Raw genomic sequence first — 69,906 nt, 5'->3', positions numbered from 1 at the left:
GCCGATAAAGTCGGATGGCTTGTCAATCTTCCTGTTTGACGAGATGATACTTCCTGCTGGCAGGATTCAACCGGCTGTCAATTTCTCGATGGCTCGCCTCGCCATTGCTGATTTCCCACGCGTAGAGCGCGAGATCTGAGTAGGGCACCGATATGAAAAACTTGAAATACCGGTGCGTGCGATCGGCAGACAAGATCTAGAAGTCGGGTCCATTTCGCTCGTTGCTTGGATGATGGCAGATGTCGTCTGCAATTAGATCCTGGAGATCGGGCGGCAGATACCAGGGATGATTCCCTTGCTAAAAGGATCTTTCGGATATCCAAAATTCCCCTAATAAGCCGACTCATAGACTCCCAACTGATATGGTTCGATATCAGTGGTCTTTCCTTAATCAATTGTCGTTTCCAGTCCTTGCGATCGGGTCCCCTCGTTGCTTCGGTTTATTTACTGATCCTCCCAGATGGAATTTTTTCTCGCAGAGTAGTTGCAGTCTCTCAATCCCCTTCCCTCTCTGAGCACCGTAGGATTGCTCCCAAGCATCCAGCAACAGGTTGTAGTACCTGGGCACCTCGAAGTACCTCAGGTAGGGGGAAGTCTCCGAAGTCGGGAAGATCCTCTCGAACCTCCCAGCGCGCCTAATTTCGTCTTCGTAACGGATTAGAACCCTGACATCATCTGGCGTAAGATCTTCGAGAATCCTCCCGAGATAATCCTCTCTAGTGCTGGTCGTAAACCTCTTCTGTTTCTCCATCTCGGCCCTAGACAAATCGGCGTCGTAGAGTCTCTGGTCATGACAAATGGGGCCGTGTCCAAGGTGCTTAACGACGACGCCATCGTCCGAGATTTTTGGGAGGTGGAACCCGACCAGGTTCAGGAAGTCCTTGGCCAGTTGGCCCTTGACCAAGGAGCACAGAGGAGTGTCCGGGTCCATGGATGGGTAGTTGTTCACCTCCAGAAGCCAAGGCTTGAATTCCTGATTCAGGATAACGTCGAACCCGAACAGCTGATAAGAGTTAAATGCCGATGGCAAGGTGCTCCTTGCTGCGCGGACCATGGGATCTTCGGCAGCGATGACGGTCTTGATCGCGATGTCCTTTATCTTCTCCCATATCTTGGAGACGTCGACTTGCTCCCTGATCCCCAGGTACCACCACAAGCCTTCCAAGGACCACATGCTCCCTCTGCAAGGATCTCCATTGTTGCTCCTGAATCTAGGACTAGTCTTGTTCACGCTGGTGTTCGTCAGGTGCATGTAGCGGTCGAACAAGAAACTGGCGTCGTCCACGTACTTGGAGGTGGCGAATCTCACCAGACCCTCCGGGTACAGATACAGCTGGAGAGGATCCAGGGTCGTCATCAGGACGTAGAGTCTGAGGTCGAACTTTAACCCGTTGATCAGCCTCGGCTTGGTAAGATATTCCTGGGCAACCAAGGAACGGTTCTTCGGAACTTCGTTCCAGCGAGTCACCACATTGATCCCCTGACCAGCGCAGGATGCCGGGGGCTTTGTTATCCACGCTCCTCCATATTTCTGCAGGACTCTTCTAAACCTGACCTCCTCATACGGGAGGACGAAGGTCAACGGAACGAAGTCGAACCTCCTCCTGCCGAATTTGACCATCATTTTGTGGTAGTTCTGCCAGAGCTGCGCTTTGTTCCCGAGGTGGCTCGCTCCTGGGAAGTGGTTCGTCCTCTGGAACGGCTTCAGCTCCTTCATCTGTCGAGCTGGCAAAGTGGCTCCCCATCTTCCGCTCCAGTTATCCGTGGCCTTCCTCGTCATCGTGTAGCCTGTCTTCAGGATGGTCTTCTTGATCATCTGGGCCGAGGTCCTCCCACTGGTCCACCAGATCAGGTGTCTTCTGATCGCCTCTGGAAGCCTCGTGCTCTCGTCGTCGTGGTCCTGGAAAATTATGCATGGAGGGACGTGGGGGAAGAGACTCCTCTTCATCGAAAGTTTCCGGATCTCGTCGCCTCCTGCGTTTGACTCTATTTCATGTCCCTGACATATCAGCAATCTTTCCGTGCACTGGATGTATCGGTACATCTCGTCATCTGCTGGACCCATTGTGGTTAGCAGACCTCCACTGGTATCGGTGGAGGCTTCCTTGGTTTTTTCGTGGACTCGCATGATTGTCATGGATTGTTGCCGAGGTGGCACTTGTTCCGAGATATTTACAGGGAATTTTGGATGGAATTAGTCACCGAGAAGGAGGAAGTGTCCATGTCGGACATGGTGACATGGACTCTGTGAAGTTGGTCGCAGGAAAGCCTAGTTGGGATTGCAGAGCCGAAACTTGACCTCGAATGTTCCTACCCTGGAATGAAAATTCATCTACGGGTATCGGGGTTCAAAGATACCCGGTGTTCATGAAAAATTACTTTATTAAACCCGGGAAGTATCGGTGCGATAAGATCCGTTCGATCGAACTGTTAAAAGGCACAGAGCGAGGACCGACCTTCCCTCTAAACATGGCGCGATACACATTCGCAAGTCGCGTTTCAAGTTGTATTTTAGGCTTAAAGACCTGCTTATTAAAAGTACCTAACACATACACTAGGGCCGACCCTCCTTTACAGAATGCCGAGGAAGGTGTCGGCCCTTTGAGACACTTTTGGACTTAAATTTCATATAAAATACGCCGACTATAAACGGACGCGGTCCACTTCCGGAGAACCGCATCCCTCGAGGGCGGCTAAAAAACCTCGAAATATTTATCCTACTTATTTCGGACGAACACAAAGGACGATAATAAGCTCCCGAATGAGCTGACGAGGTCCCAGGCGCAATCGCGTATACCGCCGTGGGATTTGTACAAGTACTCGTAAATTCGACTAGGCTCCGATATCTAAAATTCTCGACAGCCTGAAGATGCCCCCCGTTGCGGCAAATATCAAGACGAGTGCTTAAAAGAGAAAATCCTTACGTAGAAAAAAGAAAAATCCTGCCCGTCGAAAGCCGACCATGAGATCCAAAACACGGGACCAGTTCGCAAAAGCAGGTCGCGACGCCGGAATGAAAATAGAAACTAAGCGTCGAATTGTATTTTTTATAAAAAAAGGAAATGGCCCAGCAAAGATGGCAGGCCAGTTCCTGACGAAGTTGCTCCAGGTCCCGCGTCTATCACACGGCAGATTTGTACATGTCTTTTTTAAATCGAGTATCAGAGGCCTTCTGGCAGTCCCCCGAAGAGGGTTCCCGAAGGAGACTTCAATAAACCACCTGCTGCTCCAAGTGGTACTTCATTTTGCAGAGCTGCCGAAGACGAGCGATTCCTTCGACCCTGTCAGGGGCATACTTCTCCTCCCAGGCGTCGAACAGCATGTTGTAGTACCTAGGAGCCTCGAAGAACTGAAAGTACCTATGACTGGAGCAAGTAGGGAAGATCCTCTCGAACCTGTCCAGCTGGGTGAGCTCGTCTTCATAGACGACAAGATGACGAACGTCGTCAGGGGTGAGGTCCTCGATGATGTCGTCCAAGTAATCGCTCCGGCACTTGGCGTTGGCATAAAGAGACTGTTTGTGTTTCTCCTGGTAACTAAGAGAAGTCCTGTAAAGTCTGACGTCGTGGCAGACAGGGTCGACCTGGTACCGCTTGCCGATTTTCGCGGCTTCCGAGGAGCTGACGTTGGGAGGGATCTGGTAGCCGACCATGTTGAAGACGTTCCTGATGAGCGGTCCCTTGACTGCCTCGTCCAGGGGCGAGGAAGACTGCAAGGATGGGGATATGTTGACCTCCAGGAGCCAGGGCTTCAGGTTCTCGTCCAGCAGGATGTCCACCCCGAAGAGCTCGAAGCAGCTGTACCTGGTCGTGGTGTTGGCCCTGGTCAGGGCGTTGATGGACGACTCTCCTGCTATCATGGTCTTCACCACGATATCCTTCATGGATGCCCAGAGCTTCGACACGTTGACGTGCTCCTTCTCTAGGTACGACCAGAGGGTCTTGATGGTCCATTTGTGGCCTCTACAAGAATCCGCGCAGTCGTTGCTCGTGTAGCTCGCGCTGGTCTTGTTCACGCTGTAGTTGGTCAGGTGCATGAATCTGTCGTTGAGGTAATTGATATCGTCGACGTACTTTACGGAGGCGAACCTGACCAGGCCATCCGGATAGAGGTAGATCCTCAGAGGATTGAAGCTCGTCACCAGGACGTACAGTCTCAGGTCGAATTTGGCGCCTCCTATCAGTCTCGGCCTGAAAAGACGTATAAAAAGCATATCTAGAGCTACCCAAGAAGAAGTGAAACCCTCAAATTTGGTCGAGCAAAGGTACGAACCTAGATAGATATTGCTGGACGATTAGAGGTCTCTTCTTTGGTATCTGGGACCACCTGTGGACCACTCTGATACCGGTGCCTCTTGCGGATGCTGGAGGCTTGATGATCCACTTTTCCTTGCCTGCGCATTTCTCCCACACCTGGCGGAAGAATTTCATATCCTGGGGGAGAATGTACGTCCTGGGGATAAAGCCGAACTCCTTCTTCCCGTATCTCGCCATCATGCGACTCAGGTTCCTCCACAGTCTGTCCTTCCTGCCGATCTGGAAGCTGCCTGGGAAGTGGTTGATCTTCTGGGACTCTTTCAGAGTCTTGAAGCAAATGGACTTCATGTGCTTCCCCCAGATCCCAGTCCACTCCGGGGACTTCTTCATCAGGCGGAATCCGGAATTAACCAGGGTTTTCCTCACCAGCAAAGGGGTGATGGTGCTCAGGCGCCATTTCAGATGTTTAGCTACATCGTGAGGTACGACCAAAGGTTTCCCGTCGAATAGCTGAAACGCCACGTAGGGGGGCACGTTTTCGAACAGGCTTTTGCGCAGAGGGAACTTGATCTTTTTTTCCTGGATCAGGATCTCGCGATCGAGCTTCGATCTCGGTTCCTCGATGTAGGGCTCGATCTCTTCTCGCTCCTCGTCGTATTGCGAATCGAGGTCGGTCTCATCGAGACTTCCCGAGATCCGAACCATCTCGTGGTGGCTGTAGGCGATGACATCCATCTTGGACCTCCTGGAACCATGGATCGAGTTTTCGAAAGACCCGGGCCAGCCCTTCGGGAAGCTGGAATCACGCATGATCGAAGAACGATCTTCTCGCTCCTGAATCTCCTCGACTCGGACCATGATCAGATCTCGAGGTTGGATTAGAAACGTCAAAGTATGACTAAAAAAATCTCCTTCACGACGAGGTTCAGAGCGATCGTCGTTCGATCCTACGTAATCATCAGTGATCGTATAAAGCATGTCCGTGAAAATTGGGAATATCCATGCAAGTGATCGAACGATCTTCTATCTACCTATCACTATGCCCGACAGCGACTCAGCATCCTCCCAGAGGCTCGCAGATAACTGAAACAGACGACGAGAAATGACTTTACGACTAGAAACTCCAGTTCTATCAAGACTATTCTACTAGTCCAGAGGCACTGAATTGGGGCAGTCATGGGAAGGAATTTTAAAACGTCGATTAAGCGATAACACGAGGCGATATCAGGACCATTCGCTCCCTCTGATGAGGCGAGGATCTTATCTCACGCAATGAAATGCGATTGGTCAAGATGTTTGCTTTTTCATGGAAACCAAAAGAGATCGTTCTTATGTGAGCTGCTTCTGGGAACGATCAATGTGACGTATGTCTCATAAAAACCCACTTTTTAATCATAGAGGTTCAATGGACGAATCATTGAAATTTGGATAAACAAGAAATTGCCCCAAAAAAAAAAGAAAGAAAGAATTATTTCAAGGGGTTTTAAATTATATCGAGATTAATTAAAGGATTCATTGATCATGCGAGAAATGGATGGTCTATTTGCTGCACAAGAAGTATGATTTGTGGTAACTGGCAATTACCCTTTTTCGATATCTCGTTATCGATGTTGTTTCAGGCCAGGTTGTTTAGACGTTTCTTTGAGATTCCATACGGTAATTTTCGATTTAATTTCTTGGTTATTAAACGTTTATCGCGACTACCGTTAATAATTACAGATGTAATTATAATAATTACTGATGTTATATATTCCAAAGGGACGTTATTGCCGAGATAACGTCGCAAACGGACATTTAAACCGGACTCATTTCCGAATAACGTGAATCTGGAATTCCCTTGAAAATTAAAGACAAAATGAAGAATAATTAATAAAATCGAAAGAGAGTAATTGAAGGAGGACGGGGGGTAGGTGAAATAAATAACGTACATAACGCAAAAAACATGACAAATCAAATCGTCTACAAATCTGGGATTTATTAAAATTCGCACTAGAGTGCCACCTCCCATCTCGACTTCGTTAACAAAAGCGCTATGGCTAAAGAAACTGTTCTTAAACATAACAAATTAACGGCTCTATATAACTATTGCATTACGAGCAGAAAAGAAAAGAAAAAACAAAATAGTCATATCTCAGGTACGGAAACCCTTATCACAGACGTCACGTTAAAGCTTCACCACCAGTGAGTGTCCTTAAAATCGGGGGATTAATCCCCCTAGGAAGAGCCAAGAGACACAAGTTAAAAGACACGCGAGAGTCAATTCATCCCGGATCAGGCACCCCTTCGGATGCTCATAAGGGAAGTCCCCGAAAAGTCAACGAGTATCAAAGTCCTGGGCCAAGTCAGGATCACGGTCGTCGTCCTTCTCCCCATCGTTGAGCAGTCGAACCATCGGGAGGACATCCTCCACCCCGGAATCCCGGGTCCCATGATTCCAGGCAACGGGGACGTCCATCATCCCCAAATCCCCAAGCAGGATCAACCGGGATCATCAAGGACCCCCGGCACTCCAGGATTGCGGAGTGCCTGCCACAGGCGATCCAGGATCCTAATCCCTAGACACGGGATCATCACCAGGAACCCACCAGTCAAGTCCTAGAGTGTGTTCCGCCACACGTCATCATCGGAGTCTTCGTCGGAACGATCCATCCTCTTCGGATTTAGGATTTCTCCAGAGGTCCTGGAAGACAGGATCACCACGGGCGCCAGACAGGAGTGGAGGATTCCGAGGACTCCCCGGAAGAGCTGGCCACGCTCATGGGGCTCTGTGGGGGGGTGTACACGTGTTGGGGGACCAGGGTGGCACGTCCGGATCCTTGGGAATTCCCAGGAGCAGCGGTGACGTTTGGTCCCTCCAGTCTTCTGAGGCATCCTCCTAGGTGTCTCATCAGCTGAGCTCCGGCAGCAGGATGAACGGCGGAAGCGACAGGAGTGGACAGAAACGTGGACACTTCCTGGGCGCACTGGGTGAATCCTTCTCTGAACCGGTCGGCGTAGCTGGACTCTGGAGTCAAAGTCAACCTGCGAGCAGCTCTCAGGGTGTGAAGATGTCGAACCGTCAGCTCCAGGATGTCGGCCTTCTCCAGCTTGGCGACGTTCTCGCCCTCCGCCTGGAGAGCCGTCACCATGAGGTCCTTCAGCTCGTCCAGGCACCTGTTGATCCTGGCGCGGCGTTTCCGCTCCAGCATGGGCTTCATCACCTTGCGGTACTGGTAGGTCCTAGAGACCGGCTCCTCGTACTCCATCCCGGCGACCGCGTGGTAGCTGGTGGTGTGTGGGGTCATTCTAACCAGAGATCCCTCGAACCGACGAACGTCCTGGCACTGTGCAACCACTGGGTCTTGCTTCCCAACTAGACCTTAACCTGGCCTTAACTTCGCCTTAACTCCGTCTTAACTTCTTTACTGCCTATCAGGACACTCCTAGAGTCTTTTGGAAGTTCCGTCACCACCCTGGGGCAAGAATTGCGTGTGCGACGCTTAAGCCTCGGAGTGCCGAGCTGATCTGTCCGCACTCCTCCGCTGGAGGGGAATATATAGCCGCAGCGAGTTCCACAGTGTGTGTGCGTTTGTGGAGGTTCCGCGACCACGGTTAGGACGTCCCCCACTCCCAGGACTCCCATCAGCCGGGTGCGGAGTGGTGGACGCGCCGGCACACTCCAAACCGCACACAGAGGCCAAACCGCACACATATATCCCAAACCACACACACCAGGGTTCTAACCGACACGAGTCCCCCTGCTGCCCATGGTGCCAGGAGAGGGAATCCCGCACACAGCCAACCACCGGGCGCAGCGTATCGTGGGAAGCTCGACGCCCGATGCGTTCCCACAGCCTGGAGCAACCGGCAGGGGACGAGCAGGGGAATTTCGAGCAACACACCTGCACACAGACCTCTCTTTCTCTATCTGTGCCCGTGAAAGGGTGACGTCGGGCCTAGGAGCCCCGGTAAGGACGCCACCAGCACACGCCGCGACGCGCGACCAGCACGAGGACGACGCCGCGACGCACGCGAGCGCCTCGCGTCCATCAAACGCCTAGTTTCTTTCGGACCCATTATATCCATTAAACCGAGCATGCGCCGGTGCGTGCGCTAGATGTGCCAGCTGATAACCCGGCACTTGCTGCCCTCCTAATCAGGACACCGGACATTTTCACGGTGCTCCAGCTAGGATCGATTGGAGACGATTGTCATATTCCTATGGGCCCTTTTAGATCACCCCATGGATCTATGAAGTCCTCATCAGGGTACCTTGGAAAGGTGTAAATAGCTCTAGGTACTTCTCTGGAGAGATTCTTCCATATGGGGATTTTTGGATGTATCCCCTGACCGGAACTGCGCATCAGCGAGTCCCGGAGGAAACTCCCAGAAGATGAGTCGGACATGCGAGGTGAAACCGTCAATTTAGGGGTCAACTGGTCGCTCGATAAGTTAATGCGGATTCTTGGAAGCTCGATTCCTCGCTGGGAGGTTTTTCGGCGACTGAGGTCGGTGGGGTTGGGTGGGAAAAATTGTATAATTATATGATCTCGAGATCGATGCACTTGGAGGTGTTTGTCGCTGGGAGATGTTGACTTGGGGATGGTGGAGGGTCTGTCTCGAGTTGATCGGGGGTTGATAAATATTGATTATGGACACGTGCATGGGTGTCGGGGATTTTGTCACTCGTGGTTCGTTAGGTTTAAAGGTCTGTTGGAATGATACGTCACGGCGGGGCTGTACTGCTTGCCCTGCGCGTTAATTATACCGATTGGTCGACAGAACCGGAGGTGGACCAATAAAACCCAGTCCCATCCATCCAAAGTGTTCATCCGGTGTCATCTGCCGCCCATATCTCGTTGGTGGACGTGGAGCGACGGCGAAAGCCCGATGGCCGGGAAGAGGTACCTCCCTAATAGTTTCTTTGGTAACGAGCATTTCCTCTGGGAGCCATTCAACGCTCCTTGGCAGATTCTCAAGAGACACCTCCAGAAGTGAAACGCTGACGGGAACAAAAGCTCGGCCCGAATTAGAGAGGAGAAAGGTCCAGCTCGGAAGCCCGGTACGCTCCAGCTCTCTCGGATTATTCATCTCAGGACCCTCGGCAGCATCTTCCGCTCCACTTTGCGAGATCTAGAAACCCAGAGGCGCCGATGCTAATTCCTAAAATCCGAGCCGTGCCAAAATCCTCCCTCCCAATTCCAAAACGACTGGACCACTCTACGAATTGATCCTAAAAAAAGGACCCGAATGCCTCGGCAAGTTTTCACGATTCTCCACCAAACCTTAAGGTGACAAGTGCAGAGGCGTCGTTTATGAAACTTTTCTCCGAACTGTAATGTACTTGGCGCGAAACACTGCGGAATTCTCTCTATAAGAAGGAAATTTAATTTTAACCATTTTCGTCATTACCAAAAAAAAAAAAGAAAACGGTATATATGCCGAATTTTGCGGATCCGGTCTCAATGAAGGGCACATTTCGTAGCTTCCGAATTGTCCTAAGAATCGAAAGGGGGAGAAGGAGATGAAAGGAGATGAAAGGAGAGAAAAAGGCGTACAAAAAGACGGCGGGCATACACCCGATGCTAATTCGGAGCGTGCTGAGCCCACACCATGCGGTGCTCCCTTTCCCGAGAGGGATCGCGTGTCTCTCTCCTCCCTATTGACGCGCCAATGAGTCGGTCTCTCTCGCTCGTGCCGGCAACAGGTAGAGCCCCGAGTATAGTCTTCCTCTACTCGCAATCAGGCTCCAGGCCGGGTGCCTCGCCTCCGAAATTCCTCGGGTGTACTCGTTGGCTCGTGCTACCAAACGTGGGAATATTCTCAGGCCTCCAGTCCATCCTACGAGGTCGTGCATACACGCCTCCACCTTGCGTGTATGCGTTTACGGAGGTGGACTGCTCGTATTGTGCCCTCTCGAGCGTGCAAGCCAGAGACGAAGAGAGGGTCTCGGAGGAGAGGAAGCGAGAAGGCTTTCGTAGGTAATGCAACCTTACCGACACCGACGTACTGCCAGGCCGCGTGCTGAACACACAATGGCGCTGCATTGTGCGTAGCACGGGCCACATTGTGGCCAGAATCCTGCCCGACCAGCCCTCCGGCCTTTTACGCGCGTTTTTACGCAGCCCGACCTCGAGGACACTCGGACATGGCTTCTGGACTCCGCGGAATGGCCCCTAAATGGCACCTCGCCATCCTAACCCGTTCCCCGACAAGAGAGGAACTGGTGACAACGTCCACCCAAGAGGCGATCCACGTGGAAATGATTTTCCTCGATTTCCTTCTTTCAGAACCGTTTACCTTTGATCAATCAGGTGGCCTTAAAATCCTGGCAAAGGTGATTTCCAACGATTTGCGGTGAATAATAAAAATGAGTTAAAATTAAAATCCGGGATCTCCTGAGGGAATTCCCCTTTGGGCCTGAGCCGAAGATGTCCCTTTTTAGGGTAGGACGGTTACTGGCAATGTTTCATGGTTCGTCGATGTATGTTTAGTATCTGGTTTTAAAATTGGACCGACTAGGGTGTGTTGATCACTGTTGAAAAAGGGATCCTCGTGTTTGGGGTGTTCGCTTCCAGGGAGGGTCGAGGTCTTCGTGTTTTCGCTCAATTTAGTGTCCCCTCTCGTGTGTCGGCATGGGAGGACCATGGGGCGCGACATGGTGGTCCAGAGGCCACATCCCAGGATCCTCTGTCAATTGAGTTAAAAGCGAGGGAAAAAGGAGCGGGATTCTCCAATTAACGTGGGGCTCCGACCACTTATGGGGCACATTCGTGCCTCCTCGGATGCTGGGCGCGACGTCTCCCTGCTCTCTCCCCATCCCGGCTGGACCTCATCTTTCAGCCGGCGATGGTTAACGACCCATCATCCCCCCAGCTCCTGTCAAAGGGATCTTCGGAACCTAGGTTCGCCAGTTTTAGGACAAACACGTGTCTTCTCATTCCTCCTAAACCCAAAAACCAACCCCAGGAGCTGGACCGAGTACCCAGCATCCCAAATCTTTGAAGGGCCCAAAATTCGATTCCATCCCGGGGGCTCTACCAGGAATGGCGTCTCTTCTGTATCGATGTATATACATTTGGCACGTAGGAACATATTCCTAGGCGTGATAAAATAAGACCAGGTCGGATCCTAATGAAAGTCCCTAGTGGTGGGCTCCACGAGGGTGCGTATGGGCCCACGCGTGTGGGGGGTGAATGCGGCCCAATGGGGCCCAAACGAGGCCCATTGGCAGCGGGTCCATACACCGACGCCCACCAGAATGGGCCAATCTGCAGGGTAGCCTGACACACTTGCTGGGCTTTGGCTTAGGGTGGCCCAGAAGGAGCTGCGGGAAGATTCCGCCCGGAGCGTTCCCACGGCGAGGCACCACCTGTGCTCGGCTCACCCTCTGCGGCCATCTTTACCTCGATATCCCCCTTGCGTCCACGGAGGGGCTCCATATAGGATGAAGGGACCCCGAGGGATCCTTAACGGCGGGAGGGTGTTAAAAGATTCGAGGCTAAGCGCTGCTGACAGAAGGCCCACAAAAGGGGACCCATAGACCGAGTGGAGGGATGCGATCTTATGGTTCCCCCTAGATGGGTGCAAACAGCGATTCACGTATGCTCGAATCCGGGATTTCGCGATACCGGATTGTCGATCATTTTGTTGTGAATAATTTGGAACCTTAACACGTGATTACGGAGGTCCTGATGAAGATCCAGAAACTCAGGAAATTTGATCTTTTGACAAAAATTTCTTCTTTGCTTCTTGTCCGGGATAAATACATTTTTTTTAATCGCGAGAAATGAAATTTCGCGAGTTTCAAGATTTTCGTTAGATCCTGCATAATCAGGTGTTAATGTTTCAAATTATTCGGTGCACCCGGTTAGGAAAGGCGTTATAAATATTTTGACTTTTGGGTATTAATAAATGACACTTTCATAACACCTTAAACTAAGATTCTATTTTTTAGGTGTGATGGCACTTAACTGGACCAATTACACTCGAAAATCGTTAAAAAAATCGTGGAATATAATTTTTATGTTATGCAGTGTTAACATTGCACATGATTAATGGAAATGGTAGAATATTAGGTTTAGGCATCTCCTAGTAGAAGTTGGTCGAGCGAATTCGCGACTTTGCCCGAGCGAGTCTTATTGTAGGATGAGGCTTTGTGCAGTGCAGCGGACAAAGCCCCACGTGAATGCGTCCACACGAAAATACCCACACACAGGAGGAAGCACAAGAGACGAATGCAGCGTGCCAGGCAGGAGCCAGAAGTGTGCTGCTCGTGTGCTGCTCGTGTGGGATTGCTTAACGCCTGGGTGACTACTTGTTAGCCTTAAAAGGCTCCCTTCGGGTCCGGTTCCCTCCTGGGCAGTTCCTGGTTTTTCAGGATGACTTGAAGTATTTCACGAGGAACCAGAAAACCCAGGGCCCCACGGGGATCGGGACACCCAACGGAAGTCAGGACGCCGGGTGGAGGGTCCTTCCCGAATCAGCAACAACCCTTGCGCGGCAGGATATGTCTCGGTCATCACTTTTCCAGGATAATTTTACACGGCACTTGCCGTGGAATCCCGAGGGAACTAATGGTCTCCCCTCTAAAAGCATCCCACGAGGATTACCCCGACACCCAACGGATGCTAAAGCCAGACCAGGGTCGCTGGTGTCCTTTAATCCTTGCCCACAGGATATCCAAACACGGTTTCGAGATTACTGTATCAGAGATTTGTGTGGAATTTTCAAGTAAGACTGAACTTTTCAGAATTCCTGGACCGTGGGTCTTCATCAGGACCCCTGTGTTTGGGATCGATAGTGGGGTCGTATCAGAGATCCTTTCGGCGCTTATCGGAGCCTCCAGGACGGAAGTCCAGGCCGAGGTTTATCGGAATGGTCCTCCATTAAATGGACACTCGCTTAATCGGGATCGTTTCCATGCGGATTCACAAATATCCCCGGGTCCGACATCTCTCTTAAGGAGCTGGTCCTTCCGCCAAATGGAAGCGCTCCTTTATCGCCGGTGCGATTGAAATGCAGCTGGAGATTATTCCGGCGTCGCGGTCTCCACATCCTGGGGACGTCCCGAAGGACCTGCCGAGTGCCTCGTAAATGTTGACCGAAGGGATTGTTCCTCGGTAATGGTTGCCAGCAGTTGGGCTCGAGCCATCCTGGAACGAATTAATGGCCTCGAAAGGACGACCGAGGTAATCCACGTCCACGCGCCAGGACTCCGTCTCGTCAGCCAAGGACCTGGGGTTAGCCGGGATGGTTTCGACTTGGAAAGGACTATTTCTTAGCCGGATTTTTATCGAGTCCAGGAAGGCTCGTGCCGAGCTAACGTCGCCTTCTCGGCACCTGCCATTTCTTCCGTTTCCCCGGAGTCCTGGAATTCCTTGGGGTCCATTGACGCGGGCGCAGGACTAGCTCGAGGATAGCTTCGTAGTCCTTCGCAGGAGCCGAGGATCTCCTCGCTGACTACGTCCTTGGCCAGGATGGACCCCTAGTAATGGTTAACGAGGAGACTTCATTGGGAATTGCCGCGAATTATCCGCGGGGAAGAGGATCCTGCCGAAGGAGCAGCCGTCCAGCCGGAGTCCATCATCAGCGTCCGTCTTAACCGGCCTTCGGAAACCGGCAACAAAAATCGCGCTTATTCCCCCCGATCTCTCAATTCGGTTTAAGGATTCCCATCGGGTCCAACCTGTTTCCACCTTGTTAACCGTCCACCTAACGTTCGCTCGAAGGGGAGCTGTAAGCGGCCATTGGGGGCATTTAAAAAAAATGCTAATCGGCCGCCTCCTCCGTTGTCGTCCCATTACCCGGCACCGAAAAATGGGCCCGACGATAAGGCCCCTGTTAATCGTGGATCTCCTTGCGTAACCGGGCCACAAATTTCGGGCCCCGATTTGCGCTCGTCGAGTCGGCTGCTCATAGCCCGCCATAGGGGGAATTCGTTAACCCCCCAAAAAGGCACTTGTAGTCCCAGGGTGTGCCTTAATCTCTGACCAGGAAAGGCACTGCCACGTCCGAAATGACTCCCCGATGAGAAAAGCCGCAAGAAGCGTGGCATTTCCATCGAGATCGGTAATGTTCCGGGGTCGGCGTCTGCAAACTGCCGGCCGCCCACTATCCATCAAAGATGCGGTTTCGATAGCGGCCATTATCTCGAAATCCCGGCGATTGCGATGAAATTGGCCGCGACAGGGGTTCCGCGATACCGAGAAAGAAAGCGATTAGGTCAGCTCGATCGGGGGAAATTCTCACTTTCGGCCAGTGAAAATCCTCCGAGGCGTTACGGCCACTTTCCTTCGGAGAGCGGCCGCCATCTTGAATAATTCAACGCCGGGATCCTTGCACTCGTTTACCCCCTCGGGAATATAGAAACTCGGAGGGAAATCGATTTCAGGAAGGAGTTCGACTTCTTCGCTCGGGTATTGAGAGTCGTATCGGTCGGTTCACATCTCCCGAGGGACGTCTCGACGCCCATCATGGCGGCCGGTCACGCAGCCCTGCTTCGGTAATCCCCGGCCAATTTCCTATGTGAAATGCAGGAGGTGGCCGATCGGCAATGCATAACGCGACACGTCCTCCAACGGCCTCGAGAACAACACATGCCTTCACACCGCCAGTTCCCATAGCTCGCAGGAGCCATTGACCATGCGCGTCGCTCGTGCCTTTCCGTTCGTCTGCGCGTGCGCCCTCGCCGCCTCGACGCGTCAAGTTGTCCGTGACCCACGTGACGACACGAGCGGGAAAGATATTCCTAATAAAGAAAAAATAAAAATAAAAAGAAAACCATGGAATTTTATAACATCGCTAGGCGCTCCAGACCATATTCATAAACTTAATCCTATACGTATAAATATAATACAACGCATTACAAAGAAAATAATTGGAGTGCACGAAAAGTTAATTCCACCCAATTTCATGAAACGTCACGTTAAAGAATCCCAGGTTTATTTCAGAATTACTGAGGGGTGGAACTACGATTTTCTGTACCGGAATTTATTGTGATTTTTAATTTTTTATTTTATATTGGACGGTTTTGGGGAATTCACTTTAAGCTCGCTTTTGAGGTTATGGAGGCTATCGAGCGAAGTTTGCGATTTAAGGCGAATTTATTTTTGTTAAGCTCGTTTTTGAGGTTATGGAGGCTAGCAAGCGATGTTTGCGACGGTGAATTTCTGGTGGTTCTTTTTCTCTCGGTTTCTACGGTGTCGGGAAGATGGAGGAATTTCTATGGAATATCAAGGGTGAAGCGTGCAGGGTGACGTTGGCCGCTCTCCGTTCATTCCACCGACGCGTGCGAGGTCGCTGCGTCGTGCATCGGGCTCGCCGCGTGCGCGCGCATCCTAATGAGACACCGAGACTGGCAGGACTTGCAATAACAATTAATGCCCCTCCTCTTAGAGGATGCAGTCGGTGCGTGCACGCAGAAGGGCAGCCTCCAGCTCCAGGAGACGCGTTATTATCGACGCTGATTGCCGACGGTAAATCGTTTAATTAAATTTTATTGCAAAAGCCGCTGGGATGGCGGCCGACCATCTTCTCTCAGGACGCTCGCGAAGCAGCGTGAAGTTGGCTGTGCACACATCGCTGCGAGAATCGGCCAGGTTAAAAAGAAACCAGGACCTGCGGACACCTGCGCATCCATCAATATTCAATGCCCACGGGATATTAACCCAAATTTAAGGTCGCCAAACCGTTACCTTGGTGCCGGTACATGGTCGCCATGACATTATCGAGGATTTGGACCATTGTCCATTTTGCCAGGTCGCAGGGAATAGTTTGGAGGACTCCGAGACGAGTGTCCCTAGGTTATCCCGAAAGTCGACAGAAACCCTTTTTTCGGGGAGGGGACGGGACTTCGGATCGACTTCCGGCCGAGTCCGGACTCGTGGTCAAAAAAAGGGCGGCTCTTTCGCTTTTTGAGAGCCAATTTCCAGCGCCGTTCTAAGCGATTGCCTCCAGGCGTTTTTGTCAAGGGCCCGGATTAATCGGCGCGCCCGAGCATCGATCGCGAAGCCAAACAACGAGCGATCGGCGATCTCACTGTGGGAACGACTCCACCGTGGATAACCGCATTTTCCACTGGCCCTCGAGAAAAAAGCGTTGTTGGTTCAAGGAGAGAGGAGTTGTTGGTTCTGTCGGCGACGTCCGATCGTCACGCATCGCGAGGCCGAGGCGCGACCCCCGACGCCGCCATCTTGGATCCTTTACGCCCGAATTAAGAATCCGACGCGATGCCAAACGTTTCTTCACCTAAATTCGAAGTCGGACTTTTTTCAGGGCATCGGAGAGGTTGATGAACACCTCGGACGTGTTTCACCGGTAATTTGGATCGTCCAACCGCGGTATAATGTAAAATTCGAAAGCTAAACTCTAGATCGCCTAGGCGCGACCTCCACCGCCGCCATCTTGGATTCTTTACGCGCGACGCCAAACGTTTCTTCACCTAAACTCGAAGCCGGACTTTTTTTCAGGGCACCGGAGAGGTTGACGGACACTTCGGACGTGTTTCAACGGTAATTCGGATCGTTCAACCGCGGTATAATGTAAAATTCGAAAGTTAAACTCAAGATCGCCTAGGCGCGACCTCCACCGCCGCCATCTTGGATCCCTTACGCCCGAATCAAGAATCCAACGCGACGCCAAACGTTTTTTCACCTAAATTCGAAGCCGGACTTTTTTCAGGGCATCGGAGAGGTTGATGAACACCTCGGACGTGTTTCAACGTGGCGATTTACATGATTCTTCGCCTCTGCGGGACCTCCGACGGCGCCAGCGGCCGCCATTTTGTCTCGCCCGGATTAATCGGTAAAACGAACGACGTGGACCGTAATATTTTACAATGTTGCACGTTTCAATAAAATAAGACCTGCGAACCGAGCGGTCGTGGACCACTGCTGGTTATTATTAATTCCTCGCGTGTCCACGTGCGCCCGAAATTCCGCGCTCGTGTAGCCCCCTTTTTTATACCTTTCAATTTTAACCACGCACACGTCGGCGCGAACGTCACGAGCTCGTATGTACAGTTTGTACACGCGAAAGAAGAATAATCCCGTTCGGCTGGAGTTTTTCGACGTGTGATTTCGTGTACAGTTATAACGAGGGGCTCTCGTCCTTTTTCAAACACTTCTTGCCGGATCGCCGCCATTGCGTAACTGCCGCGGCGTGAATGATACTTCTCGATTTTTGTCCCCCGGCTGTTTCTTACCTTTCCCGAAGCGGCCGAAACGCAGCGGCCGTTAGCCGAAATTTAAGAGCGCCCGTTCGCGAAAATAATCGCGCCGGAAAAATTAATGGGGTTCCTGCTTCGTTAAGGTGTTGCTCCGGTAACCGGTAGGGTACCTTAATGGCTACCGGTTGCTTGATCGATCATTTCTCAAATCGCAATCGTTACGTGGGCCCGCAAGTAATTAGCATTTCGGGCCCGGCTCGCCAAAATCGTGAGAACAATATGGCCGCTCGGGGGAGAACAAAAAAAAAGGAAGAAAGAAAACAGTAGCGAGCCCAGAATTACCAATAAAAAAGGAAAGCGTGGAAACGACTACCCACGTAATTCAATTTACTCGTGTTGATGCCACGCGCGATAAATCGTCGGTAAATCCCAAAAGAAACTCGATATATCGAGATTACCCTGTGTATGAAAAAGGAGTCCACGTACCGATTCCCAAAGCAAGTCCCCCTCAAGAAAGAACGACAAGAAAAATTCGTCCCGCGGATTTAGGGAACCCCGTCAACGGTGAATAAACGTCACTCGATTCGGCCATTTTGCAGGATTCGGGGTAACATCTAGCGCCGACTTTTCACCCCGTTTTCTTGGTATAACGGTGAGTAATTGGTATGCACCATGGTCCCTGGGTATTGCATAATGAGTCGCTACCGAGAAGTGCCCTCAATCCGCATATAAAGCGACTTTGGCACTTCTCGGCATCGGCGATGGCTTAGAAAACGTCATATTCCGGCAACGTGACCGTCATGGCGACGAACGGTCATTTTCTCGGTAATTCCTGCGGCATTCAGGCGGTCCGTTTGACGACACTTTGTACCGTAATCACGCGAGGCAGTCTTTTTGCCAAGCCCTCGACCAGGAAGCGTTTTTCTACCCCCCGGTGCCGAATCTTCGTTAATTAATGCCCAAGAACTCGAGGCGAAGTCAATGGCCAGAGAATCCAATATGGCGGCCCCACTCGGAATTATCCTCGAAAATATCCCAAAGACACGGAGGATTTTTTCCGGAATTCGAGAGGCCTTCGTGTGGCGACGCCATTAGGGGTCGTCGCATGCTCGGAGTCGCATTTCCGGTCCCGGGGGACGCGACGCGACCTCTGCCGACGGTGCTCCGGCATTGTGCCGACCGGAAAGGGGGAAAAGAGAGAGAGAGACGAGGGCGAAATTGCATCGATTATCGACAGGCAGGTGCATCGCCTCGGCGAGGGGGCCGCGACGGGTTCCGCGAACCGCCGTGGCGCGCCGCCACCGAGCAAAGGTCGGGGCCACCGGAAGTGGAGGTGCACCAACGACCTTCGCGGAATGCCGCCATTGCGGATCGCCGATATGTGCCCTTATCTCGTATCCACTTACCAAACTACAAAAGGAAACTCCTCGCCCATCATCCTCCCCTTAAGTCGCGGTAAGTATTCAATTAACTCCACACCCGACTAAACACGGCCATTTTCCCGACCTAAAAAGTAAAACCGAGGGGCAATTCACTCGGAACCCAATAAAGTCGATTTCCTCCATTAAGAATCAATTCCCTTTGATATTATACGTTAAACGATAACGCGATTCAATAAAAAGTGACGTCCGGCCTTAACATTTTTTTTTATATCCGACGATATCCAGCGATTTCTGCCTCCGCTTTCCCCCTAATTTTCAGTACGGAAATCCATGATTTCCGAGTGAATAACCTTTTCTCCCAGTAGTTCCCACTTACCAAAGGTACCCTTGCTATCTAAAAACTAACTTAGAAGTAAAAAGCTCGTCCAGCTCCCGTAGATAAAAATATTTAATTAGTTCCGCTCATGAATAGATATGGAATGAGATGAAAATGCCGTGAAGTAGGATCCAGGATGCGAAGTTGGGAATCAAGGCCATCGTTATCAGCGCCACCTGTGGTTCCTCCTACTCGTGGCGCACCCCGGGGCGCCCTCTTTCGGCCGGCGGCAGTCATCGGAGTCCGAGGTAGCCGGAGTGGTGCTCTCCGTGACGTCACGTCCGGCGGGAGGGCCCCGAGTGTGGGAACCGGCGGCAGGTGCGCCGGCTCGAGAGTCGGCGCCCGGGGAGGGGGGTGTTCGGGCAGGGAGCACGGAAAAAGGAAGACGAGCGACCGCCACGCTCGCCACGCACGCCGAGCTCGCGCGCGCACACACGCCACGGTGCGTGTCACGCACGCGTGCGTCACGTGACGCGGAGGGGCCCAGAATGGATATCCCGGGGCCTGGCGAGGCCCCGGGCCCCGGTAGGGATCCTCGGCGAGATGGATCCGCCATTTCGAGGTGGGCCGCCATCTTGCGTTGTGGCGACTCGCACGGAAGGAGGCACCCCCGACAGAAATAAAGGATTAGAAAGGAGGCCGGCAAAACGCGTCCGCGCGTGCACTTAATGCTTGTCCACGCGATAATTGTAGTAGCGTGTAATTAGTGCGCGCCACCTGCGTGGATTCCTGCCGATCGGAATCCAGAGTCTTTCCAGCCGTGACACTTTCACGTCCGACTCGCGAGTGCGGACCCGTCTCGAATCGGATCACTCGGGACGTCGTTTAAGGCCCGCCCGCGGACTTAAGGCCCCATAACGATCGTTTCCCATGCGAGTCCAGCATTTACCTGTCGGCTGCTTAAGCCGACAGCCTGGAATTTCCTGCCCCCTTGGGACCCTTTTAATCGCACCTATTAATAAAATGACGCTAATTTACCACCGTCAGTCCTTCGTGACGAAATCCCTCCCTCGATAAGTACCGAGGGGGGTAATTAGCCAAGGAAGTCCCCAGGGCACCAGATAGGCGGGGATAATCCGCAGACCGCTCCTTGAAACCAGGTTATTCGATAATCCCATGAAGCACCAGATTATGGGACTCTTGGGACTGAAAATTTACACCTTGGATTCGGACGAGGGCAAACCTTGATTAATCCTCTCAGGATTTCGACGATTTTGATTAATATCGAGTAACGTTATAAATTCAAATTTCCCGCCGCGGTGAATTTCTTCAGTCTAGTTTTATCAAATTATATATATAAATATAAATGTATGTATGTATGTATGCCGAGATTTATATCCCCTCTCGATAGAGACGCCGCGGCGACTTCCTTGTGCCGCGTCCTGCTCTCCCGATAGGGCGTCGCGACGCCCGCGCTTTTTCGGGCCGGCCTCCCCGAAATAGACGTGCAAGCTCCGCGGTTGAGGTTATGTTCGCCGGATGCTGGGGGCTGCTCGCAAGCAACCGCCGGGTGCTTTGTCTTACAGAAACCTCCCCCTGTGTCGGCGCGGTCCTTTCTTTCGCCGGCGAAGGAAGTTCCCTCGGGAAAAGAAGGCGTCGCGACGCTTTTACCGTCAGCCGGGCCCTGATTCGCTGCTTCGAGCGATCGATGCGACGCCGCTCCTCCCCGCCCCGCTGCCCGCCGTGTATAGAGCGAGGCGTCGCTTTCTCGACGCTTTTTATACCCCCCGCGTGTTGTCCTGATAGGCCGTCGCGGCGCCCGCGGGCCGACGCCCCTAATTCGCGGGAGGGTCGCGATCTTCGATCCGATCCATCTAATCGCCAATTTCAACGACTTTATTGGGACTGATTTTTTATTCCGACATCCATTCGCCATGTCCCTCGATTGGACAGGACGTCGAGTGGCGTCGTTAGCGACCTCTATGTAGCACGTGAAAGCTCCCGCCCTTCTTCGCAAGTTTCCACCCTTTTGGGAACATTCTCCCGGGTTAATGGGCTCTCTCCTTCTCGGTGCCGCTCCCTCTCTCTGTCCGTTCCTCTCCGCGGAACGCAGGAGAGCATAAAAGCTCGGGACCGCAGCTTCCGGAGCTTTCGAGTTATATGTCGCGGTTGCGAAATCGAATTATGCGTTCCTGGTAGAGAATTCTCGGCTGCAACATCAATGGCAGAAGCTCGCGAAAGCCGGGCTGGAAAAGCTCGACCGAGCTTAATTTGATGTCGGTTATCAGGTACGACGGTCTTGAGTTGGCAGATCGGACAGTGTATGGGCTTGGAGTTTAGGGTGAAGAGAAATGAGGGACAGTTAAAGCTGAGCTTGCAGCGCTTTTTCGAGAATGCGGTCCAGGGAATTCGGATGTGAGGGAGACTTAGGTGGCCAGGCAATTAGAGGAGAAAATTCCCTGGAAGCGCCGCCATCTTCCTGCGCACATGCGCCCCTACTGCCGCGTTCGATTTTCTCGGCGGTGGCCGCAAGCTCCTTCGCTTTCTGTCCTCCTGGTCGACCACCGGGAGCTTTCAGTGACAACGTCTGCGAAGCTGCGCTTCGTCGGCCCGAAAGTCGAGCAGCTGCAGCTGGGGCTTCCTTCCTCGTGCTGGGGTCTTGGCACGCAGCTTGCGAGCTTGCAGACCGCGGCGCCGGTCCCGCCGAAATTTCCCGGATGCGTGGGTGCAGGCCGGAAGCTCCTTACCGCACATGCGGCCCGGATACGGCGTCCCGACGCTGACGGAGTGCCGTCACTTCCGTCAGGCGCGGAAAGCTCCCTCCGAGCGGCGACCTCGGATTCGTAAGCTTTCCGTCCCTTTTTGTATCCTGCTGCCTTGATAGGCGGTCTCGACGGCAGACGACCGCGAGCGGGCGTCGCGATGCCGTCGCAAGCTCAACATTGCCCCATTGCCCCACGGAGGGAGGAACATCCCCTTCTTGGGATGCGCCCCTGATGCCGGCTGGGTCGTGGGTTTCGCCGACGGTCGACCGCGTGCCAAGGCGTCGCGGCGCTGCCCTTCGTCGACGTCGCAACTCGGCCCACCCCCTCCAGTTCCTGTCTAGATGGGGCAAACAGCCCCTCGCCGGGATGCACCCCTGGTGAGTCCTAGGTAAACGGCTTTGCCGATGGACGGACGGGTCGCGACGCCGCCGCCCTTCGCAGACGTCGCAAGCTCGACGTCTGCCTCGCTCCGTCGCGGTTCAGAGGATCACCCACGGGGTGTGGAAGACGCGCCATCTTGAGACTCGCCCCTGATGTTCCCTTGGTAAGGGGTTTCACCTGTGGACGACCACGTGGGGACGCGTCTAGACGCCGACGACGCGAAGTCGCAAGCTCGACCCCTCTCCGTCAGCCTAACACCGATAACGGGGCGAGGGGTTACCTGGTTCACGACTCCGTTCCGATGTTTCCTTGGTAGAAGGGTTCCTCGAAAGACGGCCACATTGGGGCGCGTCGCGACGCCCGTCGACGTTGCAAGCTCAACTTCAAGGTCGCCTCAGGAAGGATGCGACACCCGGCTGATGGTTCCTTGGTAAAGGGGTTCACCTTTGGACGACCACGTGCAGTCCCGTCGCGACGCCATCGCTTCTTGACGTCGCAAGCTCGGGCTTTCGCAGCTTCCGGCGAACGAATCTGATGCTTCCTTGGTAAAAGGTTCCGCCGAACGACGGCCGCGTCGCGGTCCGTCGCGGCGCCGTCGACCGTGGACATTGCAAGGCCCCACTCACCTTAATCCCGGTTCCGACGTCCGTTAACGACGTCGAGTTTCCGTCAAGCTCGAAAAGCTCTCGGACGCCATGCAACCCTGCTCCGTCCTCGCCATTCGGATTTGCCGACGGACGCCGTCGCGTCGCTCCGTCCTTCCGACGTTCCCTTAACGAAGGCTTCCGTCTATGGACTCGGAGCTTTCCTTGACGAAAGCTCCCTCTCCCAGCACCCTAGCGACGCTCCCGCGTGTTTCTGAGACCCTGGTGCGCGGTTGGTGAAAGCTTTTGCCGACCGACGGCCCCGCGCGGATACATCGCGTCGGCTTTCGTCGCAAGCTCTGTCCCCTCCTCCCTCCTGTGCTTTAAGCGCGCCAGAAAAGGCGTCGCGACGCCCTCGACCTCCTGATGATACCCTGGTGCGGCGCCAGGGCATCTCTCGACCTGCAGCTCCGAATCGAACAGGTGTGGCCCCGCGTCGAGGGCAAGGCGGGCGTCGCGACGCCCAGTGACGCTTTCTGCGGAGAAAAAGCTCGGCTTCAGCGACGCCTGCCTACCTGTCGCTCAATCGCTTGTCGCGGCTCGGTCGCGGCGGCTTCTCCGACGCGGAGAACAGCCTTGCGGAGGAGCCGCACGGGCGTCGCGACGCCCGGTGGAGCTTCGCAAGGGAGGCCGACGCCAGGGCCGCGGCGGCGTCGCCAGTCCTCGCGGACCGCCTCGGATTACCAGGGGAACAACAGGGGGAGGCGTTCGGAGGCGTCCAAGATGGCGGACCTGGCGTCGCCAGGTGAGACCCTTAGGGGTGCGAGCCGAGTGGAAGGGATCCTTTCCATGCGGACCCCCCTTATTTAAAATTTCCACCCCATAAATTTCAACGACACAATTTCATAATTTCGTACCAGAAATTTCTAACGTTTATAAAATTCCATTCCTTAATTTTTTAACATACCTTGAAGACGTCATCGGGATAAGGGGTGGCGCTGGGCCGAAGAAACTCATCAACCCATATAAATGGTCATTGGCCTAACTTCAACCCCACTATCTACCATCCAGAGATTTACGAGAAACTCTTGTCCCTCTTTTTGAAACACCTCCAGAAAATATTGTTTAATATTTATTATTTTTAGAACAAAAATTATGGTGATTGGGGGAGTAACGCTGAAAATGGAAACCACCCTTAAGGAGTGGTTCCTAGGGAGTGTCACTCATTTTTCAGAGTCAACGTCGAGGAGGATCGCCACCCTCAAAGTGAGCCCGAATTTCACCACCGGAGGCGTCGCGCCCCTAGAGTCGACGCTGCGGCGCCCTAGCGTCGCGACGCCGTACCCGGGCACCATGCCGGGCTCGGCCTACGAGGCGTCTCCGGCCGACGTCTGACGGGCCGTACGTCGATCGGAAGACGTCGTCTGACGTACCTCGAGCCCAGGCAAGCATCCGCCGCCAGGAGGCCGTCGCTGGGCGTCGCGACGCCTCGCACCGTCGCATTTCCCAGGCGGAGGCCGCGCCTCGACGTCCTCCGCTCGCAGGAGAACACCCGGGGAGGAGGACGCGCGCCGTCGCCGCGACGGCTCGAGCGACGACGCGACGCCGAGCGTCGTCACGTCGGGAGCTTGTACCGGGAGAGCAGGTCGACGAGGAGCTGGCTGGCGTCGCGACGCCACCCGCGTGGCAATTATAGATTTTCGGGGGACCTTGGGGGATGGAAATAGACGCCAGCTGGGGCGTCGCGTGGGGTGCGAGGCGTCGATGTAGAACTTTCATACACCAACGAGGGCGTCCTACCACATCCAAACGCTATACAAAGAGCGAAATTAAGTCCAAATATATTATAAACAATTTAAAGAAGAAAATTAATTCTAAGTGCTTCCTCCTGAATTTTAAGAAATGGGACATAAAATTGATACGACTTAAGTGGATAGCCTAGGAAAGGGTCTCGTCTGACCATATAGGGATATTTCTACTGAACCTGCAAGCACAGGGAAATATTGTTAATAAAAAAAAAATTGTTAGTAGGTGGCTTAATTAAAATAAATACAGATGATCAGTGCTCTCTCAGGGAAAAGTCCAGTCTGACTCGACGAAGCCTGAACGGCGAGGTTATTTATAAAGTCGATCCACAGACGAGTATATACCACTAGTGAAATAAGCTCGCGCGATCCCAAGACGCCGAAAGCTCTCTGACGTGTCTCGAGAGCTTTTCGAAGGTGCACGAGTATCATGATAACATAATCGGCGAGGGAAACCTCGCGCTCAATCGAAACCCCCGTTGGAAGGGATGAGATTTTCGGGTTTGCGGTCGGTAGGCGTCGCGACGCTCGACCAGGGTCGCAGGAAGAGCTCTCTCCTCCCCCAATATCGACCACCGTGCTCCATACCGTACAATACACAGAAAGTAAAAAAAAATGAGTTTCACCCTTGACATCCATTTAATAAATTTAAATAAATTATTCATTTAAATGAATTCGTATTTCGATCCTCTGCCTGATTTTTCTGTGCAGACGGATAAGCGCGTCCTTATAGATTCCTTTAGGTGCCGATAAGGATTTGGTTCAAGGGGTCGAGGATGAATATTTACCGAGTTATGTATATCATATCTGAATTCTATATAGATATGGCGTCTTGAGTGTATGATAGGAGGGACTAAGGAACGTAGGAAAGGGCAGAAAAGAAGGCAAGTAACGATCTCTTTATGACCGGTGTCTGTCAAGCCACGCCGTTTTCCCCTGACAAGTAGAAGAAGCCGCAAACGCGGTCCGTCCACCGCAAACCCGACTATCAAGGCAGTAGGAAGGGGTTAGAGGCCGAAGGCGTCGCGACGCCACTCGAGCCGCCATCTTGGATCCGCTTAACCTTCTCTAAGACGCGAATACCACCTAAGGCTCGACCAAAAGACCAACTCTTGTCGAGTTTTCGTTTCTCTTTGACTGGGCATGTCGGCATGTTCCACTGCCGTGGTTTCCGGCCGATTACGTCGATCCTGACTCACTAGGAGTTGCGTCACCGGAAATTAGCTCGCGGTCGGAAGTCGCTATCGGTGTCGCGTGCGTTTTGCATTACGACACGTACGGCGTTCCCCTTCCCGCTTTTATTTAACGGCCCGACACTCCCATTCAACATGGCGGCGCCACACGTGGCCATTTCGCCTTTCACGGCGCCCCATCAAACACCCGGAAGTCCCGAGGGACTTTTCAACGTTTGCAAATCCGTGCTCGAAGCGAATTCCTTCCCGAAAGAAGGAGATTAGGTTCGCACTCGAGGAATTCATTAAAGCGCTTCCGTGATTCCAGGATTTTAGTCTCGTCTGCCGCCGGAAATCTCAAAGAAAAAAAAAAAATTCAACAATGAAACAAACAATGAAAAGAATTTTTCATTGTTTTCAAATACGCGTTCGAAGCGAATTTTTTTTTTTTCTCGCAACTGGGAGATTATGTTTGTCCTCGAGGAATTAATTCAAGCGCCTCCGTGGTTCCAGCGTTTTGGTCTCGCGTCCCGTGGCCGTGAATCTCGGTGAATTTTCCATCGTTCTCAAATTTCCGCTCGAGACGAATTTCTTTTTCGAAACAAGGGCATGTTCGTCGGAGCGCCTCCGTGGTTCCAGGTTTTTAGTCCCGTGCACCGGCTTTCACGCTTCCCGTAAACGGCGGGTCGTTTCGAGCTCCCTTGCCTCCTGCAATCTGCATAATTTCCGGCACGCATTTTGCGACTCGCTCATTGAAATGACGCGGAACCTAACAGTACCTGAAATTGGGCGGGCATGTTCCCCATAAGCGGAAGAAACGTGAAAATTAAAAGAAGGGCCCTTAGCGCCATGAAGAACGAACTGTAAGGCGCAGTTTTCTGAGGAGGAGCGGCTCTCCATCCCGCCATCGAATTCCGCGATTAATATTCCCGCCCGGGGCTCCGTTTTCGCGGGGAAAAATTAATAACCGGCCATCGTTTTGCCCGAGCCTCGTCATGCGAGAACTTGCTGCAAGGTGGTCTGATTAATGGCCGGGGTAAATTGATTCGTCGCGCTACCTTTCGATACGACGTCCACTAATATTATCGATACACTGGGGATTAATTCGCGAGAGCTAACACGAGACTCCTCCGGAGCATTCAGAAATGATTCCTCGCGACAACTTCCCCCGTGAAGAATTCGACGAAGACGAGGTTTGAAAAATCGTAAAAAAAATTCATAACCGCAGCCCCGGTCGAGTTGCTTTTTCAATTTCGTCCGGACGCGGTTTGTCTTTCGAAAACGTGCCCTGGGACCGTTAACCAGATCCCCCGTGGATATAGCGACTCCTTCGAAGCGTTTTTTCTGCGCCCTCTAGCACACCTTCGGGGAAATAAGCTGGCTCGTAAGGTAAAGCAGATGAATACGTTAAGGTGGGAGCAGAAATGGCGGAGGCGCGGCGTCGGAACACGTTCTGCTTGCAATAATTCCCAAGGTGCGAGTTACCCGAGACGCGAGTTTTACTTTTTTCCCAAATTTATGGGCGCAACGACTCGGGGCTGCCGGCTGCAGCACCGACGTCGGATTCGACGTCCAGTCTCACGCCTGGTCGTCCAAGTACGGGAACCTATTTTTTTTTTTTTTTTCTTTTCTCACGTACAGAGCCATTAATATAGCAAGATCGAACACGAGCGATGGCCGAAAGACCGCTCATTACCAAATGCACTCCTCGACGGGGACTTATAGAATAAAAAAAAAATAAAAAAAATAAAATAAATAAAAAATAAGACTCCTGGGAAGGTACATCTCCCTGGAAAGTGGATTTTAATTTATCATAAGATTTATGAAGGAGATGGATTCTTCGTATCAGGACCGAACGTCCCAACGAATGGACTTTCTGGAGACTGACGACGCGGAATTGGTCCAGCCCGGGACGAGAAGGTTTTTTTTTATTTCGGTAAAAAACTGGAGAATGGGGCCCGGTTTATTCGGCCGCGAGAGCCGCGGAGGTGAGACGGGACGAAGGTTTCCGGAGTCTGCGGAACGACAACGGCCGAAGGAGGGGAAGGTCGGAGGAACAAAAAGATCAGGTGGAGGAACGAACCGAGCCGAAACCGAGAACCAATGGAAGATCAGCCACGATCGTCGGGGAGTGGCAATAGCGGCGCGCAAGATCCTTTCTTCATCCCCGATGGACCAATGGGATGCTGGGAGAGGATCCGAGGATAGCGGCCGAGATCCCCCAATTGAGAAGGCAGGAGAGCCCCTTCTTGCGACACTGGCCGAGATGTTCCCTGGAGAGAGCCCTCGGGATCAAACATGGCGATCGATCTCCTCTCCCCTTCCCCCCGCGGGAGAAGCATAAACTAAAATTAGTAGGAGAAAGGGAGCAAATGTTAGGGTGATTGCGGATTTATCCGCGGAATTGCCAGGCATTACCGTAGAGTGGACAGAGAAGAGCTGTCCTGACTCTTCGAAGAGGAGAGAAAGAGATAATAAAAATGGTTATTAAATTATTTCACCTGGAAGGGGCTCAAATATCGAGGCGCAAAGAGGTGCGTAAGGTATCCGAGATTCTGGATTAAAAAAGGGAGGGGGGGGGGGTGAATTTCTGTAGGTAGTGTTTTTCTAGGATCGAAACTGTCCCCTTCGAGGTGGGGTTCGAAACTCTCCCCTGGGAGCGAGTCTCCCCCTTTGGCCGGGAGATTCCAACCGGATGAGTTCAGAGAGACACCTGTGCACCTGTGCATCCACGCACAAAAACGCACAATGCCACTTGTCACGCCAACGACGGGCCCCATGGAGAATAATGCCCAGAAAGGTTATCCGGGACTTTTTCCACGCCTCGTCGACCATTCCCGATTGACCCTCCCTAGAAATCCGGGAGCGCATGCATGGCCGAGTCCAGGCATCCCGGGCCCCGATTCGGGGCCGGAAAAAAAGAAGGGGGGCTATGTCACTCGCGAGGAATTCGAGGGATAAAAAAAAAGGAAACACTGCCCCATCGGCGAGTTTCCAGGATCTCTCCAGTAACCCATCGTCGAAGGTCGCCGCGTCGGCGGGGCCCGGCGCATATCTCGGGGGGCCCAACGTATATCTCGGGGGGCCAGGCCGACATCTTGATATCGCGGCGCTCCCCGAGAAATAACCTCGAAAATAAACAAGTCCCCCCCTCGAGCCGTGGCTCTTCCGTACACGTGTGCAGCACGCACGGGAGGGCACGGGGGCCCGAGGGGGCCCGGGGCAGGGGACGAGCGGAGGAAAGATGAGGCGAACGTGAGCCTCGGCGTGGGAATAAGCGGCAGGTGCGCGACGGCGCTACCGGGGAGCCACTTGTGGGGGCACGCACTCTCCCTACGCCCCCCGCGCCCGAAGGGGCCCGCGACGTCCGCCATGACACCCGGAGCGTAAAGTCAAAGAAGCATCGAGAGGCTGGACGCGATGACGATTTTTTACGCCGGCCTCGATGGCCCTGGCAACATCCGCGCTTGCGGAAAAAAAAAGGGGGGGGGGGCACGGGATGCACGCAACCCCCCGGAGTAGGACCGTAGAGGGGGCCTCACCTAGCTACCCCCTTCTTCTACGATCCTCTTCTCTACGGTTATCAAGACGGGAAATAGAGAAGAGGGACAATCGTGGACCGCGGAGGGGGGCAGTTTTCAGAAGGGGGGCACGGTCCAGAGGGGGCCCGTTTCACCTGTCAAGGTGGAACTTAATTGTCCCTAGACTGCCTGGGGGCACGCGTGGCAAGGAGTCGTGGAATCCGCGCAAGGTCGACGTCGCGTGCGAGGGGGGCCCGCGCAAACACAGGAGGGGGCCCCGCGAGGGCACGCAATGCACGCAATGCGGGCAATGCGAGTAAATATGCACGCGGGGACACGAAAGGGCAGGCAATCGGACGTGGATGTACAGGTCCGTAGGTATGTCGCGGACATCTCGGTAGCGGTGCCCCCCGAGGTCGGGGGGCCCCCTGCGTGCCGTCGTACAGGAACGTACCTCGGTGCTCGATGGTAGTCCAGAAGACTCGACACGCGAGTACGCGCGTACAAGTACTCCTGGTACTTGGGGCCCATAAATCGGACGCAGTTTAGATAGTAGCGGGCCCCTCGCGTGCCCCACGACGCAAGATGGACGCGCCAGAAGGGGTTAATTGAATCGCCCCGCACCGGGAATTACGAATCGCGAGCAGACCTGAAAGACACTTCTCTAGCTCCGGTAATGTCCGATAGTCTCTTTGGACTTCTGGAAAAATGGGGAACAAGCGGCACTCCATGTAGGGGGGTCGACGCATTAACATCGGTGCCCCAGAAGGTACCCTATTAAATACCCCGGGAGGTACCGAGCCTCGACCAAGCCTCTGCCCTGAATGTATAGTTACCTCGAGTCTCTGGTGAAATTCCCATTATCCTTCGCGGATTAATTATCTCGAATTCCCGAAAATCCTTGAAATCGCGGATCCTCGAAGAATCCGCCTTGCACTTTCCTGCAGTTCTTTTTTTTCCTTTTTTTTCCCCACAAACGGCCGATCGTCTAATGGCCTCCCCTGGGGCATTAATCGCTCTAGGTGCGCGTATAAGTGCGCCGCGGCATTAAGTACCCACACCTGCGCCTCCACGTACGGATAACCGCGATACGGCTCGATTACTCGAACATTAAGCCCGCAAGTTATGGCGGGGGTTAATCGCTCGGCGGCAGTCGACGCTGCGATTTCACGCTGGGATTTAATCCTTAAAGTCGTGCCGCTCATTTTCACCTGACTTTTTCACATCCCCCGGGGGGTCGACTCTCCTGTCAGGGTACAGCCGCGTTTACACGGATCTGAAGTTCCCTAAGTGGATACGTGGACGTGGACACCGAGGAGGGACTCGAATACAGGTAACCGTCGGAGGAGATACCCCGTTTGGAGTCAGGTGAACGCATACAGGTGCTCGTCGGCTCCTTTGAAATGCATTAGACGTGCTCCTCGGCGTCCGCGAGACGTTAACGTCCTCCTCGACGACGTACCTCCGCTCCTGACGAGACGCACGGTGATTTCTCGCCGGTATTCAAATGCGACCGCCTTTAAAAGCGCCGGTTAGGACAGAGCTCCTATATCTACGAGCCTCGGGTGCCCCTTTCGTAATCGGCCCCGAGCACCCTGGAATGCCTGGACATCGTTACCGTGGATCGGTCGATAAGTACCGACCTCAGCTGGAGCGGTATCGCTGGTCCATAGGGATTGGCAGGTGCCGACCCTCAAACTGTGGGGTAGAATAATACAGACTACGTACCCCTCGCAATAACCATTTTTTTTCTCCTTCGGACAAGACTAGTATACACTACCCTGCACTGATAAAAATGCCCACGGAAATTTATACCCGCAATAAATTACAGTCCAGTCACCTAATACCACATTCAGCATCTAAATTAAAGAAAATGACAACCTTGCATTTAATTCCAGTAAAAATGCATTATCACATATTCTAATAAGTAAGTTTTCCATTTTACGTTTTTCTACCTCGACCTTGCGGGTGTAAAAATGGTACGTAAATTTCCGTCGATTATTGGTCCCTATTTTTTATTTCTTCTTTATTGGAGACCTTTCGATAGCACGTCTTCATCGAAATTTGTTCACCACGTCCATCATCCCTGGATTCTACGCGTCCTTTATCGTTCCCTTGTCCAGCGGTCGAAGGATTCGAGCTGGGGATGGTAATTGGCGACCCAACCCCAAGGACCCTTCGCCATCCTTTCAGCTTCTTTCTCGGGTCTCGTCATCCCTTTCTAGAGCGCCCCCTTAGGGGCGACCACGTGTTGCACACGCTCCTCGCAAGCTCGCCCACGTAGGCTCGCGCTCGCGTGTGCTGGCGCGCGTGTGTCGCCGCCCCAACACGAGCGCATCTCCAGAGGCCGAGAGAGGCTGCGTCCGAGTCTCGGCAGCGAGTCACACCTGCTCGTTTTTCCCACGAGATCGCTCGCCTCGGCTGGAGCCGATCCGAGGCCGATCCGAGCCGATCCGCGGCTCGGCCATCTCCGGCCAACTTCGACTCGAGAGATGTCAAACGGTCGATGATCGCCGACCGCGTCGCCTTCTTCTTGCTCTCGTTAGAGGGTCCCCTCGACGGGGCCTGATTTGAATAATGCCCAAAATAGTCGGCCAAGAGACACGAGGGTGACTAAAGACCGGCGACTTAAGGGATGGACCCCATCGGAAAATCTCGAGGCCTTAAGGGCATGTGAAACTGGCACCCGAAATCGTTGCATACCTTAAAACGTGAATATGGAGACCCTAAGGTAGGTCCTGAAACTCGGGAGATTTATTTTTTTACAAACTATTTTTAAAATACCTATAAACAAATTTGAAAGGAATTGAAATTTCATGAGCTTCAGGACCTTCCTTATGGCCCCCCTGTTCACGTTGTAAAGTTTCAAATTATTCGATAAATCGAATTGGGAGAAAAGTTTTATTAACAAAACCTCTTCCTCTCGAGAATGATTGACGGATGCTACTTCCATATCCCCTTAAACGGGGAGGAAGAAAAAGGATTTCTTCGGCGAACAAATGCGGCCCGATGACGCGCGTCTCCCGGGGTCCAAGATGGCCGCCCGCGGGTGTGCGTCGTGAATCACCGGAGCCACCCTTCGTTCTCTTGATCGTTGCAGCAGAAACGAGCACCCGAGGGCCACGGATGTATCGCGAGATTAACGAGAGAAATCGGCCCAGGGCGGAGAAAATCTGCTCGGCGAAGCACGACGCGCCATGGCGGCCATCTTGGTTCCCGACGTCCTGCGAGTTCTCCTCGCATTTCGAAAGGAATAAGGGAGTTTTCGAGGTGTAGGGTCGCTCTAACCTGGGTTTTAATTAAACCGAGGAGAAGTAGCTCTGGTGACTCACATTTTAAGAGGATCGAGAGAGCGAAACGGGGAATTGCTCGGCGAAGCACGACGCGCCATGGCGGCCATCTTGGATCCCAGCGTCCTGCGAGTTCTCCTCGCATTTTGAAAAGAATAAGGGAGTTTTCGAGGTGTAGGGTCGCTCTAATCTGGGTTTTAATTAAACCGAGGAGAAGTAGCTTCGGTGATGCACATTTTAAGAGGATCGAGATAGAGAGAGAGAAAGAGAAACGGGGAATTAGCGGACTGCATATGGTGGTAAGAAGTGCGAGTGGATTCACGGAAGAGCGGCCGCCGATAAGGTCTCGGGATAAACCGTCGATTTTATCGATTCGGTCGAAAGGACGCGGCCAATGAGCGTAAACTCCGGTGGAAACGCACGTGCAATTCTGTGAACGAAATTAGCGGCGAGGCGCGCAGTCGTACGCTCCTAGGGGGTAGATTTCGGAAATAGCGAAAGAGAAAAGGAAGAAGAGGTTACCGCCAACTTTTCCGAACCGCGCTCGAGGACACGTTTATTAAGCAATTAAGCGTTAACCGCGCAGGTTGCGTGCAATCGAGGGACCCCATCGAGGAGCCAGCTAGAGGAAAGGATGCAATCCCTCTCCGGGTCGCAATTACGAGTCCGGTGTAATTCGCACTATCAGGGGAAAAAGGAGGAGAGAGCCGCGCTCCGATAAATCCGCGGATGACTCCTCTCGCGTGCACGGGGCGTGCTCAAGGAATAAATCCACCGTGGCGGAGAAGCGGACCCCAACCTGTTGCACGTCTACGAATAACTCCAGTATGTCCCTTAGACGCCACCCGTCCTTCCGAGAAAGGAGGAAACTTCGCTAGAAATTCATGATAATAGGAACCGCGGGAACCAAAATGGCGGACATTTAGAAGACGCGGGTTAATCGCCAGCGGCGCGACCAGGCACGGAAGCGTTGGATGTTTCGAGGCGAATTTCCCGGATTTAATGTCAAAGACGGGTATTATCTTCTGGGGCCAAGATGGCGGATGTTTCGAATCGAATTTCCCGGATTTTACGTAAGAGATGCGTAATATCCTTTGGGACCAAAATGGCGGACGCTTCATTATTCGTGGCAAGGTTGGGCCCAGAATAGTCAGAACTTCCAAGGTCGGTTTCTTGGGTTCTACGTGAAGGCGCATATTGTCCATTGGGCCCAAAATGGCGGACGAAACGCAAGAGACCATCATTAGCGGCGAGATCGGGCCCAGAAGCGTCGGACATCCCAAGGCCGATTTCGCGGGCTTTACGTCGGATCGAATCGCGCGAGGAGAGCGAGCTCGTTATACCGGTCCCCGGAGCGAGGTGCATCCCCGATCGGACTTACCGGTCCCCGGACGTGTACCGGACTTGTCAGTCCCCGGCCAACAAGGCGCGCCGGGCGCCGGACGACAAGGAGAAACAATGTCGTATCTTATGAGCCCCGACAGGCGTATCGACCGCGGCTACCCGCGAAAAAATCCGCGAGCGCACCCTGCAGCTGCGCGGCACGGAAGATGCAAACGCGGATTTCGAAAAAAATACTCTCCCCCTCCTCCCCTCCCTCCTCTCACCCTGGAATACCCCGAGAGAAGAGGAAAGAAAACGCCTCTATCAAGGTAGCATCCAGATCCGATCGGCGGAATTCGCTTAGCCTGCATGGACTGGGCCCTATCACGATAGAAGATGAACAGAGTCCAGTGGATGCAAAAATGAAAATGCGGATTTTGAAGGAAATATCAATGGCCCTCGAAATTCGGAAGACCTCGAGAGAAGAGGAAGAAGAAGAAGAAAAGAAAATCGGGACAGCGTCTATCAGCGAAAACTGGGCCTGATGTGGGCATCGGAAGCTGAAGGGAGCAGTCAGGTGACGATTTCGAGGTACATCGGACCCAAAACCGCCGTTCCTCGAGCCGACCTCGGAATGGGTCTTGAGGCCCCTCGCACACGACCCCCACGTTCCCAGCACGCTCGGGCCCTCGCCTAGGGCCCACTTCGGGGTTCACTCGGTAGTCCTTGCGCGTGGCGCGTACAAGGGTGGCGCGTAATCTCGCCAAGGTCTTCTTGGGGCCCGTCGGGCCCGCGATGACCAATCGGACCAATGGAGCCAATGGGACCGTGGAGAACCGTGGCGCGAGGACAGGTGGCGACTCGAACCAGGGAACCTCGGAGGGCCCGAGTTCTCACGCGCAAAACGCACCAGCTGCCGCTGCCACGGCACACACAGCCTCGACGCACGCACACGGACGTGCACCCGCACACGCACACGCCCCACGCCACGATCGGGGCCTTAAAGTGTACCACACTCGGCGTGGCAGACACGTGGAAGACGAAGGGCACCCTCCGAGTGGGACCCCCGCGCCTCCAGGACACGCGTTTACGCGTGCTGAGGGTCTCGCGGTGTGCGTGAGGCCCCGGAACAGGGCATATGCCCCCGTTGCCCCCGTTGCCCGATGTATGCCAGTTATGCGCCCGTTGGAGGCCCCCTGCGCCCCCTGTGCGTTCGGTGCAAGGAGCAGATGCGTTGCGGTGGGTCAGGGATCTAAATATCACGGGAAGGGCCAATCGCACTCCTGGGCCTTCCGCCATTTTTCGGCCCGACACCTGCGTCTGGTCCAGAAAGGGGTGCGAATTCGAAGACGCGTCCTAGGAGACAAATGCCGAGTACCGGTCGCGGTCCACGACGGTTCCACTAAGGGTGGCCACGGGAACCGGCATTTCCGGATCCCCCTAGATGGGGCAACGATCGTCCGTTGCGTCGTTTAGTCCGTCATTGATGACGCATTCATCCCGATTCCTGTTCCTGGGCCTGCACCTGCCTCTGGGCCAGGTCGCAGGGGTTGCGGGGACCTGACCCCGGAACTTGGACTCCGTTTACGAGGTTAATGCTCGGGAAGGTGGGGATCGCGCCATGAGATTAAATGGGGGGTTGTTTCACGCATTGCGTCGGTAATCTGGGGAGGGGCCCGATTAAGGCCCCCTAGAATGGGGGGGCTAGCTGGGACCAGGCCTTCGATTGTTCCTTTGACTTGGGATGGACATCTTAGAGTATTGTTTTTCGAATTTCTGATATTACCGCGTTCTTATGCCGGACCCAGGAAGGAAATCCTGCCTCGTATCGAAGATCCGTCGACGCATCGCCATATCGAGGGAGCGTAATTGGCTTCGATTACTCGATGTAAGTTCGCTTACCCCGGCGTAACCCGATGCTCGATTTAGCCTCCACTTCTAGGAGCATCGATACGTGCGCTTCCAACCGGTCCCCCTGGATATCGTTCCTCACCTCGGCGAATATTAACGAGCCCTTTATCGACGTCACCGATGCAGCGCGGATGCGTTACCGATCGGCGAGCTCGATATAGTCAATAAAAACGACCATCGTTTATTGCCCACCTTCCGAAGCGCAAATGTAACAAATGGGGACAACGTACATCGGAATCGATGTTCTACCTCGACCATCCCTTGCTATATAGATAACTACGTGCATCTAGAAAAAATATTATCAATACATATCACGTCAATCAACCGATGACCAGGATCATAAAACATAATTCTCACGGCTAAATTCTGATTAAACCTGGATTATGGAAAATCTTGATAATACAATATAGTACAATTTGCATTACTTTGATACCGCGATCCTTTCCATGCGCGCATATTCCTAACGAATTCCAATATATCCATCCTCCTCTCCCGCTCGTGGTTCCCAATGACTCCTTCTTCTCCTCACTCCCTCTCTCTTTCTCCCGCGTCGACCGCCATCGCTCTGTCCCGCTCCCTCCTTGGCGCGTTCCCAACTGCAGCCATGGGTATCGGCCCTCTCTCTCCCTCCCATGGTCCATGCATCTCTCCATCTCCGTCCAATCGGGCATGCGCCGCGCATGCGCCAGCTACCGTGCCGTGCTCGTGCTGAGCTCGCGACCAAGAGAGCGCCTCTCTCTCTCCCTCCTTCCTCGTCCCATATATGACCGTCTTTCTCTTCGTGCTTCTTTCTTTTCTTTCCTCCTCCTCGCACGACTGGTCTCCGCCATCGCTGCGTCCTCTTCCCTCCCCCTTCCCTCTTTGAGTGGCCGATGGACGCTTCTCTCCCTTCCTCCTCGAGCCCTCTCTATCTCTGTCTCTAGATATACCTCGTTCCTTCTCTTATCCCCTCTCCTTGATCATAGCTCCTCTCTCTCCCTCCCATGTTCTTTTACCATCGCTTCTCTTTGTCTACCTCCTTCTCCACGGTTTCAGGGATAAGAGCCCTCCTTGGGTACACCCCCGTTCATGGTGTGCGCACGGGGGTGTGCATCCCAGTGCGCGTGTGCTGGTCGCGCGTGCTCGCGCGCGCCTTTAAGGAAGCCCGAGTGCCTTTATGCGCCGACGCGAGGCGCGCGCTGCGCATGCGCCGCGCCTCCACTATATAAGGCGCGGAGATCTCATCCCCGAGCGCATTCAATCACACCCACTCGGGCCGCGCACGGCCGCGGAGGAAGGGAGGAAAAAAAAGAGGAAGACGCGCTCCGGCCTCGTGCTGAGATCGCACGTGCACGCGTTCTCTCTTCGTCTCTGTCGCACCCCCCACCTGGTGCGACCGTCTTGCTCCGTCGTTCCGAAGCTACTGACACCGAGCGGAACCGCGAACCAGACACGACAAACCCCGAATTCACCCACGGTAATTGTTACAGAATTATTCCAACCATATAAACTAAGTAAAGCCACGGAAATATGGAAACCGACCGACGGCGGACATTTTTTTATAAGAGCGAAAAGACACTTTATTGACTTTGTAATTATCTTTTTCTAGCAATCGGATCAGGTGGAATTAATGACTGCATTGGAAGAGATGAGTTGACACCGCGGATGCTGGATTTTATGGGGATTTCTCCAGTCTCCGATCCCGTCATGATCACCTCCAGGGTTATCCTGGCGAACAGGCGATCTAAGGTAACGTCCTTCCTCAAGAATTGCATCAAGAAGGCGCTGATAAGGACCAGAGGCTGGAGACACCCCGTGGACCGGATCTGGAGCGCGGAGATGGAGAACGAGATCAACGAGAGGAAATGGAAGCGAGGGGAGGAGGCGGTCCTCCGGGATGCTGTCATCCTGCTGGACCAGAACCTGGAGAACGAGATGAGGGAGAATCTGCTCGGCTCCAAGGAGTCGGAGCTGGTGCCTTGGACTCCAATGGGACCAGATTAATGATCCTTCGTCCATGGTTCGATCTCCGACATCCAGCATCTTCTTCGGACACTTGAGAGTAAGACCTACCCCTTAGGATAATCGCTAGATTAATTTTTAATCCACATATCTACCAGTTATCCGTTCGGATTAAGTTCTTCCAGTCGGTCGTATCTATTTTCACTGGACGACTGATTACCGGTGAGGAGCTTTATTGTAATCTAAGCTCGATCGTTCTATCGGAGCACCGAAACTCCCATTAACGATAGTTCGTAACGTTTCCTTGGCTAACCCTAATTAATTAATTAACTTTACCATTAAGAGACCTGCTCGACTACCGAGGACGACTTCTCGCTAACGGGGCCCCGTAGTTAGTAAGCTTAGAGATTCGGATAAATTTCTTAAGATTTTGAGGTTAGGAAATATTTCATATCTTATTATGTATATGTTGCTAAGGGCTCGCATTAATTATGTTCTTCGGTTAGGAGGGCTGTTGCAATTTTATCCAGCGTTGTTCCAATTAGAATGGATGGGTTCTAAGATCGTTTCGACTGCTTTTCTGTGATACTAGGTCTAGGGTTATTTCACTAGGAACTGCCGTTAGTATAATTGACATCGAACTCCGTTCGACGAATAGGCCGCCCAGTGCATATTACATGTTATGAGATTCTGTGATATGGAGGCGTTATGGAGAGCCAACTTATCCTTAAAACTTAATTAGGTAGGGATTAGGAATTAGTTTTCTGCTGATCTCATCGATTGTGATGTCGTTCACTGTGATAAAAAGTGCTTTAACTTTGATAAGAGGAATATGTATATGAAGATGAAGTCAGGCGTTTTTTTATAATGATTCGAGTCCGTAGGACTTGATAAGGATTTCTGTCATTTTGTGTTCTTTTGAAAAAAATAGAAAATTACACACGATGGCCGTCGTTACCGCAAAAGGACTCGCGTCGTTTAAAGAAACGCCTGAAAATATTTGCAAATCTTTTATGCGAAATCCATGTGTCTTCCGAAATGCGATGCAATATTAGTGTTAAAGGATTAACCATGTTTAACCGAGTGCAATGTTAATTTTAACGCTGGATCCTTTTTCTAATTGGAACTCGAGAACGAGAAACTGTGATATAGGTTTAGTGACTCGTAGGTTTAGGGACTAGATTCGAAGTTCGTAGGCTAAGAAATTCCCTAGATAGTGGAGAACCACAGCTCGAGCCTTGCCTTGTGATAACGCGTGTCAGTAATCAAGAGCGGAAGCGATTTTGCGCGAAACTCCGGATTTTGACTTTCGTCGAGTCAAAATCGGACGGCCTTAATTCTTTCCCCATATCGCGCTCGTTATTACGATAATTTTTAATCCTTATGTAATCACTTTGCGTTATATCTTTGGTTTGTCAAATTTGCCGCCTCGGGTCGCATGAACCGTTCGCGGCTTTGTGTGCTTTTTTTCCCCCTTGATTGTCATTTGTACTCGAATAAAACTAAATAAAGAGTGTACACGATATTATCGATACCATTGCGTTGCATTTAATCGACCCTTAACCCCACCCTTAATCAAATCCAAGTTCCAAATCATCCATCTTGTGGAGCGCAGATAGAAGAACGAAAGATTCCACAGTACGGAAAAAGAAATCTGATAAAAGAAAAAAAAAGAGAAGAAAGCGAAATCGTGTAACTTCGTTACTTTTTCCCGCCGAAATTCGCCCCATCTGTTAGGGGACTTTCCAACCCTCCGGGCCCAACAGTTGAGGCCTTCGACGATAGATGGCAGGGGTGAAAGACGACCCCAGTCCCCCTGCAGAAAAAGATAACTCCAAAGACTATCTCGAATTTCCCCTCGTCAAATGATATTTTCCTACCGGACCTAGTAACGGATGGTGAGGACGAATAACGATAGATATTAGGTTAGGGAATAAGTTCTCGCGATTTTTAAGGTGACGTGAAAGTGGCGTCGAAGAAGTTTTATTTATAAAACTTTTCTTCCAACTCGATTAACCAAATATTTTGAAACTTTACAACGTGAATAGGAAGACTATAAGGAAGGTCCTGAAACTCATGAAATTTCAATTCTTTGCTAATTTATTTATAGGTATTTTAAAAATAATTTACAAAAATGAAATTTCGCAAGTTTCAGAACCTACCTTAAGGTCTCCATACTCACGTTTTAAAGTATCAAACGATTTGAGACACCCATTTCGTTAAAAAGTTTCATGAACGATTGAGCTTTCGGATGCCACTTTCATATCCCCTTAAGGTTATGTGAAAGTGACGTCGACGAGGTTTTGTTTATAAAACTTTTCTGCCAACTCGGTTTACCGAATAGTTTGAAACTTTACAACGTGAATAGGGAGACTATAAGGAAGGTCCTGAAACTCATGAAATTTCAATTGTTTTCAAATTTCTTTATAGGTATTTTAAAAATAATTTATAAAAATGAAATTTTGCAAGTTTCAGGACCTACCTTAAGGTCTCCGTATTTACGTTTTAAAGTATGAAACGATTTGGGACACCTAGTTCGTTAAAAAGTTTTATGAACGATTGAGCTTTCGGATGCCACTTTCATATCCCCTTAAGGTTATGTGAAAGTGACGTCGACGAGGCTTTGTTTATAAAATTTTTCTCCCAACTCGATTTACCAAATACTTTGAAACTTACAACGTGAATAGGGAAACTATAAAGAAGGTCCTGAAGTTCATGAACTTTCAATGGTTTTCAAATTTGTTTATAGGTATTTTCAAAATAATTTATAAAAATGAAATTTCGCAAGTTTCAGAACCTAGCTTAAGGTCTCCATATTCATGTTTTAAAGTATGAAACGATTTGAGACACCTAGTTCGTTAAAAAGGTTTATGAACGATTGAATGCCACTTTCACACCCCCTTAAGGATTTCAACTAGGATGTTGGTGCAACCGACTCTAACGAGATTGTTCAGTATTTCGGTAGTCCTTCTCAAAGGGATATATAATGCAAGATAGTTTGGATAGCCGTTGAAGCGATCTGGAATCCTATGCTTACGTGCGTCGATTAGAAGTATCTGGTTGTATGTCTCTTTCGAAGAGTATCGCACGACGACGCTTCTGCCCAACACCGTATTACGAGGTTAGGTATTCGGTTGTCTCGCTCCTTTGCTCGGTATTGCACGTTTCGCTGTCCGAGGACACGCATAAAGGAAATCATCGGCCGAATTTTTACTTTACTCGAGTATTACTGCTCGAACCAAGGATCTCTATCTTAATGTAAAGACATACCGATAATGTCTACAAGGCGTGTATCTAGACTTAATGGGGACGAATCAGCATCGACCACCTCGATTCGTCTCTGCGAATGAAATATTTACTGTACTGACTCGATCGAACTAAACGAAGAAATACTTTATAATCACGAGACACGAGACTTGTATGTACGCTTGAATGGGTGACATATTAAATGAATATTGCACGTCTTCGTTTTCTTTATTGGCGTGGTCTCCGACCCACCTTTCTCAACGATCAGTTCCCTTTTCCCTGTTTTTCTGGAAGGGTAATGAGGGTAATGTTACGTCCCACGTAACTTCACCCCTCCAATTACATATATTATATAAATGAAGCGTCGATTACTATTTTTTAAAAAAATATAAGACTGTATAAGGGTTCGTTCTATTTATTAATAAATACTTTGTTAATTTTATATGATTTGATTTATTGAACATACTAAAATAGAAGTTCAGTGCAACATGGTAAGTATAATTTCGTCTTTCAGATATTACGATACAACGAAGCTACTATATTATTTCTTTTCTCTGTAGCTGCTTGTAACTCGATTTCATAATTTTCAACTGTAAGAACTTCATCTATTTCAGTATCATCGTCGGTGTCTATTACATCACAGTCATGTAAATCATCATTGTCAATTATATAATTGTGTAGTACACAAGCGGCTGCTATTATATTATTCCCCAAATCAAAATCTGTTATGTCTAAATATTTTAATCTTCGCATCTTCCATGTTAAGTGTCCAAAAGCTAGTTCTATAATTGAGCGAATTGAGCCGAACCTTGTATTATAGTGAACTTGAGCTCTCGTAAGCTGTTCGGTATCTCTAAAAGGAGTTAATAAATTTTGCATTAATGGATAGGCTGAATCACCAATTAGATGTTCGTCTTTGGAAAGTAGAGGGTTATTCCGGTTGGTTAGTCTTCGGAAAATTGGACTGCTTCTAAAAACTCGTGCATCGTGCATTCTACCAGGTAAACCAACGTAGCAATCGATAAATCGCGCTTGATGATCACAAATGCCTAAAACAAATGCAATTACAAATATGAATTTCATTTTCAACAAAAAATACTACAAAGAGAAACCAATTTTCAGAATACATATAAACGTATTACCCTGCAAAATGATAGAATGAAATCCTTTTTTATTGTAGTAATCATTGGCATTTCCTGCAGGTTGTTTACAGGGTATGTGGCAAGTATCGATAACACCTATGATGCCTGGTATTCCATGTGAACGTCTTTTAAAAATCTGTAAAAAAAATTATCTTACAATTTGTATGATTACATTCGTAACAATAATTAGTATTACACATTTAATCAAAATACTTACATTTGCGATAATTCGTTTATTGTAATTATTTGGCCATTTAATATGCTTATAACGTAGCGTGGATAGAACCATAATAATTTCTTTGAAAATATAATGTGCCGAACTAGGGGGTACATTAAATCTATCGCCAGCTGCTAAGAAGCTTTCTGGCTTACTTATCATCCACAGTGTAAATAAAACTTTCTTGTCAAGAGGTATTGCATCATTTTGTCGTTCACCCATTTCGTTTCCAATTATGTGTACGAGATTCTAAAAAATAATAAAAGAAGTGCATATGTAAATCAATTATTGCTCAAGTAGAACATAAGAAAGAAAAAGATATGTTTCAATACCTCGCAAGCAACCCTCGTCATACGAAAATGTTCTTTAAACTGAATATCGGTGTAAGATGGAATTGTTGTTTCAAAATATTCATTATTACGTTCTTTCAATGTTCTTTTATATCCTCGTACGTTAAGTATATCAGGAATGGGATCTACGAGTTCATTGATGATTTGTTCTACATGACGTATCATTGGATTTGCTGGTACATCATCACTTCCAATGAATAACAATAGTAGATCTTGTACGTCCATATTTCTTTTCAAAGAAATAATACACGACGTACGTGTACTGTAAGCACTGACTGCTAATATAATTAATATAATTAATATAATTAGATTAGCAGTCAGTGCTATAAGGAGGTTAGGTCACACAACCCTGGGTGCCGCCATATTATGGTCACTGAACAGTCCATTCAGCACAATTCAGCAGAAAATCGCAACATGTTCCCAACTCATCGATAACCGCTTTTCTCCTCCGAATGCACCCACTGTCTTCTCCGACCTCGCGGCGTTCTAGCGGCGGGAAATTCGAAACAGTTTATTGTTCTTATTTTAAATACGAAATAGAAAATGGTATTTTACGTTTCAGATACCTACTTCGAATGAATTCAATTCATAAAAGGTACTCAGATTTGCGTTTATAAGAAACTCGGATAAGAAAAGTCTTACTTATATTTACGGATGCTCATTTATATGCTCATTTAGTGATTTACAGGTGTCCATTTATTCAAGGAATACGAAGAAAGGTGTAGAACGTAAATATATAAGAGACATGAAATCATGATTCCGCTTCTATGTCCGAAAGTGGATGCATTGTAAATTTTCCTACCGCATTTCATTGTATAAATATTAATAAACTATTCTTTTGAGCTAAGATAATATTCTAACTTCGTTTTAGTGTATGGAACAATTGAATCGCTAAGAAACTAATTAACTTCTAATAAAACTTGCTTTAATATATTCTTTAAGAAATTTTGTCAATAATCATTTAACAAAAACTACACTAAGTGGGTCAGGGACGCTTCACAGTAATACATAAATAATTTTTATTAATTGTTTTTGTTTATACATATTTATTTTCCTTGGGAAATCCGTTCTGCCCCTTAGGCGATTCAAATTTCGCGCTGCTCCCGCCGCTAGTTCGCCGCGCGGCCGGAGAGGGCAGTAGGTCCGCGAGGAAGGCATTGATGAATGCCAGTGTATATAGTGTATAGAATCCCGCTACAGGCGACACGTTCCACGGAGGGAATCCCCCACTTTGGCAACTCTAATATCGCGATCATCAAACGATTGTCAACGGTTGCCAACGGTTGCCGTTTTGAAAGTATCGAAACTACGTAGCAAGTGCGAAGTAAGCAAGAGTAATCAAAAATATTATCGCGAAGAATTCGTACAGTATCGAAATAAGGTATTTAAGTGAAATGGATCGTGTTTTGCTTACTGTAAACCAAAAATTATTTGAAATGAACCGGTACAAAGAGCACTGTGTCAAATTTAAGACATTCACCACCGACGAACAAAGGATTATATATACGTTTAATCTTATCCAAGAATTGGGTATTCGACCAGAGTCAACATATTTCAAAAAGGATGCGGCATATTCTAGATTCGTCAGAGAAGTAGGCAATGAAGTATTTACTGCAGGTCCTGCCGATGGTTTACGGTATATGACTGCCCTGAAAGCTTACTCGGAGAGCATCGCTTTTGCCCCTCTTAGATCAAAGGAGCTCGCTCTGGCTTATGCCAATAGGTCCGCAGTTCTGTTACGATTTAAGAAATATAAGGAATGTCTGGGAGATATCGACAGAGCTTTGAGTCTTGATTACCCTGATAATTTAAAGCGGAAGCTGTTACTGCGCAAAAGAATGTGTCGTAAGGCTCTCGGAGAGCCAGAATGTGAAAAAATGTTTAAGAAAGCTGGCCGATCGACAAAGAAAGGTTCAACAAAGGAGCATACAAAAGCCATTCCTGAAAATTTAGCTCAAACGAACGGACAGAATGAAACACAAAGACAGGTGGAAGAAACAGAATACCCTCTTCCAAAGATTACCTCCTGTAATCCTGAAATTCCTTTTGCCTGTGATGCCATAACAATTGAATATGACGATACTTTTGGGAGGCATCTTGTAGCTACGCGAGACATAAAACCTGGAGAAATCCTTTTCGTTGAAAAACCGTATGCTTTCATGTTGAGACCGGATAATACGTATACACATTGTGCCAAATGTTTAAACGTTGCTTGGGACAGCATTCCATGTGATCATTGCGTTCACGTAGTGTTTTGTTCCGAAAAGTGCAAGAAAGAAGCATTTAAAGAGTTCCATGACATCGAATGTTCCGTAATTAGTCTTTTGTTGAATCTAGAAATGGACATACTCAGCTTTCTGGGTATGAGGCTCGCTATAATTGCCATGAAGAAAATGGGCAATTCAGAGGCATTGCGAAAAGAGTTTGAGATTGTCGATAACTGGAAAGGTGTTAAGAAACATTAGATTATAAATATTGAAGGCTATTTCTGAAATAAATGAATTTACAGATTCTAATAATAGAATTGTTCTCTTCTGGCGTAGATCCTCGAACACGTGGGTACTCAGATGATGGAAAATTTAATGGTGAAGATTACCGCACTGTGTACAGCGCACCAACTAATACTGATAAGATGCCTGTGGAAGATCTCTTTCGCAGAGCTTTATGTACAACATACATTCTCTTTTTTTTGGCAACGAGGACTATGATGTTTGGAAAGAAGTTGGGAGCGAACCTTCTAGCCCTTGCGAAGAACCCGGAACTTACCTTTGTTGGTGGAATGATATTCCGTCACCTACTAATAGGTCCTCGCAATGTTCGTACGGTATGAATACTTCCATATTTAATTTATAATTTATTACTTATATTACAAATTTTTCCCTATATTCATTTACTGCTTTCTACTATCAGTTCCGAGAAGAACAAGAGTGTGGAGATGTTTGGCGTGGTGCAGTCTTTGTACCATTTACCAGCCTTTGTCTTCACAGTTGCGATCCCAATGTCACTCGGCAGTCTATAAAGCAGCATGTGGTTGTTTATGCTCTTCAACCAATTAAAAAAGGTGGTCAGGTAATTAACAACTATGTTTTTCTTATATAGCTGCACAGAAATGAGATACTCGATCATTCCATATTAAGCATTCGGGTAATTCCAGGATAGACAGACTACCTTTAAAAAGCATATTTTGTGGGAAGGAGTCACTGACTAATGAAGGAAAAGGCATTTATAAATATTTTGTCATATTCTATATTTATATTTATATTTTTATATTATATATTTTTTTATTGTTTGGCAATGCTTTTTATTGTAGACCAAAAAATTTAACACAAACTCTACAGACACAACATAACATTGATATTCAGTTATAGAAAATAAAGTTTAGTAGTTCAATTGAGGTGATGTGAAAGTGGCGACAAAGTCTGGTCTTGTTTATGAAACTTTTCTCCGAATTGGGTATACCAAATCGTTTGAAACTTGAGAATGTGAATATAGAGGCTGTAAGGAAGGTCCTGGATCTCATGAAATTTCAATTTTTTAAAAATTTGTTCATAGATATCTTCAAGACATTTTATAAAGAATGAAATTTCATGAGCGTCAAGACTTTCCTTAAAGCCTCCACATTCGTACGTCACCTTAAGATGAAATGATAGGTTCAACCTATATGTATCGATGAGGTCCAATCGTTTGTGAAAGTATCCTCCGAAATGGATGTACCGATTCATTTCAAATTTTACCATGTGCCCACTGAACACTAAACCTAACAGTTATGTAACTTAAAACTAACAAATAATATAACGTTTGTTACAGTGTAATAACCTAACAGTTACGTAACGTAGAGCTAACTGGTTACATGACATTTGTTACAATGCAGGAATTTAACAGTTATGCAACATGGAGCTAACAGGTTACATAATATTTGTTACTATCGTATCTATTTAAATTTAGCGTAACTTCGTTACTCTTACATTATGTTACTGTCCTGATATTACAGTGTACATGCAGCACATATTTGTAACAAAACGGAACTACATTGGTGCTAACTGCCATCTATTTTATTACACCATCGTCATCGTCATTGTCATAATTCATCGTCAAATGTCATATTTTGTTTACTACTTGTATGAAAAAAATGTGATTTTAATTCGCATGCGCATACACATTATCAGTAATTGTTTGCTAGTCGAATGAAATTATTGTTTTTTATTTAAAATCAGATAGTTTATGGTTTACTTAATTTCATTTAAAGTCTGATTTATTATATAATACCTAACCATTGCCAAGTGCCACAATATATTACGAAATAAAAAATTACATAATTTTTTTAATAAAATTCTATTATTTTTTATCAAATGTTTGAAAAATTAATATTAATGTAACATGTTACCTTATTGAGGAGGAAATAATAACAAACATCTAACTTACATGTTACTTTTATGATACATAACACGTTAGCTTTGGAAACGTAACATTTACCTAACAGTTATATAACAGTGTTCAGTGGATAGTAGTTTTGTCATTTGGAGTTTAATCTGTAAACGTTATAGTTAGCCCATCTCAGGCAGTGTTTCAGCTTTCTCTGAATTACCCTATGCCGAAAGGTCTTTCGAGAAGTTTTTATGAAAAATGAATGATGATCAAAGATATTTTCCACAAATCTTAGAGATTGCCTGTACTCATTATTTCAATGAAAATTTCAGTTGTTCAGTAACTATGTGCCTTTCTTCGGTATTATGAAAAAGGATGCTAGGCAGAAGAGACTCAAAGAACTGTTTTACTACGAGTGCAAATGTCGACCATGCAACGAGAATTGGCCTACGCATTTAGAACTGCCATCGTATACGGTAAGCTGAAGAAATGATATTAAAAAGAACCGATATACCTATGATATCGAACTATTACTATTCTGTAACAATGTTACAAATCTGTCAGCATTGTACTTATACATACATTATTAAGGTGAAGTGAAACACGTCGAGGAACTTGATCGANTATTTAATATTTAAATGATGATATTTAATGATTAAATGATGATATTTAATCATTAAATGATGTGTCAAAGTTTCGGACAGTTTGGTCTAATAACCTTAAAAAAAAATGTTGTATTCGAATCGACTGATTTGAAGGGGGTTTCACTTCACCTTAAATGATACAGAAAAATTTGTAACGTTCATATTATTGTTCCGGGACTGTGTTTGGTCAGTTTACTTTACAATCAGTATTTTTATATTCAATGTATTTTTTTTCTCGATTACAGCACTGGGTCACTTCTTCGCGTGAAATGGAAAAAATCGAGGAAGCTCTCCGAAATTTTGATCGATACTGGCATCTGGTAGCAGTAGGGGATATTAAAAAGGAACCTAACCTGTTAAAGTATATGTTCAAGGTGGTCGAGGTCTTGTCTGAAAGTGTACCTCTGCCGTGTATAGAAATGATCGACGCCATTAAGGCAATTACATACATCGAAGCATTACAAGGAAACACTTTTTTCATACCAGACATTTAAAGGTCTGCCACCGTGAGCGTTTTGTAAGTTTTATGTGGATTCAGAAATCCTACCGAAAGTATTTTTAGAACGACTGAGTTGAATATGTTTCTTAAGGTCATATGAAAGTGTCATATATACATACAAAAAAATCAAAATATTTATAAAACTTTTCATCAAATTGGGTGCACCAAATCATTTAAAATTTCATCACGAGATTATGGAGGATCTAAGGAAAGAACGCGATGCTCGTGAAATTTCCTTTTTTAAGAAATAATTTGTATTTATCTCGAACCAAAAAAAGACATTTGTTTTTTTTTTTCGAAAAATGAAATTTCTCGAGTATTGCGTTCTTCCTCAGGGCCTCCATAATCACGTGTTAAAGTTTCAGATAATTCAGTGCACCCAGTTTGGAAAAAAGTTTTATAAATATTTTCACATTTTGACACCTATAGAACGACCCTTTCATATCACCTTAAGGGAATGTGGAAGTGGCATCTGAGATATCAATCGTTCAAACTTTTCTCCCAGCTGGGTGTACCGAATCGTTCCAAACTTTATAACGTGAATGTGAAGACTATAAGGAAGGTCTTGAAACTCATGAAATTTAATTTTGTATAAAAAAAATGTTAGAATATCTGTCAACAAAATTAAAAAAAAACATGTAATTTCATGGGCGTCAGGACCTTCCTTATAGCCTCTATATTCACATTGTAAGGTCTAAAACAATTTATTCTTTAGAGTCTCCATAATCACGCGTTCATATTTCAGATAATTCGGTGCACCCAGTTTAGAGAAATGTTTTATAAATATTTTCATGTCTTGACACATATAGAACGACCTTTTTATATCGCCTTAAGGGGATGTGGAAGTGGCATATGAGATATCAATCGTTCAAACTTTTCTCTGAACTGGATGTACCGAATCGTTTCAAACTTTACAACGTGAATATGGAGGCTATAAGAAAGGTCCTGACACCCATGAAATTTCATTTTTAATACAAAATTTAAAAGACACCTATAAAGAAATTTTTAAACAATTAAAATTTCATGGGCGTAAGGACCCTCCTTATAGCCTCCATATTCACGATGTAGGCTTTGAAACGATTCGATACACCCAGTTCAGAGAAAAGTTTCATAAACGAGACCTCTGCATTACCACATTCACATCGCCTTAAGAGGATGTGAAAGTGGCAGCTGTGATATTAATCGTTCAAACTTTTCTCCAAAATGGATGTACCGAATCGTTATAAACTCTACAATGTGAATGTAGAGGCCCTGAGGTTGATCCTGAAACTTGTGAAATTTAATTTTGTATGAAACATTTTTAAAACATTTATAAACAAATGTTTAAAAGATTGAAATTCTATGGGCGTCACCTTCTTTTTAGCTTCCATATTCACATTGTCAAGTTTGAAACGATTCGGTACACTCGCTTCGGGGAAAAGTTTCATAAACGAGACCTCTTCATGCCACTTTCACATCACTTTAAGTCCCTTGGTAATTCACATTCAAGTCAAAAAAAAAGAAGTAGACTAGTTTGATTCAATATATTTTCATCGGAAACATTCATTATATCACTATGGCTATAATAATACTTAATAAGTTTATTAACTACTTAATAAGATTAGAAAACAAATAAGATGATTTTTTTATTCGCAGGAGGTTCTATTTTATATTTGTTTATTTTCTTGTGTTTTGAAGAGCTTTAAAGAGTTTTAAAGAGTTAATAATACTTAATAAGTATAATAACTACTTAATAAGATTAGAAAACAAATAAGATGAGTTTTTTTATTCCCAGGAGTTTCTATTTTGTATTTGTTTATTTTCTCGTGTTTTGAAGAACTTGTTATCCGAGTAGAAATGATAATTGGGTTCCGATTGTCTCGATGTGGCACCCGATCGGCACGCTCATCGGGTAATTGTCAAGTATATTATTTTATTCCTCGCTAAGGGATAATAAACTGTATTAAAAATTATTCATCCGAAATTTTTCGTTATTTTGTTTTTCTTTTATCTTGACAAAATAATCCAAAAGCTTTTACCACGGGTCTGACGTGCACTATTTATCGAAGATTACTCGCACCCATTCTTGAGTCCTTTGTTTTTGTGGTAGAACGTTATCTTTTATAAAGTTGCTGTAGATAATATTTAAAATATCCCAGGTTCCTAAAATGTACTTGATGATACTTTAAATTTTACTCTATTGTCCGTGTTTAATCGAGTTCCTTTCTCAACGTTAGCGATCGTACAGATGTTGTCTATGGAGTCATCTTTCAACTCATCTCTGATTTTTAAGCGTGGCGAGGAGAGTTGGGTAAGTATAATACGTCCAGTAATATACGGGGTTTTCTACATGTATATTACAACGTATAATACGTCCTTAGTTTTCTATGCAGGCGCAAAGTATATTACCCCGAACTAAGGGTTTGTTGGCGTTGACTGCACTTTCTACACTCGAGTGTAACGAGTGTATTACACTTTTCTTGAAAAGTGCAGAAGGGTAGATACACTTTCATTGACATTCCGATTGTTGGCGTTGACTGCACTTTCTACACTCTAGTGTAATGAGTGTACTACACTTTTCTTGAAAAGTGTAGAACACTAGAACTTTTCTTGAAAAGTGTAGAAGGGTAGATACACTTTCGTCGACATTCCGAACGCCAGAAACCTCACGAAAGTCCAAGATGACCAATTTAGTAGAGAGGTACGCGATTTTGAGGTTATCTGTATCGAGCGATGATGAATACGAAAATGTGATTCTTCTTCCAGCCTTCCTTCTTGAGCTGTCTTCGTTTTTCTTCAAATCCTACAATTCGTTCTATTACCTTGTAATTGTAGAAGATGAAAATTCCATTCACGAATTTCAAGTATTGAGGATTAATAAGGGTAAAAATATTATTGCAGTAGAATAAAAAGCAATTTAACTACACAGTGAAAAATTATAGTTTAGTTCATTCCAACCGCAGTTATGTAGTAATACATAATTATTGTAAATTGTTTTAAACGATATGTACAAAACTAAAACCCCAAATCGTTCTATATATGAAGATGCATTAAGAATTCATTCTATTTATATTACGTTGAGGTGTTAGCATAAACTTTGTATTTTTCTGTTTATTGGTCTTTTAAATTTTGAAATTTGCGGGCTACACTTATTGCCCTCGCTCGGGATCAGGGGGATGACACTAGAGTTCTAAATCCAGTAAATTACGTCAGAAACGAAGAGAAATTCCCGGTAACTTATCGGTAATTTCTCTAAAGCCTTTTTTTTATCGAGAAATGATGAGAATTTGAATTTTTCAACAGAGCGAACGAGAGGTATCGATTAGCTATAGAGAAACATCGTAGAGGGAAATTTCCGTTGTACGTTCTCCGTAGCTAATCAAAACCTCCCATTCCCTCGTCGCAGAATGAAATATCAGTTCATTTGAAACAAATCGCATGGAATTTTCCGTGAAGTTGTATATACGTGAATATTTTTAGCTGGGGGTAAATACCACCCTATGCTCAATATTTTCTAATAGTAATTATTACTTTTTAGCTTGAACTTTGAAGTTGATTGAAAAAAAACAAAGTTATTTAAACGAAGAAACCTAAAGCATAAATAAGAAAATTAAGGTTCTCTTAAATTCTCAATGTTCCCGGTAACTTACGGTATGTTTCACAGTTACCTTCTCCAATTTAATGTTATCGAGAATTTTCAAACTCTAGATGACACTCCTTATGGAAGGAGTGTAACGCGGAAGTTAGTTCACTTACTCCAAGCAAAGACTGCGCTAGTGTCGTGACTTCTCACTCTAATAGAAAGAGAACAGAGAAAAAAATATTTTAACTAATAGCAAAATACTCCAGGCGCAGCGTAGATGCGCATGAAAATAGTCCGGACAAGTGAACCAAAGTGAACCTAACCTCGATTAGTGGCAATATTTTTACAAGTTTCGATTACCTCGGGTATTAAATCGCGAACGTGAGTTTGTGAGTAAAAGTGTAAATCAAGAACAGTTTGTAGTTTCTTACTATAATAATTGTAATAATTAAATGGATTAAATGCGATCTATAGAACGCGTTTAATCCATGAAAGTAATCATAACAAAAATTAAATTTGTATAGAATTTGTATATTTATACATTCATGATAATTAATATTTTTATCTTAATAAATATGTTACTTTTTAACTAATGTTTAATATAATTATTTCAGTTCTTACAGTGATTTAAAACAGGCGTTGCGCCACTGACACTTTTGTTACTTCTTTTATGTTTAATATACTGTTTTCTTACATTTGTGTGTCACTTTAAGCAACGTCTGTTTCGATCATTGCAAGTACTTTTTAAATCTCGAAAATATCCCTTCGTTTAATAAATGAATTTGAATAGCCCGCCAAATATTTTAGTTCGCGAAGAAGGTGTACTTCAACCGAAGATGGCGGTAGTGCATAAAGCGTTACACCCCAATACATGGCAGTGCCGACCCCCTGGGCCCGATTGACTGATGTTCTCGCGTTAACGTTGAGCATTTAAGCGTTTCGTTTTCGGTGAAATCGGCGGAGACATTAAGATTGCAATTAATATGAGCGAGAGTACTCCCATGAACCAAGTTCCTGAAAGCAACGGAGGAACGGAGTCGGCAGGAATGAATGGCGAAGCCGGCGAGCACCCTGGCGAGTAGTTGAAAAGTCCACTTTTGTATTTTCCATAACTTCCCAAGACCTGTGTCAAAAGACATATCAGAAATCTGCGTTAAATATTATACTTCCTCTTAAATGGCTTAAAATGATACGTCATCTGTCGCAAAACCTTTTCACGATACTGCCATATCATTTAACCAAGATTTTCAAATAATGTGTTCAATTAGTTTTACCATGTCAACGTTGATTCATAATTACTGTGCAAATAAAAATGATTACATGGAGACCAAAAAAAATTATGAAACTAATGTCTCGGTTGAAATTTGTACACTTTATATCGTTACGATGATCACAATCTTGTCTTTATTTATAATCAAAAACTCGGTAGAGTTCGAGGCAAATACATTTTTGAGAGAGAAACGCGTAACGTTGAGTGATGCGAGATAGCCTATTTCATAACTTTTTTACTTTCCATTCTTGATAGTTGTCCTGTATGCAGATGTTTTGAATTATATTACATTGTCAACTCTTTCATGGAAAAATGTAACCAGCTTCATTTTTCTATTATAGTTCCGTATCAAAGCTTTTAGCGTCAATGATCAACGGTGCGATTAGATACCTATTTGAAGAAAAACTATTTGACAAGGCTTAAAATTAAGTACATGGATCTTTATTTGTATTAATGCAGTAATGTAGTAATCCTAATGCAGGAATGGGCCTTGGTGCGCTTGTGCCACCGGTCGAATTGCCGCCAAACTCGGAAGATAAGCCGCTGGATAAAATATCCAATGATATGCCGGACAATGTACTGGACAAGACGCCAGACTCCGTGTCGGAAGGTGGAGCGAAAAAAGGCGTCGTCACCCCTGGGGGGAATGGCTCGGCAATTGTTGCTAATCGCGCCAAGAAGCGTAAGAAGGTACCTCGTGATGCCACTGCTCCCAAACAACCACTGACGGGTTACTTTCGGTAAGAGTTTAATGTATACAATGCGTGTACGTGTATATTTGGTGCGAAACTGTATTAAGCTTCCTGATAGAATACTTTCTATTGACTGTCATTTGTGGTCATACTTTCTTCCGTTTGCACAGATTTCTTAATGACCGGAGGGAGAAGGTTCGAGGAGAAAACCCATCTATGTCATTTGCTGAAATCACTAAGCTTCTTGCCTCGGAATGGAGTAATCTACCTGTTGACCAAAAACAGGTAAATTTTGGTATACTATGGCAGTGATTTTTAATCAGTGTTTTGTATATTGTTTTAATGAGTTATATGACGTCCCTAAAGCTAGCAGCGCCACGTTAGCATAACCGCATAAATCATACACCAAAATTTATTGCTCTTTTATTACTTATTTATTACACAAATTTGAATTTGATTGCTCGAGCCATTTTAAAAAAATCAATGGCTATGCCAGCTTTAACATTAAGGTGGCAGCGCCACCAGACATTTTGTGTGAAATTAAAAAAATAAGTGGTGCAAAATGTAGGAAAAATTGATTGCTTATTTATTGCTCAATTTACAATTTCACTGCTCCACCCCTTGAGCCCAAAAATTACCCCCTCCACATATACATGAACTGCCTGTCCTTCCTAACTGGCATAAATACATTTTTATAAACTAGAATTACTTCTCGGGACGTGGCGCTGCTACCTTTAAGGTGAAGTGAAACACGTCGAAGAACTTGATCGACGTCGATAAAGATTTTTCTAAATGCCTACGTTGCCGACGTTGGTTTTTATATTGACAGCTATGTCGAATTATATTGGGTATTGTACCAAATGGCACATTCCACCTGTCGTTTTCGTACAATAATTATAAAGAAATCGAAGTAAAACTCCAGAAATCCTCTGGATTCGTGCTTTCTGGGGCCCTAATTGACTGCGGAGGGACCCCCTGCGCCATCTGTGATTTCCAGGTCAATTAAATTTTCACTCCGAGACCTCGTATTACCATCGTTTTAGCAAAGAAGCGCATACAACACTTTTTTTGCCTTTATCCCGTTCAAATGCGAGTTTATCGATTACCAGAGTGTTCTAAATTGTCGTAAAATTGTTCTGACCCTTTCGATTCTCATATCAGAGCCTTCGATAATTGTATATCGATCGAAATATGAGAGCTCGACGCCATTTTGGTTCTGTTCTGGGCTGTGTTAACAATTTTTTATACAAAATCTAAATTTTGAATGTGTCAGGACAATTCTTAGATAATCACGAGTCATGTGTCAAAGTTTCGGCTTTAGTTCAATACCCTTAAAAAAAAAGTGTTGTATTCGAATTGACTGATTTGAAGGGGGTTTCACTTCACCTTAAACTTATTTAGTACCGCTGCCCGAGTCTAGTGGCGCTGGGGTGCCTTGTCGAAGTTTTCTGCGTATTGATCAAATAGGTATCAGCTGTCCAGTTACGTCCTTACTCATACCTCACTTTTAGCAGCGCTTTTAAACGTCTTTTGGTTAAAGATGATTGGACCGCTGCTAAAAAACGCCATACTCGTACCTTCTTTTATGACCGCTTTTAGTTAAAAGGCCGCTTTTATAAAATGTAATATGACAACGATGAAAAAATGTGACGACTGCGTTCCGCGTGTGTTTTTTGTATGCCAAAAATTGAGAGTCTGCTGAACTTTGCTACCAAAATGGAAAGCGAATTTGACAGAATAAAGCCGAAACCAAAGCCCAACTTTTTGGTTAGCCAAGAACGGCATAAATTCGACTTCAAAAGTCCCTGGTATTTATTTGATGCCCTGTATTCACTTCGCGAGCTTTTGCTCCGTGAAAAATGTCGTTAATGCATTCCATTTTTCATGTACGATTTCAACAACTAAAAGCTGTCGAAATTTAATGTATGATTTTGATAACTAAAAGCGGTTTAAAAGTCCCCGTACCCATTTTTAGGGAATCGTCGCTCCCTCTTATCCTAAAAGCGCTCAAAAAGAAGCTTAAAGGGGGGTATGAGGATGTATTGCTGCTAAAATACATCTTTTATGGCTTCTTCTAAGGATTTTCTATAAAACTGGTTCAAAAGCGAGACATGAGTAGGGTCGCTTTTAACAGTGCTCTAAAATACGTCTTTTAAGGGGATGTGAAAGTGGCATCCAAAAGCTCAGTCGTTCATAAAACTTTTCTACGAACTGGGGGTCTCAAATCGTTTCATACTTTAAAACGTAAATATCGAGACCCTAAGGTAGGTCCTGAAACTCGCGAAATTCCATTCTTTATTAACTATTTTCAAAATACCTATATACAAATTTGAAAAGAATTGAAATTTCGTGAGTTTCAGGACCTTCCTCATAGTCTCCCTATTCACTTTGTAAAGTTTTAAACTATTCGGTAAATCGAGTTGGGAGATAAGTTTTATAAACAAAACCTCTTCGACGCCACTTTCACATCACCTTAACTCTAAAAGTGAGATACGTGTAAAGAAGTATCCTAAAAGCGCTCAAAATGAAGCTTAAAAGAGAGTATGAGGAGGTATTACTGCTAAAATACGTCTTGTAACGCTAAAAGTGAGATACGTGTAAAGAAGTATCCTAAAAGCGCTCAAAAAGAAGCTTAAAGGGGGGTATGAGGAGGTATTGCTGCTAAAAGACGTTTTTTAACGCTAAAAGTGAGATACGTGTAAAGAAGTATCTTAAAAGCGCTCAAAAAGAAACTTAAAGGGGGGTATGAGGAGGTATTGCTGCTAAAAACGTTTTTTAACGTTAAAAGTGAGATACGTGTAAAGAAGTATCCTAAAAACGCTCAAAATGAAGCTTAAAAGAGGGTATGAGGAGGTATTACTGCTAAAAGACGTCTTGTAACTCCAAAAGTGAGATACGTGTAAAGAAGTATCCTAAAAGCGCTCAAAATGAAGCTTAAAAGAGGGTATGAGGAGGTATCGCTGCTAAAATACGTCTTGTAACTCTAAAAGTGAGATACGTGTAAAGAAGTATCCTAAAAGCGCTCCAAAAGAAGCTTAAAGGGGGGTATGAGGAGGTATTGCTGCTAAAAGACGTTTTTTAACGTTAAAAGTGAGATATGTGTAATGATGTATCCTAAAAGCGCTCAAAAAGAAGCTTAAAAGGGGGTATGAAGAGGTACTGCTGCTAAAATACGTCTTTTAACGCTAAAAGGGAGATACGAGTAACCCACTGAACACCAAACCTAACAGTTATGTAATTTAAAACTAACAAATAACTTAATGGTAGCTACGATGTAATAACCTAACAGTTACGTAACATAGAGCTAACTAGTTACATGACATTTGTTACAATGCAGTAACTTAACGGTTATGTAACATGGAGCTAACTGGTTATATAACATTTGTTACTATCGTCTCTATATAAATGTAGCGTAACTTTGTTACTCTCATCTTACATTATGTAACTGTCCTGATATTACTGTGTATATGCAGCACATATTTGTAACAAAACAGAACTACATTGGTGCTGTCATTTATTTTATTACATTATCGTCATCGTCATTGTCATAATTCATCGTCAAATGTCATAAGATTAATATATGTCATATTTTGTTTACTACTCGTATGAAAAGATGTGACTTTAATTCATACGCGCATATACATTATCAGTTATTGTTTGCTAGTCGAATGAAATCATAATAGTCTTTAAGTAAAATCAGATAGTTTATTATTTACATAATTTCATTGAAAGTCTGACTTGTCGTTTAATATCTAACTATTGTCAAGTACCAAAAAATAATTAAAAATAAAAATGATATAATTTTAGATAAAATTGCGTCATCTTTTTTATTAAATTTATGAAAAATTAATATTATTCTATGGTAACTGAAATTGTAACATTAATATAACATGTTACCTTACTGAGTGGGAAATAATAACTAACATCTAACTTCCATGTTACTCTTATGCTACGTAACATGTTAGTTTCCGAAAACGGAACATTTACCCAAGTTATATAACAGTGTTCACTGGGAAGGACCTTAGTATATATTATGTAGATCAGCAGTTACAACGCAGGAAATCGGAAATGTCTCCTTTCAGCAATATCTGGATGCTGCTGAACAAGACAAAGAGCGTTACAACCGAGAGTTCAGCGATTACAAGCAGACCGAAGCATACAGGATTTTCAGTGAAAGGCAATCCTCAGAGAAACACAATGAGAGCAAGAGAGAAAGGAACGGTGCGGACACAACTTTGGAACAGAACGTATGTTGATTCAGTTTCAATAATTATGTGAAAAGATACCGATACACGTATTAATTTCTCTTGCTCTTTACCAGGACATTCAGCAAGATAAGGATAACGACTTTTCTGGCTTCGACATTCCAATATTTACCGAAGAATTCTTGGATCATAACAAAGGTGCGAAATACTCATTTTTATTTGGTTATCGGAAGTCGTCAGCTGGACAAGAAATTCGTACAAGTTGGTTTTACGTAGAAAATTTATTTGCCACGGAAATTCAGTATCATTTATTTTAACACGTTGATTGTCACGCTCAGGGTTGGGTAATTCCCCATTTTTCGTCGTTTTTACGGTTTGGCTGAACGTTCAAAGTCTCACACGTCTCTCACACGTTTTGTTCACGTTTAGCCCGACTGAAATACCACGTCTCTCACACGATGTTGTAGGTGAAGAGATTAAGGGGATGTGAAAGTGGAATCTGAGGAGTCAATCGTTCATGAAACTTTTCTCCAAACTACGTGTACCGAATCGTTTCAAATTTTACAACGTCAATATGGAGGCTATAAAGTAGGTCCTGAAACTCGCGAAATTAAATTTTTTATACCAAATTTTGAAAATATCTATAAATCAATTTTCTTAAAAATGAAATTTCACGGGTCCCAGGACCTTCTTTATAGCCTCAACATTCATGTTGTAAAGTTTTAAATNAATAATAATAATAATAACAATGCTGGGGGACCGTTCACAGCTTGCGAGGCAGAATTAAGGCAGCTGCGAAAAGCAACTTCGGACTACGAGGCGCAGAATGCGGTACTGCAGCGTCACGTCGACAGTCTACATGCGGCAGTAAATCGTTTAGAATCGGAAACTAACCAACAGCGCGTCACCAACCAGGCACTCCAACGCCACCTGGATTCCCTCCGATCGCAGATGGCAGGATGTTTTGCTGCCGTTCCTCTGCAAGGTCTGACTTGGTCGTCCTCGAGTAGTGAGCAGAATGCACCGATAGCTGTATTAACTGATTACCTAATATCCCACAAAATGGTGCGACGATCAGAGCATTTTGAATTATGGGCCCGTTAAGGTGAAATGAAACACGTCGAGGAATTTGATCGACGTCGATAAAGAAGATTTTTCTAAATGCCTACGTTGCCGACGTTGGTTTTCATATTGACAGCTGTGTTGAATTATATTGGGTATTGTACCAAATGGCTTATTCCACCTGTCGTTTTCGTACAATAATTATAAAGAAATCGAAGTAAAACTCCAGAAATCTTCTGGATTCGTGCTTTCTTGGGCCCTAATTGATTGCAGAGGGATCCCTTGCGCCATCTGTGATTTACAGGTCAATTAAATTTTCACTCCGAAAGCTCGTGTTACCATCGTTTTAGCATAGAAGCGCATACAACACTTTTTTTGCCTTTATCCCGTTCAAATGCGAGTTTATCGATTACCAGAGTGTTCTAAATTGTCGTAAAATTGTCCTGACCCTTTCGATTCTCATATCAGAGCCTTTGATAATTTTATACTTCACCTTAAGGTGAGGGGCCATATGGAATGCTTCAATTCGTGTAATTTTCAACGTAGACTGTAAAAGACTTCAACATAAATATAAATGTCGGTAACGGGACGCGCCAGTTTGTGAACGACTTGAGAATTCAAAACGGAATCGCCACCAAAAGGGATGTAGATGAATTTTATTTTATCGATGTCGATTAAATCTCTCAGCGCCTTTCATATTATCTTAAGGTGGAGGGAAACACGTCGAGAAATTGGATCAATATCGGTGACAAGGATTCTTTCATCCAATACAGGATCTGGATTCTAGAGAACTTCTGAATTCTTTTTATTTAGTACAGAGAGCAGTGGTTGATAGGGCCATGTCTTAATTGACTTCACGTGATCCACAGGTACCCATGAGGGAGCCACTCCTCAGAACGTCGACGGCTACGTCGAGAGGCTCGAGTCCATGTTAAGTGGAAACGTCGAGCCCTCGCTACGCAGTGCCGTGCGCAACGCCATCGCCAGATTGGAGCCGATCGGATGACGGTCACCTCCCGCCACCACGGGGACTTCGTCCAAGCATCACCGGGCTCGCCATTCGCACCGGAGATAAGGACGCCCTCAAATGGACCTTGGGCGTCCTCCAAGGGCCCGGGCCCCATTCCGTTTCTTGCGCCGCACCGCGTCAGGCCACGCCGGCTCGTAACGATCTGCAAAGCATTGAACCGGGATTGGTGCCAACTTTGATTCCGGCATTCGTCGTCTTAACCCTTTCGGTACGAGTATATATTCGGGATCCATCTGATGATCTGTTTGTACGATTGCCGGATATATCCGGCATCCATCTGATGAATATTTGTGTACGAGTGTCGGATATATCCGGCGTCCATCTGATGAATCTGTGTGTACGATTGCCGGATATATCCGGGATCCATCTGATGGCATGTGTGTACGAGTGCCGGATATATCCGGCATCTATCTGATGAATCTTTGTGTACCAGTGTCGGATATATCCGGCATCTATCTGATGAATCTTTGTGTACGAGTGTCGGATATATCCGGGATCCATCTGATGAATCTTTGTGCACGAGTGTCGGATATATCCGGCATCCATCTGATGAATCTTTGTGTACGAGTGCCCGATATATACGGCATCCATCTGATGGCATGTGTGTACGAGTGCGGGATATATCCGGCATCCATCTGATGACCTGTGTGAACGAGTGTCGGATATATCCGGCATCTATCTGATGAATCTTTGTGTACGAGTTTCGGATATATCCGGCGTCCATCTGATGACCTGTATGTACGAGTGCCCGATATATCCGGCATCCATCTGATGGCATGTGTGTGCGAGTGTCGGATATATCCGGCATCCATCTGATGCATCTTTGTGTACGAGTGTCGGATTATCCGGCGTCCATCTGATGACATGTGTGTACGTGTGTCGGATATATCCGGCATCTATCTGATGAATCTTTGTGTACCAGTGTCGGATATATCCGGCATCTATCTGATGAATCTTTGTGTACGAGTGTCGGATATATCCGGCATCAATCTGATGACCTGTGTGTACGAGTGCCCGATATATCCGGCATCCATCTAATGGCATGTGTCTACGAGTGCCGGATATATCCGGCATCCATCTGACGACCTGTGTGTACGAGTGTCGGATATACCCGGCATCCATCTGATGACATGTATGTACACTGGCGGACAGAGCGCTTGTATCGAAAGGGTTAAGAGTCTATACCATTGTGAACGTCGAAAAAATTACACATATTTGACAATGTTTTTCTCAAAAAGTACTGCATAGGTACAGCCACGGCGCTGACGTCACAAGTGTTGTCCCTAGGTGTCGTTACGTGGCAGCATGGTCAACTCGTTTTTTTTTTTAATTGTACCATTACCCCCTATACCACTGTGAACGTCGAAAAAATTACACATTTTTGACCATTTTTTTTTTCAAAAAGTACTGCGTATAATGGCACACTTTTTTTTTTCCATGAAAGGTCTAATGTAGGAGAATACGGGAAAATTTTTCTTTTTAATAAAAACATTTTTATTTATTTATTATTACAAACGTTGAGTAGTAAATAGTATATTGTGCAACAAGGGCCGAAAGCTGGCGATTATGACGGTATTCACACGAGTCGCAATCGCCAACTTCGGCCCGCGTCGCACACGATACTTTTTCTAACAAGTGCGTGTAAGGCATCTCTGTAAATAATTCAATGCACATAATAGCTGCACTAAAACGAAATTGACAAATGCCGAAACCGGGGTCCAGGGCCGAAGCCCCGGTGGGGGGTTTGGGGGGCCAGGCCCCCCATTCTACAAAAAAAAAAGTAAATGTTCATGTAACAAAAAAGTACCAAACAAAAGCAACAAACAAGCTTGGCAAAATAGGAACAAAAAATTTTATTTATATGTATGAAGTTTTACAAATACTCCTGAATAAGTTTCAAACACTTTATTAAACGAAAAACTTAAAGTATTATATTTCTATATTGTCTTCATAGTACTTGCTATTAATGAACACTTTTTTTTGTTTAATATTAACTCGTAATAGTGTTTTTTATGACTGGGAATTATATTTAGTTTATCATTCTTTGGCACCCATTTTTGGTGATTATAATTAGAGTCTTAATTCTAATTAAACATTGAACGAAAGACTAACTTTGAATGAATGAAAAACTTTGGAAGGAAAAAAAACTTTAAAAGAAAAAATATCGAGGCATCGCCTGGAGAGAAACTACTTAAATGTCACAGTGCAATTTGTACAATTGCTCAGTACAAAAGACAACGGTTGTTTTTATTTTTCTCCAAGGTTTCTTCAGACTTCCTCGTTTATACTATTTCGAAGAATCTTTGATATCGACGCTACAGTTTCCACTTTTCTGGTCTTCGCTGGATTGGTCCAAGTTTTCATCGCACTCCTTAGATTTCAAGTTGATCGATGAGGTTATCATTTTTCCAATTCTTCGCTTGTTCTCAACAGAGTCTTCAATATTTCTTCTGCTACTACGTCTGACCATCCACCATGCCTTTTTATTGTTGCTATATTTGCTCCAGAATCAGCAAAAAGTGTTGCTGAAGTTCTTCGCTCGAATTAACTCGAGCGCACAAGTTAAGGTGAAGTGAAACACGTCGAGGAACTTGATCGACGTCGATAAAGAAGATTTTTCTAAATGCCTACGTTGCCGACGTTCGTTTTTATATCGACAGCTGTGTCGAATTATATTGGGTATTGTACCAAATGGCTTATTCCACCTGTCGTTTTCGTACAATAATTATAAAGAAATCGAAGTAAAACTTCAGAAATCTTCTGGATTCGTGCTTTCTTGGGCCCTAATTGATTGCAGAGGGATCCCTTGCGCCATCTGTGATTTCCAGGTCAATTAAATTTTCACTTCGAAAGCTCGTGTTACCATCGTTTTAGCATAGAAGCGCATACAACATTTTTTTTGCCTTTATCCCGTTAAAATGCGAGTTTATCGTTTACCAGAGTGTTCTAAATTGTCGTAAAATTGTCCTGACCCTTTCGATTCTCATATCAGAGCCTTCGATAATTGTACATTGATCGAAATATGAGAGCTCGACGCCATTTTGGTTCTGGCCTCGACTGAGTTAAAAAATTTTTTTGAAAAATCCAAATTTTGAATGTGTCAGGACAATTCTTAGATGATCAGGAGAGATGTGTCAAAGTTTCGGATAGTTTGGTCTAATATCCTTAAAAAAAAGTGTTTTATTAAAATCGACTGATTTGAAGGGTGTTTCACTTCACCTTAACAGTAACAGGGTCCTACAATTCGTTCTATTACCTTGTAATTGTAGAAGATGAAAATTCCTTTCACGAATTTCAGGTATCGAGAATCAATAAGGGTGAGAATGTTATTGCAGTAGAATGAAAAGCAATTTAACTACAACAGGGAAAAATGATAGTTTAGTTCATTCCAACCGCGGTTACGTAGTAATACATAATTATTGTAAATTGTTTCAAACCTTACGTACAAAACTAAAACGCTAAATCGTTCTATACACGAAGAAGATGCATTAATAATTCCTTCTATTTATATTGCGTTGAGACGTTAGCATAAATTTTGTATTTTCCTGTTTATTGGTCTTTTCAATTTTGAAATTTGCCGCCAAATTCCCGGACTACCCTTCTTGCTCTCGCTCGGGATCGAGGGTAGAAAGTGTAGAGAAAGTGTATCCTCGGGGTAGATGCCCTCGCAAAACGAACAGCGACATCTGCGTCACTTCCGTCAAAACGAACGCCAAAGTGTACCCTTTTCGTAAAAGCGTAGAAAGTGTAGGCAAAACGAACAAACCTCATATCTGCTATGAACCGACCCTTGGCGTTATGTCCCCTTATAATATTTCATGGACGATGACTTTCGGCTCGAAGTTCGGCGTCATCCACGGTCGATGTTTATGTATATACAGTAGGCACCCCCACATCGGAAATATGGAAGGAAACCTATTGGAGAATTTAGTGCTTTATTAGTGGTATTTTAGTGCTACAGCCTAGATTTTAGTGCTCCGCCCCTTATACCGAAAATCGGTGGTGGTGCTGAGTGAACGTTCACTCAGCACCCCCATAGAGCATATTACGTTAAGGGAAAGATTCACGGAAAAAACGAGTGTGCAGCATTTTGGTGCTATTTTAGTGCTCTAGAAATACCCAAGAGACAGATACGAAACATCACCCCCTTCACCCTAAAACTACCCCCGATCATATAGGCTCCAAGAAAGAAGAGGTAGAAATAATAACACATTTTACACGTTCGTCTCTCGCATTATTTTGGTGTTATTTAAGTGCCTTAAGGATATCCAAGAGCCAGATTCTAAAGACCACCCCTTTCACCTCAAAACCACTCCCAATCGTATAGGCTCCAAGACGGAAGAGGTAGAAATATCAAAATTTGCACGTTCTCTTTTCGCATTAGTTTGGTGCTATTTATGTGCTCTGTGGATACCCACGATATCCTTAAAGCACTTAAATAACACCAAAATAATGAGAGAGAAGAACGTGCAAAATGTGTTATTACTTCTACCTTTTCTACCTTGGAGTCTATACGATCGGGGGTAGTTTTAGGGTGAAGGGGATGATGTTTCGGATCTGTCTCTTGGGTATTCCTAAAGCACTTAAATAGCACCAAAATGCTGCATACTCGTTTTTCCCGTGAATCTTTCCCTTAACGCAATATGCACTGTGGGGGTGTTAAGTGAACGTTCACTCAACACCACCACCGATTTTCGGTATAAGGGGCGGAGCACTAAAATCTAGGCTGTAGCACTAAAATACCACTAAAAAAGCACTAAATTCTCCAATAGGTTTCATTCCATATTTCCGATGTGGGGGTGCCTACTGTCCATACATTCGATGTTTTGCTATTCACATCGAGGCTTCGTCGCTTGTTCTTGCAGTTGCGGCGACTCGAGTTTTTCTATCGAGCTTTGGAGATTAGTCAGTGAGAGCCTGAAAGAAAAGGAAGCCTGCCTATTTGTTGAAATGTAAAATTGTAATAATTTGAAGTCAGTGTACCTTAGAGCTGTTGCGTTGTACTTTCCTTGGCGTTGAGCATCCGACACGTGGCGCTCGAATTGTGCCAGCGAGGCCTTTGCTACTTCAAGGTTTACAGTGGCCACCAATCGGCAGAGCTCTACGGATATGTGGAAGTGGACGGGAAGATGTCGCTGCAGACAACGGCAAATGATTTCTTCAAATTTCTTTCTGAAACAATGAAAAATCGATAGTTGCTTTCCGAGTAAATGTAATTCAGCCTGGAGGTTGGTTAACCTTAAGGGGATGTGAAACACGTCGAGGAACTTGCTCGATGTCGATAAAGAAGATTTTTCTAAATGCCTACGTTGCCGACGTTCGTTTTTATATCGACAGCTGGGTCGAATTATATTGGGTATTGTACCAAATGGCATATTCCACCTGTCGTTTTCGTACAATAATTATAAAGAAATCGAAGTGAAACTCCAGAAATCCTCTGGATTCATGCTTTCTGGGACTCTAACCGACTGCAGAGGGACCCCTTGCGCCATCTGTGATTTCCAAGTCAATTAAATTTTCACTCCGAGACCTCGTATTCCCATTGTTTTAGCATAGAAGCGCATACAACACTTTTTTTGCCTTTACCCCGTTCAAATGCGAGTTTATCGATTACCAAAGTGTTCTACATTGTCGTAAAATTGTCCTGACCCTTTCGATTCTCATATCAGAGCCTTCGATAATTGTATATTGATCGAAATATGAGAGCTCGACGCCATTTTGGTTCTGGTCTGGACTGAGTTAAACAATTTTTTTGAAAAATCCAAATTTTTAATGTGTCAGGACAATTCTTAGATGATCAGGAGTGACGTGTCAAAGTTTCGGACAGTTTGGTCCAATACCCTTAAAAAAAAAGTGTTGTATTCGAATCCACTGATTTGAAGGGGGTTTCACTTCACCTTAAAAGCAAAAATTTAGTTGCAGCGAAACATCACAGATGGCGACGTTGGTCCGTCAAAATATAAACAGTCATGAATTCACGGGATTTCGACGGTTTTACATCGATCTTTTCATAATTACATTACCGAAATGACATATGGAATGCTTCAGTTCGTATAATTCTCAACGTAGGCTGCAAAGGACTTCAACATAAATATAAATGTCGATAATGGGACGCGCCAGCTTATGTTACCACTTGAGTATTCAAAATGGCATTACCACCAAAAAGGGTAAAGATGAATTTTAATTTGTCGACGTCGATTAAATCTCTCAGCGCCTTTCATATCACATTAAAGCAGAGAGAGGCGTAGTTTTACACCAAAAAGAAGTAATTTTCGACGCAATGACCTCTCTGTTGCCTCCAACCTTAATCGAGAATCCTCCTTGTAGTGGACATTGGCGGTAAGATCGTTGAGGAGGCGCGAGGTTAGCCTTTTATGTGGATGGTAGTCGTGGACCTTGACGTAACATCCTATGGCCTGTGGCAAACACGCCGAGATGATGGTTTCGATGATGTGGCGGTTGTAGATCCTCCCGCTCTTTAGGAGTTCTCCGAGGAAGAGCATGACCTAACGTCCAATACATGAGAGATTTTGTTTATCATGAAGTGAAACCCGCGTCAAACCAGTTGATTCGAATATGGTGAAGTGAAACACGTCGAGGAACTTGATCGACTTCGGTAAAGAAGATTTTTCTAAATGCCTACGTTGCCGACGTTCGTTTTTATATTGACAGCTGGGTCGAATTATATTGGGTATTGTACCAAATGGCATACTCCTGTCGTTTTTGTACAATAATAATAAAGAAATCGAAGTAAAACTCCAAAAATCCCCTACACTCATGGTTTTTGAGGCCCTAATTGACTGCGCCATCTGTGATTTCCATGTCAACTAAATTTTCTCTCCGAGATCTCGTATTACCATCGTTTTAGCATAGAAGCACATAAGACACTTTTTTTTGCCTTATTCCGTTCAAATTCGAGTTTATCGATACCAGAGTGTTCTAAATTGTCGTAAAATTGTCCTGACCCTTTGGTTTCGCATATCATAGCCTTCAATAAGTTTATATTGATCGAAATTTGAGAGGTCTATGCCATTTTGGTTCTGTTCTGGGCTGTTAAAGCGTTTTGTTAAAAAATCCAAATTTTGATAATGTCTGGATAATTCCTCCTTGCTCACGTGTCATGTGTCAACGTTTCAGACAGTTCTATCCAATACCCTTAAAAAAGAGTGTCTTATTCGAGTCGACTGATTTGAGGAGGGTGTCACTTCACCTTAAGGTCGATTCGAATACACTTTTTTTAAGGGTATTAGACCAAACTGTCCGAAACTTTGACACATCACTCCTGATTATCTAAGAATTGTCCTGATACATTCAAAATTTGGATTTTTGGAAAAAAATTGTTAACAGCCCAGACTAGAACCAAAATGGCGTCCAGCTCTTATATTTCGATCAATGTACAATTATCGAAGGCTCTGATATGAGAATCGAAAGCGTCAGGACAATTTTACGACAATTTAGAACACTCTGGTAGTCGATAAACTCGCATTTGAACGGGATAAAGGTAAAAAAAGTGTCGTATGCGCTTCTATGCTAAAACGATGGGAATACGAGGTCTCGGAGTGAAAATTTAATTGACGTGGAAATCACAGATGGCGCAGGGGGTCCCTCTGCAGTCAATTAGGGCCTCAGAAAGCATGAATCCAGAGGATTTTGGGAGTTTTACTTCGATTTCTTTATAATTATTGTACGAAAACGACAGGTACAGTATGCCATTTGGTACAGTACCCAATATAATTCGACACAGCTGTCGATATAAAACCGAACGTCGGCAACGTAGGTATTTAGAGAAATCTTCTTTATCGACGTCGACCAAGTTCCCCGACGTGTTTCACTTCACCTTAATGAGTGCGGAAAGATGCAAAAATACGCGAAAGAACGCCGACCAACCAGATAGGAACATCGGTGGGTATTTGTGCCATCCACCACGATGATGAAATCGGCGGCCATTTTCTCCAGGAGCCATCTCGCGTAGGACTCCGACGCGCTGCGAAACGGTCGGGAAAGAGCGTCGGCGACGCTGCAAGCTCCGGTAGTCTCCACGTCGGTCACCAGGAGAGGTAAGTAGCGCTCCAGTAGGTTCTTCGTCAGGGTTTGCAATGATTGATCGCTTCTTGGATCGAGCTTTTCCAGGCCGAGAAGGATGAATGCGAAGATCTTCTTGGCCAGGTGCACCAGAAAGGTGCGCGGTTCACCTTCTGCTGGTAATACCGCTTTGGTGATGAGGAGTCTCAGAGGGCTGTTGGGTCGAGTCTAAAAGATCAAAGAGAACTTCGTAATTTGTCGGGTAAGAACGAGAACCATAGATATAGGTCCTGACTCATGTTTTTAGCGTTAGAAGATGTGTTTTAGAGCACTGTTAAAAGCGACCCTATTCATGTTTCGCTTTTAAACCACTTTTATAGAAAATCCTTTAAAAAAGCAATAAAGGACGTATTTTAGCAGCAATACCTCTTCATACCCCCTTTTAAGCTTCTTTATGAGCGCTTTTAGGATACCTCTTCACACATATCTCACTTTTAGCGTTAAAATACGTATTTTAGAGCAATGTTAAAAGCGACCCTATTCAGGTTTCGCTTTTAAACCACTTTTATAGAAAATCCTTAAGGTGAAGTGAAACACCCTTCAAATCAGTCGATTCGAATACAACACTTTTTTTAAGGGTATTAGACCAAACTGTCCGAAACTCTGACACACTCAGCCCAGACCAGAACCAAAATGGCGTCGAGCTCTCATATTTCGATCAATATACAATTATNAATGTATGCATATATCTGCACTTAACGTTTGTTTATAACGACTGATAACGGCTATTTGAAGTCGTAAGATCCGTAACCAATATTTGTATGAAACTGTATAAAAGTGGAAGATCAAAAAGTAAATTATTGGATGAAACAAATGGACAAGATGGACGTTTATAACCTAGCGGATACCGTTTGCCCTACGTCTGTCTTGTCCGCCATATTTGTATTTATTGTACGAAAACGACAGGTCGAGTATGCCATTTGGTACAATATCCAATATAATTCGATACAGCTGTCAATATAACAACGAACGTCGGCAACGTAGGTATTTAGAAAAATCTTCTTTATCGACGTCGATCAAGTTCCTCGACGTGTTTCACTTCACCTTAAGGTGCGTACCTTGGAATGGAGCATCGGAGAGCAGTGAAGGATTAAGACACCGATACATTGATAGATCCAGAGGGCGCGTTCCGAGTCGTCAGGTCTGTCCGCTATCGACGCCAGCGCCCATTTGTGTACCTGGCCCACGTAGGCCCGAAACCTGGCCTCGAAATTGCCGCGTTCCTCTTTCTGCAGTTTTTGCCACTTCCGCGAGAGGGCCGACAAGAAGAGGCATACAGCTTCCTCACTCTTCTCGAAATCCCGTAGCTCCGACTCACTCGAGAAGAGGTCCTTGATTTCTTCCAGACCAGCTACGTAGCTCTGTAGGTAGCCGACGCGGTCGCGGCCGGGATGGGTTAGGACACAGCACTTCACCCACGCCTAAAAGGAAGGTTCGTGGCAGAATTAGCTTGACATCTTGAAAAACTCGTAGCATACCTAGGCGCAGGGTTGGGTAAGTATAATATGTCAAGTAATATATGTGGTTTTCTACGGGCATAGTACAACGTATAATGCGTAGAGTTCTAAATCCAGTAAGTTACGTAAGAAACGAAGAGAAATTCCCGGTAACTTATCGGTAATTTCTCCAAAGCCGTTTTTATCGAGAAATGATGAGAATTTGAATTTTTCAACAGAGCGAACGAGAGGTTTCGATTAGCTATAGAGAAACATCGTAGAGGGGAATTTCCGTTGTACGTTCTCCGTA

At 46.3% G+C, this 69,906-nt stretch overlaps 7 protein-coding genes and 1 pseudogene across 8 annotated transcripts; 3 read left to right on the top strand and 5 right to left on the bottom strand.

Moving 5' to 3' along the window:
* Nucleotides 1-391: 391 nt before the first annotated feature.
* Nucleotides 392-2,128, bottom strand: LOC105700772 (annotated as a pseudogene).
* A 234-nt stretch (nt 2,129-2,362) lies between these two features.
* LOC105700983 (tubulin polyglutamylase TTLL4) lies at nt 2,363-5,339 on the bottom strand. Its single transcript, XM_023434748.1, has 3 exons — nt 5,288-5,339; nt 4,273-5,001; nt 2,363-4,190 (listed from the first exon to the last, which is right to left on the bottom strand). The coding sequence occupies exons 2-3, from the start codon at nt 4,989-4,991 to the stop codon at nt 3,209-3,211; spliced, it is 1,701 nt and encodes a 566-aa protein (XP_023290516.1). The 5' UTR covers nt 4,992-5,001; nt 5,288-5,339; the 3' UTR covers nt 2,363-3,208.
* A 1,499-nt stretch (nt 5,340-6,838) lies between these two features.
* On the bottom strand, nt 6,839-7,731 carry LOC105700987 (enhancer of split mbeta protein). The gene has a single exon (XM_012427356.2). It carries the CDS (start codon nt 7,538-7,540, stop codon nt 6,950-6,952), a length of 591 nt encoding a protein of 196 aa, XP_012282779.1. The 5' UTR covers nt 7,541-7,731; the 3' UTR covers nt 6,839-6,949.
* Nucleotides 7,732-37,108: 29,377 nt separating this feature from the next.
* On the top strand, nt 37,109-38,729 carry LOC105700989. The gene is made up of 2 exons (XM_012427359.1): nt 37,109-37,309; nt 37,442-38,729. Exon 2 carries the CDS (start codon nt 37,498-37,500, stop codon nt 37,834-37,836), a length of 339 nt encoding a protein of 112 aa, XP_012282782.1. The 5' UTR covers nt 37,109-37,309; nt 37,442-37,497; the 3' UTR covers nt 37,837-38,729.
* Nucleotides 38,730-41,439: 2,710 nt separating this feature from the next.
* On the bottom strand, nt 41,440-43,109 carry LOC105694331 (protein ANTAGONIST OF LIKE HETEROCHROMATIN PROTEIN 1). Its single transcript, XM_012414867.2, has 4 exons — nt 42,732-43,109; nt 42,400-42,648; nt 42,183-42,318; nt 41,440-42,089 (listed from the first exon to the last, which is right to left on the bottom strand). Exons 1-4 carry the CDS (start codon nt 42,972-42,974, stop codon nt 41,551-41,553), a joined length of 1,167 nt encoding a protein of 388 aa, XP_012270290.1. The 5' UTR covers nt 42,975-43,109; the 3' UTR covers nt 41,440-41,550.
* A 936-nt stretch (nt 43,110-44,045) lies between these two features.
* LOC105694330 (SET and MYND domain-containing protein 4) lies at nt 44,046-48,418 on the top strand. Its single transcript, XM_012414866.1, has 5 exons — nt 44,046-45,197; nt 45,293-45,573; nt 45,660-45,818; nt 47,447-47,590; nt 48,004-48,418. Exons 1-5 carry the CDS (start codon nt 44,144-44,146, stop codon nt 48,250-48,252), a joined length of 1,887 nt encoding a protein of 628 aa, XP_012270289.1. The 5' UTR covers nt 44,046-44,143; the 3' UTR covers nt 48,253-48,418.
* A 4,273-nt stretch (nt 48,419-52,691) lies between these two features.
* LOC111674412 (high mobility group protein 20A) lies at nt 52,692-61,586 on the top strand. 2 transcript variants are annotated; one of them, XM_023434792.1, is made up of 7 exons: nt 52,692-52,893; nt 53,571-53,829; nt 53,952-54,066; nt 57,864-58,028; nt 58,103-58,184; nt 58,756-58,971; nt 59,918-61,586. In XM_023434792.1, exons 1-7 carry the CDS (start codon nt 52,803-52,805, stop codon nt 60,052-60,054), a joined length of 1,065 nt encoding a protein of 354 aa, XP_023290560.1. In that variant the 5' UTR covers nt 52,692-52,802; the 3' UTR covers nt 60,055-61,586. The 2 variants fall into 2 exon arrangements, with proteins under 2 accessions (XP_023290560.1, XP_023290559.1); XM_023434791.1 differs by having other exon boundaries at nt 58,756-58,995.
* A 3,294-nt stretch (nt 61,587-64,880) lies between these two features.
* LOC111674413 lies at nt 64,881-69,581 on the bottom strand (the record flags this gene model as incomplete). The annotated part of the gene is made up of 5 exons (XM_023434793.1): nt 64,881-64,995; nt 65,062-65,250; nt 66,382-66,584; nt 67,966-68,328; nt 69,219-69,581. Coding segments are annotated over 5 exons (1,206 nt in total), but the record flags the coding sequence as incomplete, so codon positions are not given.
* Nucleotides 69,582-69,906: the final 325 nt, after the last annotated feature.

This window comes from Orussus abietinus, unplaced genomic scaffold (assembly GCF_000612105.2).
Source record: "Orussus abietinus isolate OABI.00-Male unplaced genomic scaffold, Oabi_2.0 scaffold54, whole genome shotgun sequence".
NCBI lineage: Eukaryota > Metazoa > Arthropoda > Insecta > Hymenoptera > Orussidae > Orussus > Orussus abietinus.
This window is presented reverse-complemented; position numbering and strand designations above follow the sequence as displayed.

Excerpts from the sequence above, each read along its gene's own strand:
- LOC105700983 (XM_023434748.1), bottom strand. The coding sequence starts at position 4,991 with ATGGATGTCATCGCCTACAGCCACCACGAGATGGTTCGGATCTCGGGA. Across the intron at positions 4,191-4,272 it reads GTCCAGCAATATCTATCTAG|GCCGAGACTGATAGGAGGCG; the intron begins GTTCGTACCTTT and ends ACGTCTTTTCAG.
- LOC105700987 (XM_012427356.2), bottom strand. The coding sequence starts at position 7,540 with ATGACCCCACACACCACCAGCTACCACGCGGTCGCCGGGATGGAGTAC.
- LOC105700989 (XM_012427359.1), top strand. The coding sequence starts at position 37,498 with ATGCTGGATTTTATGGGGATTTCTCCAGTCTCCGATCCCGTCATGATC.
- LOC105694331 (XM_012414867.2), bottom strand. The coding sequence starts at position 42,974 with ATGGACGTACAAGATCTACTATTGTTATTCATTGGAAGTGATGATGTA. Across the intron at positions 42,649-42,731 it reads TGACGAGGGTTGCTTGCGAG|AATCTCGTACACATAATTGG; the intron begins GTATTGAAACAT and ends ATTATTTTTTAG. Across the intron at positions 42,319-42,399 it reads ATAAACGAATTATCGCAAAT|ATTTTTAAAAGACGTTCACA; the intron begins GTAAGTATTTTG and ends TTTTTTTTACAG.
- LOC105694330 (XM_012414866.1), top strand. The coding sequence starts at position 44,144 with ATGGATCGTGTTTTGCTTACTGTAAACCAAAAATTATTTGAAATGAAC. Across the intron at positions 45,198-45,292 it reads GATTGTCGATAACTGGAAAG|ATCCTCGAACACGTGGGTAC; the intron begins GTGTTAAGAAAC and ends CTTCTGGCGTAG. Across the intron at positions 47,591-48,003 it reads TAGAACTGCCATCGTATACG|CACTGGGTCACTTCTTCGCG; the intron begins GTAAGCTGAAGA and ends TCTCGATTACAG.
- LOC111674412 (XM_023434791.1), top strand. The coding sequence starts at position 52,803 with ATGAGCGAGAGTACTCCCATGAACCAAGTTCCTGAAAGCAACGGAGGA. Across the intron at positions 54,067-57,863 it reads TACCTGTTGACCAAAAACAG|CAATATCTGGATGCTGCTGA; the intron begins GTAAATTTTGGT and ends GTCTCCTTTCAG. Across the intron at positions 58,996-59,917 it reads GACTTGGTCGTCCTCGAGTA|GTACCCATGAGGGAGCCACT; the intron begins GTGAGCAGAATG and ends CGTGATCCACAG.